Source organism: Mytilus californianus, unplaced genomic scaffold, assembly GCF_021869535.1.
Source record: "Mytilus californianus isolate M0D057914Y unplaced genomic scaffold, xbMytCali1.0.p SCAF_6, whole genome shotgun sequence".
In the NCBI taxonomy this organism is placed as follows: domain Eukaryota; kingdom Metazoa; phylum Mollusca; class Bivalvia; order Mytilida; family Mytilidae; genus Mytilus; species Mytilus californianus.
The window spans coordinates 89,642,674-89,703,621 of NW_026262712.1; the positions used below are offsets into that span (position 1 = coordinate 89,642,674).

At 32.2% G+C, this 60,948-nt stretch overlaps 2 protein-coding genes across 5 annotated transcripts; one reads left to right on the top strand and one right to left on the bottom strand.

Annotated features, from left to right (window-relative positions):
- Positions 1–28,007: 28,007 nt before the first annotated feature.
- On the bottom strand, positions 28,008–47,308 carry LOC127704762 (uncharacterized). Of its 2 annotated transcripts, XM_052208960.1 has the most exons (5): positions 46,997–47,308; positions 37,346–37,414; positions 33,124–33,778; positions 32,528–32,698; positions 28,008–29,065 (listed from the first exon to the last, which is right to left on the bottom strand). In XM_052208960.1, exons 3-5 carry the CDS (start codon positions 33,761–33,763, stop codon positions 28,242–28,244), a joined length of 1,635 nt encoding a protein of 544 aa, XP_052064920.1. In that variant the 5' UTR covers positions 33,764–33,778; positions 37,346–37,414; positions 46,997–47,308; the 3' UTR covers positions 28,008–28,241. The 2 variants fall into 2 exon arrangements, with proteins under 2 accessions (XP_052064920.1, XP_052064919.1); XM_052208959.1 differs by lacking the exon at positions 37,346–37,414.
- A 9,457-nt stretch (positions 47,309–56,765) lies between these two features.
- On the top strand, positions 56,766–59,933 carry LOC127704767 (uncharacterized). Of its 3 annotated transcripts, none has more exons than XM_052208970.1 (2): positions 56,766–59,117; positions 59,186–59,933. In XM_052208970.1, the coding sequence occupies exon 1, from the start codon at positions 57,441–57,443 to the stop codon at positions 58,392–58,394; it is 954 nt and encodes a 317-aa protein (XP_052064930.1). In that variant the 5' UTR covers positions 56,766–57,440; the 3' UTR covers positions 58,395–59,117; positions 59,186–59,933. The 3 variants fall into 3 exon arrangements, with proteins under 3 accessions (XP_052064930.1, XP_052064931.1, XP_052064929.1); XM_052208971.1 differs by having other exon boundaries at positions 59,253–59,933; XM_052208969.1 differs by having other exon boundaries at positions 56,766–58,916; positions 58,985–59,933.
- Positions 59,934–60,948: the final 1,015 nt, after the last annotated feature.

A 60,948-nucleotide genomic window follows, 5' to 3' on the forward strand; every position in this document is an offset into this window, starting at 1 on the left:
CCCGAAGGCGTTTGGTGAGCATTTAAATGTTTTTGTTGTCAAGTTGGAACAAGGCGGCCATTTTGGTTTTTCTGTATTTATTTGGTTTTTTACTATTAATTGTTGTTTGGTTGGTTTGCAGTCTACTTCCTTCACAACGGCTGCTTTCAGGGCCAGGTTGGTCAGCTGTGCAGCCCGCTTACCACGATGATGAAGTACTGGTCGATGAGTCTCGGACATAGTTATGACGACGACAGGAAGCTTTATCAGGACCAAAGTCGTAAGACAGTGAAATGGCGGTTCATTATCCAACACCTACGATACAGACCCTCGGACGTCAGTCGGCATAATATGTCCCCCATAATGGGTGTTACGGACCATATGCTTACGCGGGTATTTACGCGAAACTTCAAGTTTATACAACGTACTGTACAGCGTTGGATTGGTTTCTGTCATCGAGAGTAGTGTGTCGTTGATCCATTATACTTAATATAATGTATACAAGCTAAAGCTCCGCCTACCTATTGATTGCAGATGTCAATCTTAATTACTAGTACAATGCTTGAGCAAACATTTATACAAACAAAGCAAGTAAGCCAACCAAACCTTTAAAATACAAGCATTAGGAAAACAGCTCTAATTAATACCGCTGTTAACATAAATCTTATCGCAATATTTTACAACGGGTCCCTTAATAGTTGCCCAAATAAATTAATGAATAAGTAAATCTATTCGTGTTAATCGATTCTTTTTTTTTTAAATTAAAATGATTCATTCGTATATATACCGTGTGAAAAAGCATCGAAAAAGGCAAAATTACGTGTTACCTTTTGAGGACGTTTGTTTCAACAAACAATCGGCATTCCCACAGGCAATAACTCCTCTCATTGATGACTTGTTCCTTTATTCATATGAGGCATACTTCATACAGGAGCTTCTTAGAAAGAATGACGAGAAGATATAGCATTCTCCTTTAACTTGACGTTCCGCTTTATAGATGATGTTCTTTCACTAAATAATTCAAATTTTAGCGACTATGATGAACGCATCTACCCCATTGAACTTGCAATAACGGATACAACAGATGCAGTTAAGTCTGCCCATATCTTGACTTACATCTAGAAATTGGCAATAAGGATCGGTTGAGAAAAAAAATGCAACAAAAGAGAAAATATTGTATTCTCAATTGGGAACTTTCCAGCAGTACCTGCATATGGAGTATATATCTCCCAGTTGATACGATATTTCAGCATTTGTATTGCCTATTATGATTTCTTTGATAGAGGGTTGCTGTTTACAATGAAGCTATTAAACCATGAGTTCCATGTGGTGAAGTTAAAATCATCCCTTCGAAAATTTTACGGACGCCATTACGAGTTGGTTGACGGAATATATATTTCACAGATGACAACTGATATGGTCCAATTGTAACCACAATCCCGTCCGGTATTAATTAGAGCTGTTTTCCTAATGCTTGTATTTTAAAGGTTTGGTTGGCTTGCTATTTTTGTTTGTATAAATGTTTGCTCAAGCATTGTAATAGTAATTAAGATTGACATCTGCAATCAATAGGTAGGCGGGCTTTACATATAATAACATAGCTGTGTGTTCGGCGAGGAGATTAAACCTAAACAATTTTGTCTTTGGTCACCGCACTATTATGATGAAAATCGGATAGCAAAAAGGTAGTTCCTGACTGGAATTTCTTAACAGCTTACGTATACTAATACTTACACATAACTCTTTTCTTTATGTTCTTACTGATAGGAAACAGTGTCCGTCCTATCCAGCAGAAGTTCAGCGTTTCAAATATTTAAAATTCGAAACAAAATGTGTGATAATAATTTGAACTATAATTGCATGTATGAAACTATTAATATATATTGTGCGAGGAAATTATAATCTTTTGTTATATTATATAGAGAATAATATGTGTCAACATTTTTATTGTAAATATATTATTACAAAAAGTAAAGACTTTCTAATTTGAAACATTTAAAAAATCGTCCATATTGGTCAAATTTATCTATCATCGGTAACTTTCTTATTTATAGACATAATTCTTTCACATTTGTTTCGATTACATTAAAAAGAGTTCTATTCCTAGATGTTTCTCAAGTTGTTTCCAGAGGCGGGTGGGGGGAGGGGTCCCGGGTCCTCCTTATGGAGCTACATATAGAATTAATGCATATACTTTTTAAATGTCACACTCCAAGTTTGCCCCCCCCCCCCCCCCCCCCCCCCTTTTCCCTCACCTTTCAAAATCCTCAATCCGCATCTGGGTTCGTACTTATGTATCCTATTTTATTTATTTTTACATTATATTTTTCTGTCACTGTTTCCGTAGAATTCGATTTACTTATTTTGATATTTAACATATCTCATACTTAGTATTTTTTTATGATATATAATTGACATTTAAAACATTACTCGTAAACAGTATATTGTGAAAGAGAATTTGTTATGGTCTGTCTGCATAAGACTGCATTAAAATAACTCGTGTTGATCAAATCGCGACATCTTTATCAATACAATTATGAAGCGTTCAGTAAGTCAAGGTCTAAAAAGGGAAAAAAACAAATGTTTAAATATTTCCCTTAAGGTGGTACCCAACACCTTGACTAACATTAATTTGGCTCGTTTAATTTTCATAAAATTTTGACAAAATGTTTACTTTGACCCTTTGACAAAAATATAAAAATTTCAAAAAATTTGAACCAGCCACTTTATCAGAAAATTTTCTTTGGTTATATAGCAGTTTGACAAACACTAATTTTGATCATTGAGAAGCTTAATATTTCCTTAACAATACAACGTAATTAAAACGTTTAGCTGATTTTTACAGAGTTATCTCCCTGTAGTGTTAGGTACGTGAATATTTAGTGATTTCTGATTTAATCATCTTTTAATCTGACATTCAATTATTGTTTAGACAAATATATTATTCGATATCAATAATATTAACTGTTTTAATTTAGTAACATGTATTATGCGCAGACATGTATTTTTGAAACGCATTTCTTAGGTATGTTAATGTTAGGAATATGGTATTATACCAGCAGTTTATTCGGAACTAAATATACTTGGCTTTATCATTATCCATTTACACTCGGAGGACTACGACGTCTTACAAAGGAATTCCGGGATTCCCCATGGATTATTGGGCAGTCATAGTTTAGTTGTTATCCTGATCGGACGTCCCCTTTTGATGAGCGGCCTATAAGATAACCAGTGACTCAAGCCTAGGATTGTGATATTTTAGGTAATATACTGCATACACATATCCCTATAAAATCATTACAGTGGTGTCAGAAGTCGGCACGATTCCACTGATTTACACTGCGGTTTATCGGTGACATTTATTCCCGCCGAATTTCATATTTTTTCTTTGTTTTCGCGAGAGGAAAATTTTTGTTTCTTCTCTCCCGCGATTGTATTATTTCATGGCGCGCTGATTTATCAGTACTTTTGATATTGGCGCAAGTGATATATTCGTTTCATATCCATATTGTGATTATCAGACTTTCCGTGTGATAAAATTCCCATCCCCCTTTTTGTAACACATTTACAAAATACACAGATTTGCATACACCTTGAGAATAAGACAAAATAACCTTAAACAAACTACTAGTGGATAGTTTTTGATTATCTATTTGGTTTATTGCAGGTTTTGTTTATTTATATTAATACAAATCAACACATTTTTTTCCCTCATTCATTGATATTCCGTTGTGCGTCAGATCTTCTGATGTCAAATATCATTTGTATGTTTTTCTTTTGTTTTTCATAAATTATTGATACAACTGTGTGCGTCAGATCTTCTAATGTCATAGTTGTTATCAAATTATTATTTTTTTTTTCATTTTGTTTAATTGCTTTTTCGGTGTTACCGTCTGAAAAGTGTTCACTCATTTACGATAAAGAATGTGTTGATAATAAACTTGTACTACTATTTGTTGTGAATTGTGTATACATACGTCATTGTTTACAATTTCATACCTGTGTTTAAATAGTAATTTTTTTTTTCTGAGTTTATGAATTTGTATATTTGATATTAAAAAGAAAGACAAATATAAATATTTGATTGTGTCACTTATATGTTTATTTACATTTATTCATATGTGGAAGTTTTAAATATTTATGTCCCTTAACTTATATAATACTATAAACAGGGTTATTAAAATTAGTTAATTTCTGAAACAGCTTTGCGCGTCAGATCCTCTGATGTCATAGGTGTTTTCAGATTGTTTTTGTTTTTTTGCTATACTTGTGTTTTCCTTGGCAAATCAGAATAAAATCAATATACCAAATTTTCTAAAATAGTGATTGTATGTAAAAGTGTTTGTGATTTAAAAAAAAAAAAACATTCTGTTTGTGGTTGTAGTGTTTTTGAGCTTGTGTTTTAAAGAAAAAGCTTATTGTTTTGTGATATTGCTTGTGTCTGTATTGTAATAGCCTATGCGTACATATTACTTTTGTTATTCATCTTAACATTAGTCAATTCTTATACTTTGATAGTAACATACATAGATTTTTTTTTTTTTTTTTGTATAAAAGTATATTAGATATTGGCCATTATGTCGCAACCTATCACAGCTTCGTTGGAACAACTAAAACAGATATCAGGAATAAGCGACAGAAGAGCACAAAAGATTATAAATAAAAGAGAAGAGAAAGGCTCCCCTCTTATTTTGGAAGACCTAAAACTTATGACGGACATTCCTAATACCATGTGGGATCCACTGATGAAGACTGGAGTTATAATATTGGAATCATCGGAAGAAATCCAAGAAGAGATCCAAGAAGATGTTACGGGGAAAGCAGAAGAAAATGCCAAAGAAATAAAGAAGATGGCAGCAATGATTGAAAAATTAAAAACAAGTTTTTCAAATGCAGAGAAAGAAAAAGCACTAATGAAAACAGATTATGAACACAGGATTGCAGCTGTAAACCAGGACTTCACAGTTAAGATGAAAAACAGAGAACACGATTACGAACAACAGTATGTAAACCTTGCCACGAGACATAAGGAAGAAATGGAAGAATTGATTAACAAATTTAACGAAAGAGAGCTGAAATTAAATCATTTTATAGAAGAACGAGACGAACAGATGAAAAAATTACAGATAACTATGAAGACGGAGACAGATGATAAAACGAAGTTACAGGAGATGATTGGAAAATGGTCATTACCAAAAGAGAAGCCTAGTATGAAAATAGCTGAAACTAAAGATGAACCTAGTTGGCAAACCAAAACCAATACACACACAGGACAGGGCAATAAACGACAAGATGGTCCATTGCCACCTAAGATGAGCACATATGATGGTAGGAGTGACTGGCGACCGTACCTTGTCCAATTCAATCATATTGCCAATAGATATAACTGGACGAATCAAGACAGACTTGACAAGCTTATTGAATGTTTGAGAGACAGAGCACTAAAGTTTTTTATCACAATGCCAAAGTCAGTCCAGGAAGGATATCTAGCTGTTTGTAAGAAGATGGAAGACAGATTTGGAAGAAAGGATTTACCTCATGTTATAAGGAGACAACTGCAAGACCTTCGTCAATTGCCAGAGGAACCTCTTGATGAGTATGCAGAGAGAACACAGGATCTTGCAACTGATGGGTTTCCAGGAACACCTGATGATTTTATTCAGATAGTTGCCACTGATGCTTTTTTGAAAGGCTGTATGGACAAAAAGGCAGCTCTAACAGCAATGGATAAGGATCCTGATAGTTTGGACAAAGCGCTTAAGTATGTAAAGAGTGCTGTTACCAATCAGAAAGTTATTTTAGGAAATAAAAAGCCTGAGGTTAAAAGGGTGACATTCCATGAAACAGAAACAGACATGTATAACTCACATGGGGATCATGAATCCACCACAAGTGTAAGAGCTTTGTACAGAAAAGGAACAGGTGATACTGATGTAATTAGTAAACTTGAGTCAAGACTTAAAAAGACAGAAGAAGATGTTCAAGAAACAAAGTCGAGCATCAAACAGATACTGGACATCCTGAAAAGAGATAATTCAACCAATAGATTCGGACAATCACAAAGATTATCAAGTCCAGGAAGAAGTCCTATTAGAGATAATAAATGCTTTAACTGTGGTGAAGAAGGACATTTTATTGCACAATGTGAAAAACCTAAAAGTAGATCGCCACAAAGATATGGAAACAGGTCAAGGTCACCCTCACCAAATGTAAACAGGGAATCTTTAAACTCCAACGGGTTGAAGCAGTAGGCCGACCTTCAGCCCATCCAGGTGATACTGGAAGGCCACCAACTCTCTCTTTGGACAAACAAACTGAGGTCAATTTATATAAGACAAATATCTCAGACTCAGACGCCAAGACATTATATATTCCTGTAGTGGTGAACAGCAAGAAAACTTTCGGAGTAATAGACACGGCAGCACAGGTGTCGGTTATAAGTAAGACATTCTTTAACCAGTTAACTTACAAACCCAAAGTCAAAGGTAACATCATACTAAAAGGTGCTGGAGCTTGTTCAGAAATAAAAGCAGGAATAGCAGAAAATGTAAACTTGGACATAGGCAGTTCCACAGTAAAATGGGATATGGTTGTAGCTAAAATAACAGATAATCTCATTCTAGGTATAGATTTTCTTGAGAGCCAAAAAGCAGTTATTGATTTGACAGACTATTCTATCAAACTTAAAGGTGAAAAAATTCCATCCTTCATGACTTCAAATAGACAGGACCAACAAATGAAAATATACAGAATAAAGATAAAAAAAGAAGACAATCATACCACCTTGCTCTAGTAAAGTTGCCATTGTTGAGTTAGATGAGAAACCGATGAATGATATTGTAATTCAACCAACCAATTTCATGAAGTGCCTGTTGGTGCCAAATATGCTCTGTATGGGTAAAAAACAAATTCCTGTAATGCTAAGAAATCCAACAGAGCAATATAAAACACTGAAAAAGGATTTTCAGATGGGTATAGGATTAGAGATTAATGCTGTAATGGAGGAAATGGACAAAAATAGCTTAAAGTTGAATAAAATTGATTTTGATCAAAAACAGTCCTTTGACCTGGACCAGCTAAGAGAGAAGTTACCAACACTTTTAAAAGAACTATTCAACCGATCACTAGCAAATTTGAACAACCAACAGTCATTGCAGCTAGTCACATTATTACTGAAGTTCCAAGATATTTTCGCTAAGGATGACCTGGATATTGGAATTTTCAACGGAGATATCCAACATACGATTGATACTGGAAGTTCTCATCCTATTAAACAGAAAATGCGCAGAACACCCTTGGGATTTGAAAAAGAAGAAGAAGAACATTTACAGCAATTGTTAGATAAAGGGATTATAGAACCATCTACTTCAGAATGGGCATCACCACCAGTCTTAGTAAGGAAGAAAGACGGAAAGCTCAGATACTGCATAGACTTCCGGAAGTTAAATGACGTCACTGTAAAAGACGCGTTCCCGATTTCGAACATAGACACCTGTTTAGACACATTGAAAGGAACCGTTTTCATGTCAACGCTTGATATGGCCTCAGGGTATTATCAGGTGAAGTTAGACGAAAAAGACAGACACAAGACAGCGTTTGTTACTAAATACGGTCTATTTCAGTATACAAAACTTCCATTTGGTCTATGTAATAGTCCTGCAACATTCAGCAGAATAATTCAGCTTGTTCTTCAAGGCCTTACCTGGAAAGAATGTTTAGCATATCTTGACGATGTCATTGTTTTAGGCAAAGATTTTGATGACCATGTCTGTAGCTTTAGTGAAGTGTTTTCGAGGTTCCAGAAGTACAACTTAAAATTAAAACCAAGCAAATGTCAACTGCTACAAACACAAGTGAAGTTCTTGGTGAAAATAGTCAGCGCCGACGGAGTTGCGGTGAATCCCGACAGTATAGGATCTGTAAAGAAATGGCCAACACCAAGGAACAGAAAAGAAGTGGAATCCTTTATTGGGTTCGTTAACTACCATCGTGATCACATAGAACAATTTGCTGAAATTGCGGAACCTTTACATGGACTTACTGGTCCAAAGGCAGAATTTGCATGGAATGAAGAACAAACACAGTCTTTTCAAAACCTTAAAGAAGCTTTGATAAATTCAGCGATATTAAGTTATCCAACACCTGATGACCTCTTTATTTTAGATACAGATGCTTCACAAAAATCTATCGGGGCAGAATTAAGCCAGATACAAGATGGAGTGGAAAGAACAGTAAGCTTCGCAAGTAAAGTCTTAACACCGGCTCAGCGGAATTATTGTACAACTAGAAAGGAATTATTGGCCATTATATGTTTTACTAGGCAATTTCGTCACTATCTATTAGGTCGGACTTTTGTGATAAGAACGGACCACAACAGTCTAACCTGGTTACTAAACTTTAAAAATATCGAAGGACAACTGGCAAGATGGATAGAAGAACTGTCTCAGTATAACATGATTATACAACACAGAGCTGGAAAGAAACATATTAACGCAGATGGATTGTCAAGAATACCTGATGACATTGAAGCATGCCGTAACTACAGACCAGATGTCAATTTAGAAGAGTTACCTTGTGGAGGTTGCAAGTTTTGCACAAGGGCACGACAACAGTGGCAAACATTTGAGGAAGAAGTGGATTTTGTCGTCCCCTTAACCATTAGAAGACTTGTTGACGACGATTCATATAATACAAATTGGACTCCGTCATACTCTCCAGTAGAACTTCATGAAGAACAAATGAAAGATTCTCATTTAAAAACTTTAAAGAGATGGATCGAGGATAAATATGAGCCAACTAAAGCAGAACTCAAACTGTGTAGTGAAGTAGTCCGACATTTTTGGTCATTACGACAGCAAATACAGATAAAAGACAATATTTTGCTTTACAAGTGGGAAGATCCTATTTCGCCAAGACTCCTCTTCATGACACCAAAAACAGACGCAAAATGAACTTCTACATGGATGTCATGATGTTGCCTCGTCTGGTCACTTGGGACAGTACAAAACATTAGAAAAACTGAAAGAAATAGCTGTTTGGTTCAATATGACGCAATCCTGCAAACTTTATGTGAAATCATGCACTACATGTAATCTTAACAAGAAAACAACACGAACCGCCAGATCGAAGCTAGGGCAATACCATGCTGGTTTCCCAATGGAACGAGTACACATGGACATCTTGGGGCCTCTTCCAGTTACGAAAACAGAAAGTAAATATTTGCTTATGGTAATTGATCAGTATACAAAGTGGTTAGAATGCTTCCCAATTGCAACACAGACAGCTGAAGTTGTGGCAAGAACCCTGGTGGATCATTTCTTTTTTAGTTTTGGCTGTCCAATTGAGCTCCACACAGACCAAGGAAAAAACATGGATGGAAATTTAGTAAGACAGCTCTGTGAACTACTACAAATTGCTAAGACTAGAACCACACCATATCATCCGTCATCTAATGGGCAAGTGGAACGGTATAACAGAACAATACTACAGACAATAAGATGTTATATCAAAAGTAAACAACACAACTGGGATTTATTTTTACAACAACTAGTTGGAGCTGTCCGAGCAACACGCAACTCGCAAACAGGATTCTCTGCTAACATGATGATGCTGGGAAGAGAGGTTTTCCAACCACTTGATGTAATTTTAGGCACGTCAAACTGGAATGCTGACAGAAAAGAAGTTCCACAATATATAAAAGATCTAGTGGAGAATTTAAAAAAGGTGCATGACATTGCCAGAGATAATCTGAAGGCTTCCCAGGAACGACAAAAGGGCATATATGACTTGAAATATAACCAGAATATTTATAATGTCGGAGATGTCGTTTATAAACTCAATCAAGCTACAAAGGTGGGACAATCTGGAAAATTGAAATCTCCGTGGAAAGGACCATATTTGATAACAGCTTGGCGATCACCTGTATTATACAAGATTAAGGATAGGAAAACAGAATCTTGGATTCATCATGACAGAATTAAACTTTGCGAAGACAGAGAACTTCCAATCTGGATTAAAAGGATGAGGAATCAATTAATGGATCAAACTATGGATGAAGAAATCAACGAGATGGACGAATGCACACTTGGATTGCCAGATATATTTAAAGAAAACACTAATGTCATGAGTTCGTCAGATCCTCTGATGTCTCATTTCATTAGTGATGCTGCTATTGTGAGTGCGCCAGATCCTCTGGTGTCTCACACAGTCAGTAATTCGAATTATTTTGATCCTGCGTCGTCTTTAGAGAATAAAGGTCTGACCGACATGTGTGAGAAGAATATCAATGGGGATCTTCATGTTCATGAAATGGACGCATCTGGTGTTGAATCCGATATGTTAAGTAGGAGGAGGCAAAGGAAAAAACCTGCTTACTTATCAGACTATGTCGAAGATTAATGATTTTGTTACAGATAATCATTATTTATGTATAATATTGTAATATAGTTTTTTGTCCATTATTGTTACATAGGAAAGACATTTTTAGCCAAAATGTAACATATTTTTTAGCTTTACTACATGTATTAATGTGTGCGCGATTTTTGCTTATAATTTTTGCTTATAAAGAAACTTAATATATTTTGATATTTATCTATATTTATCGTGTATGTCTCATCTCAATGTTTTTACTTATTCCTGCAGTATGCATGAAGATGATGAATTTGAGCCAGACTATGGACCTTTCGAGGATGAACTGCCAAAAAATGATGCAATGTATATTCGTGCGAGTACAAAGAGATACAATAAGGGAAGAAAGTGTCCGACGTGTGCTGGAATTTTCACTAATGTCAGCAGACATGTGTTGAGAACGCACCTACCTTGGTATGTTGCCGCGCAAACTGCTTGCTGGCAGTGCAAAATACAATTTGCCCAGAATAGTGTTTTAGAAGCTCATATTGCAGAATGCCATCAATCTGACATTGGAAATACAAATATAAAATTTTCGGAAGACAAATATGAACGTTGGGTTAACCTTATGAATGGTTTGTTGGATGTTGTTTCTAAAGAACTCGGATGTGATACGTTACAAGATCTCTGTAATTTAGCTGACAAAAACTGTGTTTATCCCAAGCATTCGGAGCCCATTTTTCAGGAAAAAGATTTAAAACTGTTATCCATATTTAATGCCACGAATGAATATGTATTTGAATTTGGAAGTAAAAATATTATAGTTCAATCTCCATACAGTATACCGTTCTTGTTACATTGGAGAATATTAGCTTCGTTGATCCAGCAAACAGAAATGGGCGAGAACATCATCTCCGTAGAAACAATGAAATCTTTAAGACCAGTTTTTGAGGTAAACGAGACATTACATCTTACGGACTCTCATTTTCATTTAGATATGCTATCAAAAAAAATAGGCGCCATTTCATTACCTTCCTATTTTTGGACATGGAGCAGCAAAGATTATAAAATATCCCATCTTATTAGCAATTACTGTTATCCCAGAAACTGGCCATCTAGTGATTTAAGATCCAAAATTAGGAAGGATAACAGGATTAGACTAACTTTCGGCATTCACCCACGAATTGTGGAACTGGAAAATTCTTCTAAATTGAATGAATGGATTTCTGATTTAGAATGGATGTTAAAAGCGAATAGAGTGGTTGCTGTCGGTGAGTGTGGTTTAGATAATAGTGGGAGGAAATGGGATGTAGAAAAACAGATCAAGTTTTTTGAAAAACAGATTGTAATTGCAGTTAAAAGAGACTTACCGTTGGTTATTCATTGCAGAGGAGATGAACGTACTGATGAGATGTGTTTGAATACACTTGTTCGGTTGCTGCCAAATCATTTTAAATTACACAGGCACTGTTTTAATGGAGATGAAGTGATGTATCGGAAATGGAAAACGTCATTTCCAAACTGCAAATTCGGCATTTCACCTTTCATCCTAAATGACCAAAAATATCCAAAATTTAGGTCTCTGGTGTGTAATATGAAACTGAGGGATATTGTATTGGAGACAGATGCCCCGTATCTACATTCTGAGTTGGAGGAATTTGGCTCGCCGTTGATGATAAAGGATATCTGTGAAAAGTTGGCAAACATTTTCTTGTGTAGTGCGGAGGAAGTAGCCAATATTACGACCAAGAACGCTACAGATGTCTACAACATCATTTAAGTCATGGCGGATATTTTGTATATAGTAATCATTTTGTACATAGTTATTGTACACAGTTTATTGTGACCATTTTGTGACATTCCAACATTATGTCTACATGTATATCTACTTCAATTTACGGACAACTGTATTTCAAATTAAGGATTCGTTTTCGCATTTAAACTTCAAACCGTTTGTACCTTTTAGTGTGAAGATGTAAAAGGAATACCCATAACTTTATTCTACAGAACGGGTTTACTTCTATGAAAGAGGGAGGAATGTTAGGAATATGGTATTATAACAGCAGTTTATTCGGAACTAAATATACTTGGCTTTATCATTATCCATTTACACTCGGAGGACTACTACGTCATACAAAGGAATTCCGGGATTCCCCATGGATTATTGGGCAGTCATAGTTTAGTTGTTATCCTGATCGGACGTCCCCTTTTGATGAGCGGCCTATAAGATAACCAGTGACTCAAGCCTAGGATTGTGATATTTTAGGTAATATACTGCATACACATATCCCTATAAAATCATTACATTTTTCTGGCTAATTATTTTTATTTAAAAAATTCACTGGAGTGAATTTGAATTTTTCATGCTTTTCTGATATAAATGAATCAAACTGTGAAGAATTATTTGATATCTACGCATTAATTTATATGTTGTCATGCATTACGTAAGTACTATCAGAACTGAAATACTCATAGCTGAGATCACGAATACGGTTAAAAAGTCACACTTACAACTTCTTCTAAAGATAAGATAGTACACGAACCTGCTTTCTCTTTTTTATTGGTCTTTTCGTTTCTTTTTAACACACGAAATGTGTCATTGAGATAGATCTATGATATTTACAGAATTCTGTATGATATTGTGAAAAGTGGAGCTGTGTATGAACTGCTGATTTGTATTTAAACATTAAAAGAGAGGCAAAAGATATCACTGGGTCATTCAAACTCATACGTTGAAGACGAATTTACAACGCCATGTCATTCAAAAAGCGAAAAACGACCAAAATAAAAACAACAGTAAACTAAACACAACATAGAAAACTAAAGACTGAGCAACACGAACCCAACCATAAAACCAGGGGTGATCTCAGGTGCTCTGGAAGGGTAAACAGATCCTGCTACACATGTGGCCACCGTCCTGTTGCTCATTTCAGCACGAATGTGACCTACCGAATTATACTTATCACCGGTTTCGTACTGAAATGAGCAACAGGACGCTGGCCACATGTGTAGCAGGATCTGTTTACCCTTCCAGAGCACCTGAGATCACCCCTGGTTTTTTGGTTGGGTTCGTGTTGCTTAGTCTTTAGTTTTCTATGTTGTGTTGAGTTTACTGTTGTTTTTATTTTGGTTGTTTTTCGCTTTTGGAATGACATGGCGTTGTCAATTCGTCTTCGACGTATAAGTTTGAATGACCCAATGATATCTTTTGCCTCTCTTTTAATGTTTAAATACAAATCAGCAGTTCATACACATGTCCACTTTTCACAATATTATACAGAATTCTGTAAATATCATAGATCTATCTCAATGACACACTTCATGTGTTAAAAAGAAACGAAAAAACCAACAAAAAAGAGAAAGAAGGTTCGTGTACCATCTTATCTTCAGAAGAAGTTGTAAGGGTGACTTTAACCGTATTCGTGATCTCAGCTATGAGTATTTCAGTTCTGATAGTACTTACGTAATGCATTACAACATATAAAGTAATGCGTAAATATCAAATAATTCTTCACAGTTTGTTTCATTTATATCAGAAAAGCATGAAAATTTCATATTCACTCCAGTGGATTCTCTAAATAAAAATAATTGGCCGGAAAAACATGCCGCGCATAATTATACATGTTACTAATTTAAAACAGTCACGTTTAATGTTGTTTTTTTTTTATATCAAACACATGTTTGTCTAAAAAATAAATGAATGTCAGATTGAAAGATGATTAAATCAGAAATCACTAGATATTCACGTGTATTTAAGGGAAATATTTTAAACATTTCTGTTTTTCCCTTTTTGCCCTTGACTTACTGAACGCTTCTAAGTTGAAAAATTACATAATCATAATTGTATTGATAAAGATGTCGCGATTTGATCAACAAGAGTTATTTTAATGCAGTCTTACGCAGACAGACCATAAAATAATTCTCTTTCACAAAATTTCTTTTATGAATAATGTTTTAAATGTCAATTATATATCATAAAAAACACTAAGTATGAAACATGTTAAATATCAAAATAAGTAAATCGAATTGCACGGAAACAATGACAGAAAAATATAACATAAACTTGGAGTGTGACATTTAAAAAGTATATGCATTAATTCTATATGTAGCTCCATAAGGAGGACCTGGGTCCCCTGTTCCACCCCCCCCCCCCCCCCTTAAGCCCCAATCCGCCTCTAGAAACAACTTGAGTAACATCTAGGAATAGAATTCTTTTTAATTTAATCGAAACATATGTGAAAGAATTATTTCTATAAAAATGAAAGATACTGATGATAGGTAATATGGATACCAATATGGACGATTTTTTAAATTTTTCAACGTCAGAGGTGTTTTTGTAATAATATATTTATAATGAAAATGTTGACACATATTATTCTCTATATAATATAACAAAAGATGATAATTTCATCGCACAATATATATTTATAGTTTCATTCATGTAATTATAGTTCAAATTATTATGATAATCACACATTTTGTTTCGAATTATAAATATTTGAAAAAGCTCAACTTCTGCTGGATAGGACGGATACTGTTTCCTATCAGTGAGAACATAAAGAAAAGAATGATGTGTTAGTATTAGTATACGTAAGCTGTTAAGAAATTCCAGTCAGGAACTACCTTTTTGCTGTCCGATTTTCATCATAATAGTGCGGTAACCAAAGACAATTTTTTTGGGTTTAATCTCCTCGCCGAATACACAGCTATGTTATTATATATATATATCATAATTTAGCTTCATTAATAATAGATTTTCGTATAACAACTAAATATTAGATATTTGTTCATTTTCTGAAAACGATGTTTTAAATTACATAACTCAAAATATGAAGTTTTCAACCATAGAAATTCAAAAGAACTTTGATCTTACAAATAAAGTAAATGTCACAAAAAACATTTGTCATGAAAGACAATACTACAAAATTATTTTTACAACATTAAACAGGAGTACATTATATATCATAGCAAGAAAGTAGTAAATTGAAATATTACATGTGTGCTTATTGAAAATTAATGACCATGAATGTTAAGCTTGAAGTTTTGTCATTTTATTTTTTATCATCAATAACTATATAACATTTTCTATATCTCCTCGAAGAATTTTTTATCAGGAATAACTTTAAGATTGCTTAAATGCTTAAGAAGATAAGTACACAAATTTTATGTTTATATTTTGGCAAAACCTTTTTGGGTCCTCAATGCTCTTCAACTTCTTACATTATTTTGCCCTTTTATCTCTTCTGATTTGAGCGTCCCCTATGAGTCTTTTGTAGACAAAACGCGCGTCTGGCGTACGAAATTGTTTACTTATATATATGATGTGTTTATTGACGAAATAAATGCGATATTTTTAAGCAACTTGAAATTGTAAAATTTTATAGATTCAGATTCAATATTTTATTAAAGTCTCACCACTTGTATAACATTATACATTCCAATATACATATAAAACATTGCGTATAACATAAAATATTGAAAAACATATATAAAACAAACATATAGTATATTAAAACTAACAGTAACATATCATTAGCTTAAATACTAAAACATATACAAGCGCCATTCTATTAAGAATTATGAGAGACTATTAAATGATTAATTATATACAATATTTAACATAATTTTAAAACTATATATATCTAAGATTTAAAATACATCATCAGCTATATACAAATAAGAAATTTGTTCTTTTACATAAAATATTAAAGCAGGTTTTAGCAACTACCTGACATAGTTCTTCATTTCTGAATAAAAATATAAACTTTTCGTCATTAGACAAGTTATAAAATTGATCATTATGTTTTAGTGCTTCACTATACAATATATTTCGAAGGTCTGCATATAAAGGACATAAAGTAAATACATGTTTTTCGTCTTCAATTTCATTTTTACACATAAAACAAGATCTTTCATTTATTGGTTTATTCTCATATCGTCCTGTTTCTATTTTAAGTGGAGCAACACCACACCTAAATTTTGCATAAGCACTTTTAAATTTAATAGACATATTTTGTTTTAAATATAACTCTGTACAATATTGTGATTTATATAGCTTATAAGTACGAAGCTTGTTACCATTACCCTGTGACAAAATTCTCGTTTGCCATTCTGCAATATATTTATTAAATAAAACGTTTTCAAGTTGTAGAACAATATTTTTATGCAGCACACTATCAATACTAGTATACAAATCAAAATTACAATCTTTAAGTTTTTTCATGACTCTATTACACCAGTTTTTCTTATTATTCACAGCATTTTTATGTGACCATTTGAAAACTTTATAATTTATTCTGTCATTGGTCATGACACTACATCTTGCCCAGTGCATAAAGATACATGTCCATTGTTTTACACTAGGTGGTCTCCAGCCCATGTCCCCGTTAATAGCATCATTTGGCGTATACTTGCCAACACCCATAAAGAACCTGATAGCTCTGTTCTGGACAGCGTTTATACAAGAAAATGAACGAGTGCCCCAGATGGATGCACCGTAGCTTATGACTGACCAGACCAGAGTATCAAATAATGTTGTAAAGGTACTGTGCTGGAAACCACCATGTGCTTTACTTTTAACAATCAATAAACTTAGAGCTCGACTTGCCGACCTTGCTACAGCTTTAGCCATCTCATTATAATCTAGATATTCTGTCGACAGTAGACCCAGATATTGGTAACAAGATACTATTTGTACTGTATTATTATTTAACAAAAAAGATTTAGATGTTTGTTGAACCGAAGGGTTCCTAAATGGATAACTTTAGTTTTATCTAAGTTCACATTTATACAATTGGTAACACACCAACTACTTTTAATACATCTAATAGAGTCTGTAAATTATTTTCATTTTCAGCAATGAATACAATGTCATCAGCATATAAAAGTATACCAACTTTTTCACCATCAATGTCTACACCAATGCCTAGTGCTTTTATTACATCAATTAAACTATTAATAAAAATATTGAACATAACAGGCGATAATACACATCCTTGTTTTAAACCTGAATTAACGCTAAACCAGTCTGTCCTTTACCATTAAGTTTAATACAACATTCTACATGTGAATATATAGCTTTCAATGTACATAAAAAATGTGTACTAATTCCTAAATCATCCAATTTAGTAAACAGTAATTTTCTACTAACAGTATCATACGCTTTTTAAAAATCTATGAAAGCTGTGAATGTTGATAACTTTTTCAGTTTTCTAGTTTCAATAATTGAAGTTAATGTACTTAGATGGTCAATGGTACTTCTACCTTTACGGAAGCCATTTTGCTCATCATGAATAATATCTCTTTGTTCTAACCAATACACTAATCTATCATTAAGTACACTGCAATATAATGTATATGCACAGGGAGCTAAAGTTATGCCCCTGTATGATAAAGGATCTCGTGGATCTGAAGTTGAAGACTTAGGAATTGGGGTTATAATACTTTTACCCCATACAGAAGGAATTTTTCAATACTTGAAACATATAAATAACTTATGCAAAGTAAACATCAATGCATTATTTCTAAATAATTCTACTGACAACTGATCAATACCAGGTGACTTGCCATTTTTACTTTTAGCAACAGCATTTACTACTTCTTCAAACAATATTTCCCTATCTAAAAAATCATCTGGAATATTAATAATAACATTAGTGTCAATGGTCTGATTATTACAATTTAATAACTTATCAAAACAGTTTTTCCATTTATTTAACACAGTGTTTGTATCTGTACTAGTTGTCCCATCGTCTATAGATTAGATGCCAATGACAATCTAAACTGACAATTATGAAATTATCTTAAAGAAAATGTAAGCAAAGAAGTTCAAATAAACATTTTGAAATAGGTGGATTACAAAGTTACAAAAACAGTCTATTCGGAAAAACGATTTTTTGGGAAAATTTGACCATACGAATTTCTTACCACAGTGTGGAAAATAAAGAAGACATATATATGTTTCATTTAAAACCAGTTCTAGCCGTGTGCTATATGGGGTACTCTCGATTGGTAGCCGAGAGGTCATGAACATTGACACATAATATATTCCAAGAAAGCAGTCCGAACCCCAGTCACGGCAAATAACAATATGCAAAAGTCAAAGGTAAGTTTTAAAACTAATTCAAGTTGTGAACAAAAATTAATAAATAAGCCAATTCAAAATTGATTAAATTAACTACACAAAGGTAACAATTGAATTGAACATAAATTCGTTGACGGATTAAAGAAGTGTGAAAATGAATAGGCTGACGTCACAAAAGTGGTTTAAGAAAAGTTAATGAACAGTACTTTATTGACTGCAAGCGAACTTTTTGAACAGTACTTGAATAGCAATAAGAAAGTATCCGAAAAAAACAACTTAAACACGTTTTTAGGTTCAGACTTTTTAGATGATGTTAAGATCAAAATGACCGCATACATTAGTCTCCGCATCATCATCGAGATTGTCAATAGTCGCTTTCGGCTGTTTACTTTAAGTGTTAATTTATCTGTAACTGCTATCAAAGAATATCATCTTTATAAATACTGTTCCTTTGATGTATATTGGTTAGTTTCGAGAGTGTGAAGTGTGAAGCTGTGTTAAATGTCTCATAAATCTGATATGAATTGTGCATACAGTTTAAATAATTTTATTGGGAATGTTTTATGTAGGTTTTTTTCTGATTCTAATCATAATGTCTGCATATTTTCTATCTTGAATTGAATTTGTTGACGTCCATGTTGAATTTATTTAACGTTAGGGTTTGACTCTGTTGGGTTTATAGCTTGTGGTGTGCATGAAGCTTGTACATAATTGAATAATCTTATTTTGACTGTAATCTTAATAAAATACAGATCCTGTGTAACCAAGCAGTTTGCTTACAAGTATCTGAAAACGCTCCGTTCTATACTTTCTGTTTTATAGATCTTTCGGAATCCTCTGGTTTTGTCGGATTGTTACACACCTTTTGGATACTGAAATTCCATTGGCTGATGTAATAATTACAGAACAGAAAGTAACACGGAGTGTTGTCAGATCATTGTAAGCAAAGCTTAGACACATGATCTGTATTTTAATTACATAAATTTTGAATGTTACAAAAAATTGTTGTTGGATTGTTGTGTCATTTATATATTGTCCCCCATATACTCATTTTTCATGCACAGTGCTGTAATTTGAGGTTTTTGTTTTTATCTTAAACAGTCATAAGACTTGTATAGAACAACGAGTAAGATATATTGTAAGGCAATACATAGTGATGTTGGTGCCTGCCATGAACAACTACAAATAATATTTGCTCATGCAAATTCAACGGATGAATGATACAGCTTACACGAATGAAATTATATTTTCAAAAGGGACTAAAGTTGTTCCGCCTTTTAGCGCATTTCAAATAAACATAAATTCTATTTAACTTCTTAAGTATCTTCATTCAGAGACCTTGGCTTTTAAGTCCTGCATACACGAGTAAGGAATATTTTCCGAGATGTAGCTGTTATTTCCCATAAAAAATGTGATTAAAAGACTTACAGTTTAATAATTACGTGGGAAAACTGGCGAAGCGAGAACAACAGAAAAGGAACTCTCAAAGCGAAAAAAGAAATTTACAAAATCAATAGTTTATTCACGTCATAACTATACAGCGTAAAACTTTAAAATTATTTCGAAACCATGACCATACAATTTTCAAAAACTATCTGTTAAACGTTGTTACTTGAAACACGCATGCAAAAGAATAATGTCTGAATGTCATTGTTGCCATGATGTCTCAGATGTCTTCATCAAATATAAATGGTTGCTTTTCGAACGCGTCTCTCTGGTACGCTACGATGTACAAAAGTTAAAATTTTTATATTAGAATCGAAATGATTTTATCATGCTTACGATTACGCTCGTTATAAAGATATTAACCAATGCAATGCCTATCCATATTAAAATGAGAATAGAGCATGACTTGAAAGATTTTTTTTAAATAATGTAGTTACGTTTAAGAAACTGCAATCGTTAATGGCGGCATTTTGATGAATATTCAATTAACATCTTGAAAGTCAACACGTGTTCAAAGCCAAAACTTGGATTTATTTTTCTGCTCACTGTTAATAATTTTGATTTTTCTTTAGTGGATGAATTCAAAAGTTGTATGTAGAATAAATTCTGCTGTGTCTGTTGTCATTTATAAAGAAGAAATTATGTCATGTATTGTTAAGACTAAATAAGTACCCTCAGGTGGTCTTCAAAGTACAGTAAATGGGCTGTAACATATTTTGATTACATTTGCTTACATCTTTGGCTCGAAGAACTTTAACTGAAAATCGAACACAAATATGCATTTATGCCTTTTAGTTTCTGAATAAACACTAAATGAATTCTTTCAAAACAGGTGAACATTTGTATAGAAAGCACATAAATTCGGAGAAAAACGTTCCTATGTATGTGTAAAATTCATAAAATTTCCAATAACAAAATTAATGCATAGATTATTTAAAAAAAAATTATATTTTGTTGATACATGTATTTCTGTTTGATTGATATAAGATAATCAATTAAATCTTGGGAACAAGACAGTAATTAAAAAAAAAACATTAACTAAACAAACTAGTACTCCCAAATAAGATGAGTTAATCAAACACAAAATTAAAAACGAAATAAATAAAATATAAAATAGGAGACATTGATAATATATTTACCATTCCATCAGCACCTGCCTGTGGAGTATATGTCTTCCAAGTTGATGCAACATACCAGGGCTTGGGTTTCATATAATGATATTTCTTTGATAAGATGTTCCTGCTCACAAGGAACCTATATTGAACCAATGGTACAAAGTATTAAAGTTGAGGTATTCCCTTCGAATATTTTAAATACGCCATCATGATTTTTCATCGTTAAGGAATATCTATTTACTTGCAATGGGTAACACGTCAAGTGTAACAAGTGGAGCAGGAACTGCTTACTCTTCCGGTGGACATAAGTTCACTTCCGGTTTTGTGGCTGTGTTCGTGTTGCTCAATCTTTAGTTTTCTGTGTAGTGTTTTGTTGACTGTTGTTTGTGTTTTCGTCGTTTTTCTTTTTGTCCTGGGTGTTATCTGCTTTTATTCGACTAATGGGTTCTGTTTGCCCCTTAGTATCTTGTCCCTCTGTTAAAATTTGAATAAAAGAGATATAAGATCAATGTGACAGTCATTCCCAATTGTATTTCCTGTCATCAGTTGTGGCCAAGAGGTAATGTTCATAGACCTTAGAATACGATAGTTATAAAGTTCGACAACCTGAAATGATCAGGGTTTTTGCGAGGTAAGTGGTTAGTGAGTTTTAAGTTAAAAATTTATTTCCTGTTGAAGCAGTTTTGTGTTTGTTTTTTCTTTGGGCAAATTTTTACTGTTGTAACTTATTTGGTCTTCTCGACAGCGAGTCGCCTCTTCCGTTCTTTTCACTTTTTGGGTTTAGTTCATACCAGTTGGACAGGTTTACAATCTATAATCAGCAAACTAATTTATTATCATGATACGTAATCTCTGCCACTGTATTGTCGTTTTTGCAGATTTACGTCATTGTTTACGGAGGAAGACGGTCGTTTTTGTAGATTTATGCCATTGTTTACTGAGGAAACCGCTCGTTTTTGTAGATTTATGTCATTGTTTACTGAGGAAGCCGGTCTTTTTTGTAGACTTAGGCCATTGTTTACGGAGGAAGCCGGTCGTTTTGAAATATTTATGAACGTTTGATTCCTAATAATTTAAAAGAAAATGGGTGGTGTGACATCTGAAACCTTTTTTATTGGTTTTTGTTTGCTAGAAAGTTAGCCATGTACACGGACATAATGTTGTGTACTTACATACTCTATATTGTATGTTCTGTGATATTGTAGGTCATTTTGGTTTAATCCACCATTTTCTACATAAGAAAATGCCTGTACCAAGTCAGGAATATGACAGTTGTTATCCATTCGTTTGATGTGTTTGAGCTTTTGATTTTGCCATTTGCTTAGGGACTTTCCGTTTAGATTTTTCCTCGGAGTTCGGTATTTTTGTTATTTTACTTTTTTTTTATACCAGTAGTAACTGTTGTTAGATTTTAAGTATATGGTGTTTTGAATAGTCAATGATACTATAAGACGGAAGATAAGTCATACTCTATATGGAGGCAGAGATGATCTTACCTAGTATGAATATTTTTGTCCTAAAGCATTTCTAGAAAATTCTTCTATTTGCAGAATCTAGCATAACACATTTGTAAATTAACGCGAAGGAAGGAAGTTAGAGGAAACAGTAAAATAACAAAAATACCGAACTCCAAGGAAAATTCAAATCGGAAAGTCCCTTATCAAATTGCAAAATTTAAAGTTCAAACACATCAAACGAATGGAAAACAACTGTCATATAGGAAACTAGTATACAAGTATTCGTTATTCTAAACGTCAAGACAGAATGAAAAAATTAATCCAATTTTGTTTCATAAAAAAAACTGCCAACACAGATACATATATCTTGATTTAAGAAGGGAAAGTCATCTTTTGTAAAAAAAATATTTAATAAAAAAAAACCCACTCTGATTCAAACAAAATTTCCTCTGAAACTTACACCATCAAGATGCTTGATTTTTTTTTTATCGAAAGCATATTTGTTACGTTTGGAGGACATATTTTCCAACAGATAATCATCATTCCTATGGGAGCAAACTATGTTCATCTTTTTGTCGACTTGTTTCTTTATTCGTATGAGACAGATTTCATACTGGAGCTTTTCAGGAAAAATGAATAGAAGCTCGCATTATCCTGTAACTTCACGTTCCGCTTTATAGATGATATTCTCTCACTAAATAATTATTTGGTGTCTATGTTGAACTGACCAATCCTTCGAACTTTAAGTATAGGATACCGCAGATACAAATTAATCTGCCTGATATTTTGACTTACATCTAGAAATTGATATTGAGAGTCGGTTGGGAACATCACTTTACGACAAGAAAGATAATTTCAGCTTTCTTATTGTAACTTCAATTTCTATGTATCAACATTCCATCAGCGCCTGCATGTGGAGTATATATCTCCTAGTTGATACGAGCTTGTATGTCCTATCATGATTTCCTTGACAGTATGTTGCTGCTTATAAGGAAGCTATTTAACCAAATATTGCAAATCGAAAATTTAAAGTCATTGAAGTTTTATGGGCACCATCATGATTTGACCGTTACGGTATATCTGTATAACAGATAACAACGGATATGTACCATTTCTCTTGTCCTCTTTTCCTCGATTGTGACATCCCCGAATGAGACTTTAACACCGAATTTGTATTTACCATTAGCAACACGACGCGTACCACGTGTGTATCAGGATATGCTTACCCTTTAGGAGCACATGATATCACACCCGGTCTTATTTGAGGTTCGTGTTGCTCAGTTGTTTTTGGTTTATATGTAATGCTCAATAGACTGTGTTTTTTTTGTCGTTTTTCGTTGTTTTTTTTATACTATATTTTTTTTTTTGGTCTCTCAACGACTTATGATGTTTGATTCTCTTTTTGGTTTATTCCGCCTCTTTTTCGAAACGAATTTATTGCTAATTCATTTTCGTCAATATAAATTCATTCGCACATGAAATATCTTTTATTGGCATTTAAGCACACAACTCTAAAAACAACAATCAACCAAATGCAAGAACACTCTTTGCAATCTGAGGTGTATATTCTTTAGTTTAAGCCACATGTTTTCCTAAAAACAATCGGCTGATTCGTTCCTATATACATGCATGACATTACTGAATGTGAAGTAAGATATAATCTCATATATAGTGGGGACATATTCCTCATGTAACGATTTTCCATAACAAATCCATCATCAAATAACTACACACTGCAAAGTGGGTCAACCACAGAGATGGGGGTCAGGAAATTCGGACAGCTTATTAGGAAGCGAATGATTTTTGGATTAGGTCAGGCCTTGTAACACCTATAAAGGGCCCCCAAAAAAAGAGTGTTAATGCGAGAATGATTCAACGTGCAGAGAGTACGGTAAACGATGAAATTGCATTTCACGACTCCATTCCAACAATATATGTCCCGCACAGCCAAACAGACGACTCATCACCATGAGAAGTTGAGAAAACCATCTGTCTTTACACAAATCACACTTGCGGATTTTAATGGTAATTCTGTCTACATAAGATATCGTTTTTTGTATGAACATGGAAGTATTATATTGACATAATACTTCCATGGTATGAACGACAAACGTTTCAGGGTAAACAATAGATCAAAGGTAAGGGGAGCCCACTACATAAATTTAGTTGAAAACGTATTGTGCATACCCTATCACCGAATATCGGCACTGCAGGTGCATATATAACGATTGCAAAACTCATTGTATTGCAATAACGATCGGAAGCGCCGATAAAAATCTGCTGTAAGCGATAGCAAAAACAATTGTTTTAAATGGCAATCAGGATATGGCAAGCCGTTTTTATATTTATTCAATTTCAAGATATCTAGATATCTTATAAAGTATATAAGATATCTTCTAATGTTTATAAGATATCTTATTTAATTTGAATCTAATAAGATATCTTATTTATTTTATAAGATATCTTATTAACTTTTAAAGATATCTTGTATAGTTTATAAGATATCTTATATCTTTTTAAAGATATCTTTTAAACAAATACTTTATGAGATATCTTGTATAGTTTATAAGATATCTTTAAAAGTATATAAGATATCTTATTTACTTTATAAGATATCTTATTAACTATATAAGATATCTTATTAGTTATACAAGATATCTTATATGATTGATTTATCAGATATCTTATATAGTTAATAAGATATCTTATTTAGTTTATCAGATATCTTATTAACTATATAAGATATTTTATTTAAAATAGCATTAGTAAATAAATTCAACAATGAACGCTCCCTCTTGAACTACGAGGCAGTAAATAGATCATGTGATCGCACTTTCAAAATGGCAGTTGAGAAGAGTCGGTTATTAATAAATATTCGAGATGTTAATATCCAGAAAGCATATGGGGGGGGGGGGTAGGACCTTTATCGGGACTCCGGGATCGGGTGTTTTAAGCTCGGGATTTCGGGATTGATCCTTTCGGGATCCGGGAATTCTTTTTTCCATATTCGGGATGTCGGGATTTAAATTTTTTTAAATTCGGGACCTCGGGATTCCATGTTTTTAAGCCCGGGATTTCGGGATCAGGACCCTTCCTACCCCCCCCCCCCCCCTTTTTCCCCATATGGGTGTATTAGAAATGACGAACTGCGACCTGAATTAATTCTTGGCATTGAGATTAATCGCGCTACAGACACGTTAGCTGTTTCAAAAAGTGTATATTAACTTTTGCAATCAGAATAAAAGGCGTCCTAAAGTATGGTTCTTGAGCTCTCTTGTATAGTTTATGTTTGATGTGTTTGAGCTTTTGATTTTGCCATTTGATTAGGGACTTTCCGTTTTGAATTTTCCTCGGAGTTCGGTATTTTTGTGATTTGGCTTTTTTTCAAGCTATTTGAAATATGACATATAATCTAAAAAAAACAGTTACTGTATATAAAATCTGTTGAATTTGATGCAAGTGATAATTAAGGAAAGATCATGATGAAAAACACCATTAAAATATAATAACCGTAAGCTTACAAAACGTTTTTGTCATATTTGGATAGAATAAAAGAGAGGTATGGCTAAATGTATATAAAGTATGTTTATAAAAAATGTAGATCAAATATGACCATGCCAGCACAAGTGACTGCTTTAAAGAATTTGAAACATCCCCTAGTTTTTTTATCAAGGCAGTTTGTGGACTAAGTCTCATTCCTGTTACTATTTCTGGCTGCCGAATTCTGAAAGGAAGAACATTTTGAATTTATCAAAGAAATCCCCCCCCCAAAAAAAACCCAAAAAAAACAACTGGAATTTCATCAAATATTTTAATTCTTGATAATAATTTCGTAAATTCTTATTTCTAGATAAACAGAAAACAGATTGAAATGAGATTGGAAATACATTTTAAGTGAGACTTATATAGATATATTTCATTTCAAATAAAATATCTTTTACAGTAATTAAGATATCTTATATATTAAATAAGATATCTCATTTATTAAATAAGATATCTTAATTATTAAATAAGATATCTTAATTATTAAATAAGATATCTTAAGATATCTTAATTTTTAAATAAGATATCTTATATATTAAATAAGATATCTTATATATTAAATAAGATATCTTATATATTAAATAAGATATCTTATATATTAAATAAGATATCTCATTTATTAAATAAGATATCTTAATTATTAAACAAGATATCTTAATTACTAAATAAGATATCTTATATATTAAATAAGATATCTTGTTTAACAAATAAGATATCTAATATATCAAATAAGATATCTTATATATTAAATAAGATATCTGATAAACTAAATAAGATATCTTATATATATTTCATATATTAAATAAGAATCTACAAAACAATAAACAATTGTAATTAACTCTTTTTGATATTAAAAGCAGGATTACCTAGAAAAAAGGACAAAAGAAATGTCCCTGTTTTTTTATTGGGATTTTCTTTGCTGGTAGTAATCTTTTATTTTCATATCATTGCAATTTTTCCTGCTTGAAGCACATTAAACACATTTCATTCATATTGACAGGGAGCAAGGAATTGTATGTCAACAACAAGCACTTCCATTTAATACAGCCGTAAATAAATGTTTGCCAATAAAATTTAAGGCTTAATTGATAACAAAAATGGAGAAAACAAGTATTGAAATAAAGCTTAAGTGCACAGTAATTATTTTGACATAATGCGGATGATCAGGGTAGGAATATCCACAGGTATCATCAGTTGTAATCAAATCAAATAGACCGTTGTTAACCAATTAGAAATTTTGGTTATTATATGGGTGCATGCGAATTAAAATGAAAGATAATTTTCTCTTTTTATTGTGAAATTAAATATTAGTTTTACATAACGGTGGGGAAACAGAAGTCATTTTTATTGATATATTATTGTCTAGTGAGTGGTGAAGGACACTTAATTTTTTATTCTACTCCATTGCAGGTGTGCCTACACTGGCAGAACCTATAATACAGATACAGATACAAATTAGCAATCTCGATCTGAATTGCTATTGATTTTATGATTGGTCAATCATTTTTCCAACATAAAGGGATACTTTATTTCAATTCTTAAAAAGAAAGGAAGATATCTTATTTAGTTAATAAGATATCTTATTTAGTTTAAAAGATATCTTATTAAGTTTATAAGATATCTTTATGAGAAACTATATAAAAGATATCTTATATAGTTTATAAGATATCTTATAAACTTAATAAGATATCTTTTAAACTAAATAAGATATCTTATTAACTAAATAAGATATCTTATATGTTAAATAAGATATCTTTATAACCAATTTAATAAGATATCTTTATAACCAATTTAATAAGATATCTTATTTAATTATCAAGATATCTCAATTCATTTATAAGATATCTTATTTAATTATAAAGATATCTGATTTAACTTAATAAGATATCTTGAAAGTGAATAAATATAAAAACGGCTTGCCATATCAGGAACATGAATCGGATTATCATATTGTACCGGCTGTATCGATAGCCGATAATAGGGTTTGTTGTAAGTGTAATGACCAAATGATTTATAAAAGACAACTTTGTACTCACATTAATGTATTATTTAATCAAGCTGGTACAGAGACCTAAACAAATTACCAAGTGTTATTAACATTCAAATTTAAACTAGTTTAAACAAAACGTATATGCTATCTTCATGATAATTCACGAATGTTTAATATAGTAACTACAAAAGTAGAATTATTACTAAGATGTTATAAGACATCTCTCATAACATGTAGTAAAAATAACACGATTATTAAACTTGTTTGTAAATGAGGTATGTTTACATTTCATACTTGTCTTTGTTTGATTTACAACGTAGACACCAATGCCAAATGCTTTCGCCAGATATTTGTATGAAAAATGTCAAAATACTACCACATAAAACGATGATACCTAAGAGCCAAAACCATCCACTTGGATCGGTTTCAACATATTGCCGCCATATTGTATTCCAAATCAGGGCGCCAGCATTTCCACCCGCACCGACTAATCCAGCCACTATACCGATTCGCTTTGTGGAAACATACGGAACAATAGCATATGTAGTCCCCTCTGTCATCTGTACGCAGGTACTGAACAGAACCATTACACCAATGGCAGAGGAAATACTGTTTATCTGGCTAAATATAACCAGCATGATGCCCTCAGCAACTAAGCATGTAAAATGAGCAATAAGACGACCTGATAGACTCAAATATTTTCTCAAAACGTCTGAATACATTCCACCAAGAGCTCTTGCAAAAAGATTCATAAGCCCGAACAAGGATGCAATTAAACTTGCTGTGTCTTGGTTCAAAATACTACATTCGTTTTCGTTTTCCTCTTGCACCATTGCAGTCGTCATGTTTGAAGAGTTAAAAAAGGGAACGTTACCCTCCACACAATCGGCTTTTTTGAATCGGTATAGTAGATATAGATTCATGACTGTATTTACGGCAATCTCCACTCCAAAGCACATCCCATACTGCAGCATAAGAATAACCACCGTTACAACTTTACAGCATCCATCGAATGTACATTTCCCGCCCTTCTCTTCCGAGTCTTCTGCTTTCTTTTCCGAAAGGTCTTTTGTTTTTGTAATTTCAACTTTTGTTTCTTTTGTAGCTGAAAACGATAAAATATTAGAAATCATCTATTGTAACATAGTTCCTTAAGTGTATAAATGTGTTTTGCATACAGTTTTGATGTAATACACATTAGTAAACTTTGAAAAGGAGAATCAAAAGTAACTTACAGTCCTGCACTAATATTACTTCAATCGCAGTGACTTATTTGTAAATAAAGATTGTTACATGTAATCAATTTATTATTTAAATGAACAACAGGTGTAAATGATATTTACTGTGTAAATGATATTTACTATGTAAAACTGTTTTTTTTTTCTATTATCATTTAGTTGTATGATATACAAATACACGATACTGAATTAAGTTGGATGCACGATATACGGCTTTTTCATTCGGGGTTTTCGAAACCAAAAATAAAGGAAATCCAAAATTGTTTTAGGGTAAAGAGCAAAAAAAAAACTGATATCAAACACAAGTTAAGGAATACAATCCTTTGCTTTATGAAACGCATATAACGACGTATTTTATGTTACACTTGTCGTTGTCGCAATCCCGTCATCTTTTTTTCTTCGATTGTGACATCACCGAATTTTTAATTGCAATGCGTAACACGACGGGTGGCACTATTGGAACAGAAACTGCTTTCAATTCCAGAGCACCCCGCGTTTTGGTTAGTTTCCTGTTACTCCATCTATAGTTTTCTGTTAAATTTTTGTGGACTGTTGTTTGTCTTTTCGTCGTTTTTTTCCTTGTTCATTGTGTTGTCTGTTTTTATTCGATTTTTGGATTTTGATTACCCCGTAAATATTTTCTCCCTCTTTTTAACAGTTGCAGTGTATATAAAGTGCGGATCCTGAAATACCATTTTCACTGTATATGCCATAGATTTCTAATGTAGAATGATAAATAAACAGACGAAAAAATTATAATTTTGAAATAAAATAATAAATAATATATCAAATGGATTGTTTTAATAAACTTGTAATATATGTTAGATATGCAGACGGGTTTATATCGCTCATACAGCGATCAAGGTGTGAAAACGTTACACAAATAAGTAAATATTAAGAATATTTCACGAAAGAGCGTGTATGAGATTTAAAAGCAGCAGTAAAGTTTTATTGTCAGAAAAATATACATTTTAACATAATCATTAATGTTGTATAACTTTAAACAGGTTTTGTTATTCAGTTTGTTGATATTGAGTAAAATTCCACTATGCTGCTTTTGTTATGCGATTCATGTTTACTATCGAATAATGATACAATACTTTCATTTTCACTGTAGGGGCGATTTATTTCTATTGTATATGCGGTGCATTTTCACTGTAGGTTTCTTTATCATTTTCATCAAATACAGTGTTAGGTCAGCCGACTCACTGACAAACTAGACAAAGTCAGAACGATTTGATAATGCTTACTTTGTGAGTGAAAGCCTAACGAATTACAATTCCGTGAAAATAAGACCATTTATTGCTAAAAATATTCAATTCAATTTTTTTTATAACTCATAAGGATATACATTAAGGGTTAAACTTATCCATTCCATTGACATTTCATTATTGAATACATATACTTTGCACAGTTAAGTACATTATCGGCCACCGAAAACTATGCTAAAGTTTTGGTTTTCGGTCTATATCTAGTGTACTATACATTACATACTAATGAAACGTCATTAATGAATCATTATGCACCTTGGATAATGAAGAGCGTTCACATGTAACGACCTACATTTTACACTTGAGTGACTGGTTACGTTTTCACTTCACTTTCTGTTTTAATCCAAGGAGCTATACATCACGTATCGATGCAACTTCATCAGTGCGTATATCTTGGACATACATTTGTACAAAGAATACGCAATTTTTAAATTACAATGACCTATTGAGAACAGTTTATTTATTACAAGTTTTAATGGTTCTATATCACTGGTATCTCCACCGTACAATTGATTTCGGACGTTGCTGTGGGGCGAAGCGAGGTTGGTAGATAGACCGTTCAAATATTTTTTCTTCAAAGACTTATGGCCGTAACAGTAGTTATAACATGTATGTTTAGGAAAACAAAGTTTATTGCTTCCTGACAGCATTGATTATTTTCTTATAAATTATGAACACCCATTTATTAATCTAAACAACAACAAAAATCATTCAACACACGGTCACATTTAGTTTTTGAGTCAACATACCATGCTTTTATTTATAGTTAATTCAAGTTTGTGTTACACAGAATCTTTGCTTCGCGATATTTACAAGCGATTTATACACACGTCTTTTTAAAATAGTCACAACGAATAAGAAAACCGTTGTTATATTTTGCATATCATCATGATCTTCTTGTGACCTTTACCTCAGGATCGAAATACTATATTTGTAGAGTTTTGTTTGGCAAAATCTCTCAGAAACTGGATTGTAATCGGGTGCTCCCGAGGTGTTGGTTCCATTTGGTCTCACATTAAACATACATAAAATTTAGGTGCTTTAATCATGTTAATTTTCAATATGAAATGTTAGAAATGTCAAATAGTTAAGTCGTTACAAAAAATTTCATAAACTGATAACTTTTTTCAGAAAATCATAATAATTACAATGAATTAGGTATGTGTGGTATATGCAGGTGGAAGATACGCTCACTCACCTGCACATAAATCAGTTGTTATTTAAAGTTATTTAATGTTTGCATTTTTGAAGCATTTTTAAGCGAGTTGTAAACATACCTGCGTTTATCATTCAGTAAGTAAAGTTCAAGTTAAAATTCGAATTCTCTAATTGATATTAATGACTTTACATGCATACAACGTGTATAATATAGTTTTGTATACACATTTGTACATAACTCAGAATATTTTTGATATGTAATATCGGCTTCTCTCAGCTTGTTCTTTATCGCTTAAAAACGCGCAACGTCCGCAATCAACTGTATGGTGGTTAAACATGTACGAGAAGTTTGGATTCTTAAATTGTAAATATCATCAATATTTAAATCAAATGAATATTGTCAGTTTTTAAATGTCTTATTATCACATAATACCACAATGAAAATCCATCGCACCTAGATAAATTCCACATCAGAAATGATCGCACTAACAGTGATAATGCATCGCACCAAATGCCAAAATGAATCGCTTTCTATAACTTTATCCTAGATTATTATGTTGCTTTAATAGCATATTTTTGGACTTTAATCATATCATTGTACATTGTAAAGTCATATTCTAATGAAATTGTGTTAAAAAATACATTTAAATCAATTATTTTGTATGTTCAAAACGTAAACAAACACAGTTTTCCCATCATCCTTTATTCTACAATAGTATAATACTCGCATATGACAGTGAAAATGAACTATCTGCATTCGCACTTTATATACACTGAGTTGTTTCTGTTATAATTCTTGTGGTGCTTTACGAAAATTGATTTAGAATGCAGTTAACCGTGAAGATAGTCGTTAATCTATTGACATTATAACATATTTCATAATGAACAACTATAATGTACCTTCGTTCTGTTTTTCGTTAAATGGTAAGTCGGGTTGGAATCCTAAATTTGGGACACCCTTTTCGTTTTGATCATTTTTATCTTTGCTAATTTTTATGGTAGTTTCTGGTAGTTTTCTGTTCGACCAGTGACCTTGTGGACAATCGTCTGTTGTGAATAAAATTGAGATACCTGTAAGAAATGTAGAAAGTAAAGTCAAATATACACACACACATGTACATGTTTAAACCTAAGATTTCTATAGGTGTTTTTTTTTACGATGCATAATACTCATTTTGGTAATTCAAATATCCAATATATTTGCGGTATAAATACATGGATACAGTAGTATATGGTATTTTCATACCTTCAATTTTTGCATTTCAATAAGAATTTCAAACTGTTCTTCAAACATATTTTTAAATAAATGATTACAGAATGAGTTTTATCTTTGCATTCCTGACATTTTTACTTTGCATGTTATTTTGCACTTTCTTTTTATTTTCTGAAGTAAAATAAATGAAAGGATGCATGGGGTATGAGTTAATGTAATAGCAGCCCAACGACGACCCCTCTTCTCCTCCAAAACACAGTCATCTATATAAGTGTATATCTACCTAAAATTACACAGATAACAGCAGGAACCACAACTGCAAGTTTCCATGCGAGAAATGCATCTGTTCCTAAGGCTTTCATTAACTGGAACAATCCGGGCATTAGTAAGAATGTGAAACCACCACCAAGGTTGCCCCATCCACCAACCATCGCGTTTGCCGTACCAACAATCTTAGGACTGAACATAGCGCTTGTCCAAAACTGACAAGGTACAAATGTCCCTCCAAGAACGCCGATAAAAAGTCGCAGAACGATAAGACCAGTTCCATCTTTGATTAAACCAGATAGTGCCATAGGAACAGCTCCAGCCATAAGTAAACCCGCCATGGTTCTTCTTGGTCCAAATCTGTCACAAAGAGGTCCGATTATGACACGAACAGCTATAGTGGCGGCTACGCTTGCTATACCAGAGTTAGCCAAGTCCAATTTCGATAAACCAAGCTCTTTCCTGATTGTAGGTAGCAAAGGTTGGATACCAAACCATGAAGTGAAAGCCATGAAGAAACAAAACCATGATGAATGGAAACTCCTCATGTGTGGACGAGCAATGCTGAATAATGCAAACTGCTTCGCTTTTCCAAGTGCATCTACATGTATCTCTTTGGAGTGGATCTTTTGCAGGATTTTGATACATTGCGACATTTTTAACTTGACAACCTGAAAAAAATGTACACTTTTTGGAATGTAAATAAATAAATAAATAAAATAAATAATCTCTATTTCGAGAGGATAATCCCATTATATATATAGTTAAAACTAATCTTCCTGAGAGTCCTCAAAATAATAATAACATATTCATAAAGTACATACAATATTATAATGATATATACACAATATACAATTTTATATAGATATTAAAGAAAAAGCATATTAATCTGCCTTCTTCATGAAAAAATTGAACCATTTTGTTTTAAAAGATACAAGTGTATTACTCATCTTTATTTTATTTGGTAAACTATATAAAAAGTTTTTTTTTGTTTTTAGCTTCGGAAGTTTTGATAGTTTTTCATCAGCTGAACGTAAATTATAATTTTGATTATCAGTAAAATGAAAGTTTTCTCGTAAATAGTTAGGAACCATATCATTTAATGATTTAAATACAAGTATTGCCTTTTGATATTGAATTGTTTTTCCACATTCAACCAATTTAAACTATTAAACAATAAAGTAGAGGATGTCATTATGTCAGCTTCTATTATAATCCTAGCAGATTTAAGTTTATTTATTCCACTTTCATTGCAACTACCCCATATATTGCAACAATAATCAAACAATGGCAGAATATAAGCATTAAAACAAATAATAAGTTTATGCGTATATAAAAGTCATGTATAGTTGGGTAAGCATTTAAGGATTTTACTTTCTTACATTCATAGATTCATCAACATATTACATACATATAATTTCACATTTGACGTCTGATATTTCATTTTGTCAAATTAAAGGCAAACTAAATAAATTTTGCAATATAGTGTTTTGTGTTATTGTTAGTTAAAGGCATACAATACAGTTTCGATTTTAACGAAAATTTGCATACAAGCTATTTTTCACTTAGTTTATTCAAATATGTAATAAAACATATACCTGCATGTGCTAAATTTAGAGATAAATGGGGTCGAAATTTTAGACATTTACTAAAAATTTCAGTTTCTTGTACATTTCTATCCTTTGGATAGACATACTTTTTTGTTTCAAAAGATAAACACCTGCGGATTTTTGTAAACCGATTTGGAATATCTTCAGATTATAAGAAATTTTGTTTCAGAAATAATAATTTTTAAGCACTTAGAAAACAGGTCCATTCCAAAAACGCCTGTGGTTTCACTTGCAGACGAAAAAGTCGACAAGATAAATGATGAAATACCTATATGGTCTCTATATTCATATGGGCCGGCCCGTTAATAACCAAACTAGTACAATACTCATATGGTCCGACCATATGGGTATACGCATATGGCCATGACTATACGCGTATGGTCCAAATACTCATATGGTCCGGAACATTAACATAATATGGTATGTTCTATTTTCTATAAAGGTCCCACTTCAAATGTTTTAACCATAAATAACCGCGCATTTCATCATTTCCAGTTTTCAGCGTTTTTCTCTCTAAAACATATATTTCAACTAAAATTACACAAATATTAATATCAATAACTACAGGACTTCACATTATAAACATAAAATAGTATGTTCTATTTTCTATAAAGATCACATTTAAAAACTTGTCAACATTAACAACTGAGATTTTCTTCATTTCCAGTTTTCAGCGTTTTTTCTCTAAAAATCAAACATTTCACCTCAAAATTACTTTAAAATGAATACTAAATAACAAGAGGACTACATAAAACACTAATAAGATCAAGTGTCCTGTCTTCACCAAGCTATATTAAGTCTAAAAATGTAACCATAAATAGAACATACTATTTTATGTTTATAATGTGAAGTCCTATAGTTATTGATATTAATATTTGTGTAATTTTAGTTGAAATATATGTTTTAGAGAAATTTTTTATGACATACAAAATCCTCTCCAAAGTGAATATGGTTGATAGGCACTTTTCTTCAATGTTATATAGAAAATAAAACCAAATACAAAAGCGATGGTTAGATGCGTTTTCAGTTCATTTTCTACATGTGAGTTTGAATGTCCCTTTGGTATCTTTTGCCTCTCTTTCAGACCTAACATTGAATGTACTTTGATTAAATTCTTTCCTGTCAATTGATAAATGTGACACGTTTTGTAGCCCACTGTTCAAAATATCTTATCTTCAACCGTAATTTAACATAATCACAAGTATTACAAATGCAAAAAAAAAAAAGTATTTAACACGAAAATATATAGGACTTCTTAAGTTTTTGCAATTTTTACGTAATTTACACGACTATATGCAGTTCAATACTTAATCTTGCATAAGTAAACATAGTGGAATTAAGTCCTCCCCTATTTATTTTGAATATACGCTACATCAAATGTCAGATGGTAATATTTGACAAATCAGTTGATTTACTTTTTACGTCATCCTTAATATAAGTTTTTAATAAAACTCTAAAAATAATGGAATTTACATAACCGTCTTTTTCATTTGAATTGATAACATGATGATATAAGTCCGCGCATCTGAATTGTATTATGAAATTAACATGGGTGCACCTAATTTACACGATAAGGGATGTGGTAAATTAAACGAAATTCAATAATGTATTGTGCAATTTTGTATGCAGAACATCCATACTTTAATATTTACATATAAAACTAGTAACCTGAAAGAATGGGTTAATTTATACCCTAAAGCTATTAACTTAATGACTTGCTTCACATGCATTTTCTTTTATTTGAGTGCATTAATATAACGCTTGACTGATTTATTAATCTATTTTATTGATCACTGTGTGGGATAACTTACTTAACGAATTCGAATTTCCAAATACCAATGCTAAAGGGCATACTTCTAAAAGCAATGTGAAAAAAACTGCTTTTCCCTTTATTTCATATGACGCTAGAACTATTTTCAAAGGTCTTTTTATATATTTCTAGTCTGAGGCCAAAGTTGAAAATAACATCGTTTTTGACTTGTGTATTTTTACGTTGAGTCTTTCAATGGAACAAACAAAATATCAGTTAGGTTTTTGCTGATCAACTGTGTTTGCCTTGATCTTATCATCGGTTACGATTCATAATCAGATTTCTATTCACCGTAAGTTGAAGAATGTTACATTATATGAACAGCACAACAGATGCTACTAAGGAAGCAGGACTGCTTATTATTCTTATACAAATAATACATGCACTGTGTTAATGGGATTCTTGGTTCCTATCGAAATTTTTCTGTCAACTATTGGGGGGGGGGGGGGGCAAGCGCTAGCGGGGTACTGACACCTGCGTCATCAAAAAAGACATCGTAGTATTTACAAACAACATTATATGATTGTAATAAAAATGGTACAAGATGCTTGCAAATATTTAAAAGTCTAATAAATACATTAACGCTAAAATATCATAATACATTGGTTATTTCGTAAAAGTACATTACAGTAACAATTTCATATGCATATATAATTGGGAATCTTTCGTCCATAAAAGATTAAAAATTTCAATCTTGAAACTAAAAACGTTCGCACAAAGTTCAAGGTATTATACATTGGAAATTTTATCAAGTAAAAAAGAACGTTCACTCATAACGTCTACAAGGTATGTTTTCACGATCTTATCTAAACTATTACCTAAGTCTGGAGAATACAAGTAACCCAGATCACCTATCATGAACTGTATTTGTGTTAAGGGCGGCAACTCTGAAAAACAGATACGATCCGGTACTTATTAAATATATATATTTCTTATTTATCTTTATTTTAATTTTGGTTCTTAGAGGTTTTGATCCCACCTCAAAATCTTTTATTGTAAATGTAATATGCATCCGACAATAAGTACATACAGAATTCGAATATGAAAATAATTGGCTGACCAATTTTTTGTTCTCGAGCACTAGACGAAGGTGAGTACTGTATCATTCATTTGTATTTAAAAAAACGCATCATTTAAACTATTGGCGTAGCGCATCGGTGAATTTGATTGATTTTTCAATCACATGTTATATATTTTACATTCCTAAATCATAAATGTGTGTATAAATGACAAATAAGAATGAATTGGAATATTTTGACTACACAAACATTTACCAATAAAGGGACGATTTTTCTTTCACTATTGGTAATTTTCCTTTTTTGGACGGTGATGTTTTTTTGCCATCGTCTTATGGTGTTTATATATCCCAACTCATTCGCTATGCCCGTGTCTGTAGTGAAGTTTTGGATTTCTATAAGCGTATTCTATGTATTACTGGTAAATTATTAAGTCAGGGATTTCGTTACTACACATTACTAAAAACCTTTCCTAATTTCTTCAATCGAAAAGATTTGGTTTGGAAGTTTGGCTGTACCCGTATAAAATTTAATATTTCAAATGGAATAGCACATCTTAATTTTTACGGTGATGTTGTTTACCTAGCCCGAAAATTTAGATACTATCCGGGTAAATTTATCAACCCTTTGAATAAACTTATTTTATTTTAAAAGGTTACCAATTCAACACTGTAATTATATCTTTGAATATTATTTTATTGGTATAAATATTGATTTTGATATCAGTAAATTAAAACCATACTTAATATTATTGGTATGCACATATGTACCTATATTTTGGCATTGCACAAGGTCATGTTTTTTATCTGACTGTTAATGAAGTCTTTGTACTAAATTCAATGGATGTTGGATGTGTACTGATTGATATTTCAGTCTTAGATGCGTTGTGTCCTTTTTGTTGTGAGGGATGTATAAATTCCTTTCCACGTCCGATCTGTGTTTTTGTTAGATGTTTTTCTGCTTTGTATCGATCTGATACGGTTGCCTATAATTGCTTACATCCACTTCATTTGAACTTTGGTGGATAGTTGTCTCATTGGCAATCATACCACATATCCTTATTTTTATATTCTCCTTAGATGATTCCATTTTCTTAAAGTACACACTACTTTGTTTTTCTCTGAATGGATTTATTAAGAGAATAGTCTCCAATTTGGAAGAGGTAAAATATCAATCTACAGTTTGGGAACATTATCCTACAGGTAAACATGTTTCAGAAAATTATAAAATTCATACTTTCATTTTTTTGTGCAAATGAATAATAAATATTTAGTGAGGCGAAAATAAAATATGTGTCATTTTTCACATTTGAATGCCTAAGCGACAAACAAGGACGTTCACTCATTTAAAAGATGCATTTTGTTTTACCGTGAACAGTAGACTAAAACAGAAACACTACATCTGATCGCCTTGTACATTAATTATATATTGCAAACATGCAAGTGATAAAAACATCAGATAAGATAGAACATAACGGCAGTGGGATCGATATTTGTAATATGAAGTGTTTATAATATCTTTTATTGATATTTCATTAAAGAAATAATTCATTCAAGCCATATTTTGTTATAAATTTTCCCATGGCTTGGACCGTAATATTCGAATTTTATGCGAGCGTTGTATCAAATTAACGAATATAACGGCCATGTTTGCAAGCAATGAAAAAGTGTCCTAGTTTTTAAAACTTTTTTCTCCCAAACAAGACGATGCCAAATAAATTGTTTATTGTAAAATTGATATTTAAAACCTGATCATCCCTTAAATATTTTGTCAAACAATACTATCTTAAACATGCTACTAGATACGAGATAGTAAGGTAAAGTCATCATACAATATCGGGTTGTAAATGTATCATATGTCTAACCTTACGAGTTTGGCAATGTGCAAAGATTCCTGTAGCCACACATGCAGAGTTTGAATCTCGTGAAATCTCCTTCAAGCAAAGTTTACCTTAGATAGATTTGGCTATTATTTAGGGCATTTCTTGGTCATACAGCTCTTTAACTGTTTCGGTTCCTATATATCCTTGTCATTCAAATATTCGGTTTTGAGCGTTCCTGATGATGGTAAATCTAGAAAAGCTCCTTAGGACGCATGAAATTAATAAAGTGTTGTTTTTATTTTTTTTTTGTGATGTTAAGAATGTTGCGTCATGTTCATCTACATGTATCACCAATTTATCAATACAGGTAGTAAGAATGGAAGTATTTGAATGTTTAATTTCAGTTTTGAGAATCTGAAGTACTTAAGACATAACAAAAAACAGCTTCCCGCGAGCATTTAATTTGTTCAATATGTCGTTTAAGTAAAAACGGTTTTCTATAAAATACTATCGTAGCTTTCAATAATAAGCAAGATTCTTATATTTAAAAAACGATTAAAAAAATATGCAACAATCTTTCATCAACTTCCTGATGGCTTTTCGGCATTTTTTACATTAAACTGTAGAAGAGGACGTTAGTTTGGCCCCTTTTGAATGACAATCTATGAAATATGGTAACTGGCAAAGGAAAGGTTTGCAGTGAAAAAATAGTGACAAGCATGGATCACATCATAACCTGATTTGGATATAAACAGTTTATTCATAATAACAGCTTAAATTGCGCTACCAGAATAGGAAGAAATTTGAGTATTATAGTTCAAGCTTACATTTGAACTAGGTGTGTGTGATTATAGGACACTGTCAGACCATATTTCTCAGTATTATCATTGTATGGGCAAACGCGTTTTTGAAGACACAGTCGATAATATTTTCGAATTTGACCTTTATGAATTGATAACGATGCTAAACTATGGTAACAGCGAGAGCGTTGTCGCTGATTTGTTCTCTGATTGGAAGAAAATGTCATTGTTGATGTTCGAACATACGTTTGTTTAATATTTCGTGATGTACAGCAGGTGATAGTTTTAAATGCAGATATCTGAGATAAAACTATCTTATAAATATGGTTCAATTAATATATTATTGATAAATAGCTTTTTACTACCATAAGAAATATTCACAAGTGGACAATTTCAATTTTTAATACAAACCACACTAGAACGCATCCACCCATGATGCATTTTTCGATGGGTTTTGAAGAACGTAAATATTCAGATCACCCAGAAAGAGATGCGCATGCAACATAAAAATAGACTAATATATGGACGGAAAATATTAACGTCACAGTACCCAAATTGCACCGAGTACCCAAATTGCACCTATTTAGCAAAAATAGCAGAGAAAATCTTACAAGTTTACTTAGGGACTAAACAATTTGTACTTTTTATTATTATTTGACGTTATGCACGTCTTTCAAATAGGTAAATATATTTAAATATTCACAAATCGTCTACAGTATATATCAACAGATGAAGTATTCACTAGAAAAAATAAATTCTACGGAAAAGGCATCTTTTAAAAATGAGCAAATAAAATATGTTACGACTATCCATTTTTTTAAAAATTAATAGTAAGCATGGACTAATGTCAAATTGTTCTAAATATTTGAAGAAATAAAACAAAACATCTGTTATTCGATTTTTAAGGATGTGAATTAAAGCATGGATGCAATTTGGGTACTCCTCATTACAGAATCATGGATCGTTTGGAGGTCGGTTCAAACCCATTTTTCTATGATCCAATATGGATTCAAAATTAAATTGGTGGAACTATATAGTAAATAAGGATACATCTACAAAATAAACACAGAATGGAAACTTTTGTCTGGATCATAAATAAACGTAGGTGAAAAAACTGTCAAAATAGGTGCAATTTGGGTACCCTCACGTTACATTTATATGGTGAAAACATTCAGATGAACGTAATGAAGGAATTGAAAAGGTCATTATTACCCATGCGAAAATTATTTCAAAACTTGCAGGTTTTCAGTTCACTACCATCGCGCGCTCTAAATAATTTATGCCTATTAAATAATTTATTAAACTCTAATAACGTTGAACAATTTACAACTGAAATAACAAAAACTATCATAGAAGCCGCTGAAAATGACATTGTTGATGTTCGAACATACGTTTGTATAATATTAGATAATAACTGTTCGAAAAAAATGAACCTTCATGGCTAACAAATGATATTAAAAAAAAGATAAGGAAAACAAATAGAATCCACAGAAAGGCTAAAAAATATAATAAGCAATCGGATTGGACAAAATTTAAGAAAATACGAAATGAAGCTATTTCTTATGGTAGTTTAATAAGAAAATCAAAGGATGATTTTAATAACAATTTAATTTAAAAAAATCATGAACAGTAACCCGTCCACTACTAACTGGTGGAAAATGGTCAAACAAATATCCGGATTAAAAACAAACGACGCAAGTGTACCTCCATTAATGGTTAATAACAACTTAATATTTGATGAAATCGAAAAGGCAAATGAATTTAATCGATTTTTACATCGCGATGACCGTTTACATATAAACAACTGGCGTTGAACAAACTAATGCTAATAAATTTTGAATTTCTTCTTTCAACTCTGTTCCTTTTTTAATTTCTGGTAATTGTGCCCCAAATACTTCTAGATTTATGTCTTTTGAATGCTGCTTTTATCTTATTTAGAATCCAACCAAAACCCGACTTCTTCAATTGTGTCTGCCGTAAATGTTATTGACGTCACTGAGAACATAATAGCGCTTAAAGTTTTGAGACGTTCAGTCGTTTTAAAGTGGACACGTGTTGGCGAATAACAATTATCGAACACGTTTGGGGGTTATGAAATCGGGCACGTTTGGGCGATGTCAACTTTTAAGGAGACGTTTGGGGGAAATAGACACGTTTGGGGGGATGGACACGTTTGGGAGTGTTACAGATATATATACATATAAGTAAAAAATCATTGATAATATCTATGCACACGTACCGAAAAATTGTGTTAAAGCATGCGGAAGAATATATCAAGAACGTTTTGCGACAATCCCGGCAAGGACCGGTAACTCTGTAATTGTTTTTGCGGGAAAATATGAATGCCTTCTCATATCCAATCTTTTAGAAAAATCGAATTTTTACAGAAGAGGTGTCCACCATGCACTTGCACTGCACATTATTAGAATAGTATAATAGAATGATATACAAATGGATGAAAATTATATATATATGTAACTGTTATATTAATATAATATATAACAACAAACCAGTGTGTACTGATTTGTATCACAACAATATAATAGTTATTACGGTGAGGTTGAATTTCCTGTCATTTATTCATCATCCACGCACGAACTTGTTTCAGAAAAAAATATATCTCTGTACATTAACCTCAGTTTCAGGTATAGAGATGTGATTTTTTTCTGTGACAAGTGCTTTTGACCATCCACAAGAACTTGCGGTCATCCGATGTTCAGTACTTCAGTACTTTGATTTTCTTCCAGTCAAATATTGATAATGCAAGTGCTATGTTACCTGAAGAACTTCATGGTATTAGTGATGACATTAGTCATATGGAATTTACTGTTACTGAAGTTGAAGATATATTGAAAATTGTTAATCCCACAAAAGCTTCTGCTGGTCCAGACCTCATAAATCCCAAATTATTAAAAGAATCATCTTCTGTATTGAAGTATCCTTTATGTAAGCTATTAATCTTATCGTTAAGTACGTCTACTTTTCCAGATCAATGGAAAATAGCAAATGTTACCCCAGTTTATAAAAATAGTAAACCGAATGAATTGAAAAACTATTTCTTTGTTGAGTGTAATTTCAAAGTGTATGGAACGCTGTGTATATAAACATGTTTACAATCACTTAAAGAGTAATAACATTTTAACAAAAAATCAGTCAGTCTTTACACGGAGGGGATTCAGCGATTAATCAATTAATTAATATATCAAATGATTTTGGGAAGGCTTTAGATAGCGGTTAAGAAATTAGGGTAGTATTCTGTGACATAAGACAAAGTATAGCTTTTGATCGAGTCTGGCATAAGGGACTGCTATTCAAACTTCAACAAATGGGCATATCGGGTTCTTTATTAAAGTGGTTTGAAAATTATCTAACAAATAGAGTCATGCGGGTGGTTATTAACGGTTCAAGTTCTGAATGGTTACCGGTAAATGCAGACGTCCCACAAGGGTCCATTCTGGGATCTCTCCTTTTTTTATATTTATTAACGATATGGTTGAAGATATTCAAGCTCAAATTAAACTACTCGCAGATGACACTTCATTATATATTATGGTTGACAATCCAACAGAAACAGCTACAATTTTAAATAACGATCTAGATAAGATTTATAATTGGTCAAAGAAATGGCTTGTGAATTTTAATGCCCAAAAGACTGAAAGTATGATAATTTCAAAAAAATAAATAAATCCGTTCATCCTCCATTAAATATGAATACCCTAGAGCTACAAACAGTAAGTAAACATAAACATCTAGGTGTCTTTTTTTTCTAACAACGGATCCTGGAACGACCATATTGAATATATAATTTCTAAATCTTACAAAAGAATAAATATAATCAGAAAAATGAAAAATGTTCTTGATAGGTTTACACTTGAAAAAAAAATTTACATATCATTTGTTCGCCCAATTCTTGAATATCCCGAAGTCGTTTGGCACTCTCAAAATCGGAATTTGATTGCTAAACTTGAAAATATCCACGTATCGTCACGGGGTTACTAAACTTACCAGTATTAATAAATTATATGTTGAAACTCGATGGGAAAAATTATCTGAAAGACGACGCAATCATAGACTAATTCTTTATCACAAAATTTTGAATAATAAAACTCCAGATTATTTAAGAGACTTAATGCCCGATTCAGTAGGAAGTAGACATGATCATAATACAAGACAAAGAAATAATACTACACAAGTCTACACACGGACCTGTTTATATTCTGAATAGTTTATCCCAGCAACAACAAAACATGGAACACTCTTAACTTAAACATAAGAAAATGTGAATCTCTACCATTATTCAAAAAACAAATTCGTACACAAAATAGTAAGGTCCCAACGTATTTTTACGTGGGATATCGTCTTGGTCAAATTCTTCATGCTCGCTTAAGAATGAATTCAAGTTCATCGAATTCTCACCTATTCCTTCGCAATTTAGTAGACTCTCCAAATTGTCGTTGTGGTGGTGTAGAAACAAAAAAAAACACTTCCTGTTATCTTGTCCAATATACACTGATTTAAGACATGAACTATTAGCTTCTGTTTCAGTTCTTCCTGTCCATGTTGACACAAAAAATTTGCTTTTTGGATCAACGGTATACTCTCAGATGAGCAAAATAGTCATTTATTTAGTTTGGTGCAGAAATTCATTTTCAAAAGCAAACGTTTTAACCCTTGATTTTACTGCTTCACCATTCAATAGGAAACCAAGCATTTCACACTGTATACATTACAAAAATTCATGTTTATTTTTGTATTTTTTTTTCCTTCTTCTTCTCTAATGTATTTTCTACTTTTTCATATTCATATATTTATTACAGAGCATGCCAGTATTTATATTTATGTATTGTTCAATAAGTGTATTATTTGTGTAAAAGGAGACAGATTTGTAAAAGCAAATTTGCTTGTTTCTGAATCCTTCATATTTATTTCATTGTATCATATCGTTTAATGTTGATTTATCTGAATAAATATTGTTTAAACTAAATAATTTATGCCTATTAATACCGTGTGTACAGATAAATCTTGGTTTTAAAACCTGGGACAAATAGATAAATTTACTGTACTAGTCTCGAATGCTATAAAAATATCTTCCATTGACACTTTTCAGGGAAATTCCATTGTCCACATTAATACAATTTTGTGTACATGCAAGAGCAGTCAAAATTTGATACACTTAAGTAAGAATCGATATATGAGTATTTTTGGGTACAAAATATAATACTTTGAAATAAAGAAAGTAAAAATATATACAGCAAATTTGATTACCTGTCAAAAGATGTGTTATATATCATCTCCCTTCGGCGCCCGTCCGTTTTACGCACCGAAAGGGTTTGCGTCTCTAACTGGTAAATTGATGCTTGGCATTTCTTCTGTTCAAAATCCGGTGTTATGTGTTGCATTGTATATTGTTTATTTTAATCTTAATTTCACAGGCACTTGTCTTTTAGAAAATACTGTACATACCTTTACTAGTAAAGGTATATATGTATATATTTGTTAGAAACAAGTGCGTGCGCTCAATTTCAGAATTGTCAGAATTTTGACGTCTTTAGGGCATTTAGATATAATAAAAAAGACATTTAAACAGTTGGTGTTTGAAAATTATGCTCCAATCGGAAGGCGTCGGATATTTTTTTTGAAGATAGAACTTGTTTTTTATTACAATCATTTATAATATCTTGAAGAAACGTTTAATCTGTTTAAGTTTTTAAAATTATTTTCTTTTATCTGCCTTTATAGGTGAACAAACAGCTTTGATCATTTGAATAACTTCGTGAAGGGGAGAAAATGCAATTTGATATGATAGAACAAGTCGTGTACGGTGAATGGAGCTGAGTTTACAAAGTAAATTATACTTTTCATTGTTTTCAGAAAATTAAAGGATAATTTATAGCCCCTCAAGTGTTAAAGTAATGGCTTACATTTTTTGCAGTTTGAGCGTTCCCGATGAAGGTTAATTCAGAAAATCACTTCGGACGCACATGATAGTCTGACTTTGGTTCTGAAATATGTCGCTTTTACCTCTTCGTCTGCATTTGTTGCAAATATCTTAGGGAAAAAAAACGTATTTGCCTGTAACTATTTATTTTCATATATACTAAACGAAAATGTTGAATTGAGAAACAAGGCGCAGTTTTGATGACTGCTTGTTGTGTCTCACCTGGATGATTTAATCTCCATACAAAGTATTAAATGAGCTGCGTCGGATAGAAATCGACCTTATGCAAGTGCACGTATATATATACATGTATAGACTTTGATTGATTTTGGAATAATCAAATACGAAATAAAAGATGAATTTTGGTCTGTTTTGTAGGGTTCTTATATCAAATCAATTTTCAAACAGTTAAAGATTTTGCATAGAGATGTTTTCAACCAAAATTAGCTCCAATAGATGTATTAATATTCATTTGCATAAGGTCGATTTCTATCCGACACAGCTCATTAATTATATTTAGTGGTTCTACGATCGACAAAACGATAATTTGAAATAAAACAAAATTAAAATTAAACATTTGAGGATAGGATAAACATTTTTTTTTAAATTCAAGAAAACAAGTATAACAAATTAAAGCAAAAAAAAAAAAACAAAAAACAAAAAACAAATGCAAAAAAAAAAACCCAGAAAAATAAACTGAAATAGAATATAAAAAACAAAAATGCAAAAGCAAAACTTAAATAAAACGCATCTACCATAAATCAAATCATTCTCAACTGTAATAATTCTTGAGAAAAAATGAATCCCACATATTAATAATTTAAAGATTTCACCAGAGCTCTCTGGATTTCATAATTTATAATTGCTATAAGCCAATAATAATAATAACTTACTTTATCTAATTAATTCTCGTTGAAATTTAACTTTCGAAATAAAGAAACGGAAATGATTTCTTATTTTATATTAAGTCTTTTTCAAAGTATTTATGTCATAGGAACTGTAAACCAATCCTGATGATCTTCACTCGTTACACATCTTATATTATTAAGTAATAATTTAATTGACGACGTCCCATATGTCGATCAATGAATCATGATAGTTACCTTACATAGGTAGAAACCATAATTTGAATATGAAGTGTAACTTTAATTAAGGGAGTTAGATTTATCCCGAAGTCAACGACATAGCCTTGCTTCATGTTTGCACACATTTTACCGATACACTGATTTTTATGTGTTTCAACTTTAAAAGATTGAACATTAAGAGAAAAAAAACTTGTTTTGATATTGTAACACAGTGATGACTGCTGTACCCATATTTTGACTATTTTATTTATAATGTCTGTTTTGTTCACGCATCGTTGTAAATATAACGGAATTTGATAAGACTGTCGTACAAGTGAGAGGTTTAGCGCTATAAAACCAGGTTCAATCCACCATTTTCTACATTTGGAAATGCCTGTACCAAGTCAGGAATATGACAGTTGTTGTCCATTCGTTTGATGTGTTTTGTCTTTTGATTTTGCCATGTGATTAGGGACTTTCCGATTGAATTTTCCTCGGAGTTCAGTATTTTTGTGATTTTACTTTTTTTTTTATATATACAAGTTATAAAATGTAGGAGTCAGTATTGTTTACAATGATAATGATGGTGCTGCTGATGATGATTTATATATACAAGTTATACAATAGAGACAGCACTGACATAACGACAACAATTAAGAAGAAAACATTTGGAGGTCAACAAATGGTATTTAACAATGGACAAGTGTCTAAATAATATATCAAGCATTTAAATGCTTAGAGTCTAGAAAAGTTTGAGGTTACTAGGGATTTAAAAAAGATCCTTTAATTGGAGCATGCTGGTATTCAGTATTTTTAACACATAAAAAAACCCACCAATTACGTACTAATACCCTGGGAATCAATTCAATTTTGCATTATTAAATTAACTATAACCAAATAAATTAAAGATATTTGACTCTGGAAGGAAACGCTTTTAAAGAAAATACTAATTATTAATGCTTATGATTTTGTTCTGAAATCGAATTGTAACACTTTTTGTGTAACCTTTGGTTACAGAGTATATGTACAATTTAAGAATGATTTGCTTGGTTTGTGAATTTCATAAACAAAGTGAACTAATGTTGAAAAGGAGTATTGCCTACTTTTATAATCGACGTTTTGTATAAAAAAAAACAACCATGATACATTTAAGTTTAAAATGTGTTTTGCGTATGTCAGTCCTTTTCCAACTCGGTTTCACAGCACTCAACATCTATAGACAAATACTTAATAATACACATAACAACATATACAGCACAAAAAGGACCTGAACATGGACGATATTGTTAAAAATCGCCGAAAATGTACTTTTTTCGAGTAAAGAATCAAAACATTTTGTTTTTAAGTAAAGCTGAAAAAATTGCATTGAACTGTACGTAGTATAAATGTTTATATACAAGTTCATTTAACACTCCATGAACATTAATTTTGCACTCTTGAAATTTGTTTTTTTATGTCGCATGTGGTGAATGAAGGTAGCAAAAGGTATACATAGCATTCCTACATTCCATCGATAAAAGTTATCCATAGCATTCCTACATTCCATCGACAAAAATTATACATATCATTCCTACATTCCATCGACAAAAGTTATACATAGCATTCCTACATTCCATCGACAAAAGTTATACATAGCATTCCTACATTCCATTGACAAAAGTTATACATAGCATTCCTACATTCCTTCGACAAAAATTATACATACCATTCCTACATTCCATCGACAAAAGTTATACATAGCATTCCTACATTCCATCGACAAAAGTTATACATAGCATTCCTACATTCCATCGACAAAAGTTATACATAGCATTCCTACATTCCATCGACAAAAGTTATACATAGCATTCCTACATTCCATCGACAAAAGTTATACATAGCATTCCTACATTCCATCGACAAAAGTTATACATAGCATTCCTACATTCCATCGACATCTTCGGCGTCGTCAACATTTTGGTCCAGATTCAGTCTGTGGTTAAGTTTCTTTAGAAATCATTAACTTTGACAAACCTTCGTGGAATTTCATAAAACCTGACAGAAGATTCTTCATTATCAATAGAAAGTATACAACTGGATCCCCATTACCTATCATGGGTATAATTTATTTCACATTTTGTTTAAAAACTGCTGTATCCGCTCTTCTCGAATAAAATAATACATCAACTAAATGTATACAACATGTTCAACAAAATTTTATATCAAATATTGTACTTATACATGCCAACTTTAAAGTACATACAATTACATTTGCAAATTATTGTATAACTTATATAATATATGTTGATTATATAACATAAATATTACTCTCATCGCACACGTAGCATGCATAATGTGCATGTCTCAAGTCAGTAGCCTTTATTTCAATGGTTGCTGATGTCTTGCTGTTATTCGAAAATTCGATGTTAATACCTTTATGAATAGTAGGATTAAACTTCGAGATTTATTTAAATGTTAGATACGCTCAGAAATCACCTACTCACCCTAAAAAAATAAAACACAAGTTAATATCTGGCACTGTCAACTGGTGGTCTCCGAACTGCACATTCATTAAGAGAAAATATTTTTGTTTTCAGGATTCAATGTCTAGTATGCTTGGAGGGAGCATTGTACTATTATATTGTATTTTTCATCTGTATAAATGTGTTGCATTCTGACGAACGAGCGAAAGGGGATCCCAAATTTTTTTATTTTGGGAGGAGCTTAAAAACAAAATGCAGGAAAAAAATGGTTTTCCTCAGGTATGTAAAAATAGAACTTTGCAATACTATATGATTTTATAGAATTGTAAACGACAGTATGTATTATCAAAGCTGTCCTTATGAGCACTGTCTTTCTGTGTTATAGAAGTAAATATGTTATATAGATACAATGGATACGCGTGGATTCTTGAAAAAGAAACCATGAGCCCGGAGGGCGAATGGTTTGTTTTTCATGAATCTACGCTTATCCATTGTATCTATAACTTAAACTATTGTGTTAATTTCTTTTCAAAATTAAAGTCTTTTCTTAATTAGAAGGTATTGTAAATGAGTTTAAATAACCATGTTATCGTGTCCAACGATGCATTGATAAATCTCAGATCACAATTAATTAGTTAACAAAACACAAATATAACACTTCTACCATTAAAGATCTTTATATTACCAGACATATGAATATTATCTGTTTATACAAAATAAGACATATTCGAAATTATTTCTAATAAAATTAAAAATGGAAATGGGGAACGTGTCAAAGAGACAACAACCCGACCAAAAAGCATATATAAAGTATATATAATAAGTATGTTATCGAAATTTTTCTAGCACTCTAGGCACATCACGATTTACTCGCATAGGAATTTGCGAACAAACCTTTGTAAAATTATGTAGTAAAACAGATGAAATCATACTATATTTATAAAACAAAAATTGACAAATAGAATGTAATCATTTTTGTTTCAAACATGTGAAATATCCAATAATAATAAAAAAAAACCGGTAAAAACTCGCTATTATTACAAAAATATCCACTATAACATGCAAAATTAGAAAAAAAACAGGATAACTTAAGAATTGGAACAACAGAGAGAATACAGGGATTCAAACCTAAACCGACAAATTCCTATCTTTGACTCATTGATTTTAACCATGCTAACCTCGCGGCTACCAACTCATACTATACGACTGCCTATTGTGTATATATAAAGGTACAAGCCCTGTGTGTCCGATGAACCGATGTATATCAGATGTTCATTTAAATATATAAAATAGACATCTACAGTGTAACCCATTGGTGGCCGAGAGGTTTCGTCGATGTCTTGATGTCAGTCACACATAACAGATTTCAAGGAAGGGTTCGATTCCCAGTGAAGGCATATAAAAATTACAAAAATTAAAGGTAAGTTTTTAAATTAATTCCATTAGTGAACAGAAATCAGTAAATTAGCCAATTCAAACTTAATGAAATTAGGCACACAAAGGAAACAATTGAATATAATTTGGCGAGTCAATTTCAGCGGCAGATTTAGGAAGCGTTGATTCTAGAAAAAGAATCCACGGTAAATGAATAGGCTGACGTCACCACAATGGTTTAATTTGTGATAAAATATGTGAAAGTTATTTCATTTCATTATATACTAATCTATCCTTTTCTCGTATAATTCCCTTTTCACATAACACACATTTGCATACGTATGCTTATATACATATGAATGCATAAATACATATGTAGGTGTAATACATGCATATTAACGCAAATACACACTTATGCTTTTCAATGAGTATACATTTTCATGACCGAATCCCTTGATGCAAAAGTAAAATTGCCCGTATGAAAATATGAGTATTTTGTGCATATCAACGCAAAATTTAAAATATTGGGTTTTTTTTATACTCAAAGATACGAAGCAGCGAGGGTAATAGTTAATTACCCGTCTGTCTGGCAGTCCATACGATTTGTGCCCGTCCGTATTTAAGTTATTTTGGTTACTGCACCATTAATCAAATGGTGCAGTATCGAAAACCTTACAAGGGGTTGAAACCAAGCTTTATATGAAGAGAGGATGATTCTTATCCATTTTGAGATTGAATTATTGATTTTGCTTTCTTAAAGTGCAGTGGCAATTGTTTCATGTATATTCAGGACGAGAAACCATTAACAACCAATACTAATTGGTATGTTATGCAAGCCACGCCGATCTGAATGAAGAGCGGGAAATTTGAACTACCACTGGAAATAAGAGTATGTTGATTAGGAGACAGAAATTTTGCTTTGCAACATCCACCTACGGACCCCTCAAAGTTTTTACAATGGTTCTAAAACGTGCAATGAGTTTAACACATCCATTACGCAAGGCATCGGATGTAATGTCCCATTCCGACCGTACGTGACGCCCTATGTATACATGTACATCCCACTTGGCTAAACGGATGCCCCACTTAAGCAAGGGTTTTACTGCCCATGTGTATGTTTACATGCACATGTAAAGTTTCACTATATGAACGGGGCATTAGAATAGTAGGCCTAGGACTGTAAATTCAGAAATTATTGCGTGCATTTATTATTGAGATTATTTAAAGAATGGCAAAAACTGCAAAAAGGTGGAAAAACAAATTAAGTATTGTGACTTCAAAGAATGCTGCATAAAAATAGTACTATCAAAAGTTTAATTTTTTATTTTTGCGACACCTATTCCGTCGCAATTTTCACAATAATAAAAACATCGCAAATATTTCTGATTTTACAGTACAGTTTGTCCTTGTGTCATGATGTTATCTGACTGATTATACCTGTTTCCTGTAAATATAAAACGAGTTTGTATTTGATATAACATATTTTCACAAAACAAAAATTTTATAAGAAAGCTTTCAATATGCATAAACCTATGATATGATTTCAAATTATTTTAAACTATTTGCTGAGACCTTTAAATGAAAATGCTAAATTTAGAAACTAAGCACAGTTTGCTGACCTGGATGATCAAATATCCATACGTAGTAATATATTTAAATCCGATTCATTGGTGAACGTAATAAAACTTTCTGTTACAAAAAATGCTGTATCACCACAACATGAATACAATAATACATCATTCTTATGTAATATGTGTCACAGGGATAGGGTTGCGTTTATTTCAATAGCTGTAGATGTCTGGGCTTTATGTTTGTATGGTGGCTTATTTCTGACATCGACGTAATTTTGGTCGACATAGATTTATCTCGATAAGACATGATATTATCTTGACAAGCCATGATATTATCTCGTTATGTTGACTTTCATGTCATTTTTATCGTGTCATGTCATGATAAATTATCGCGACATTCCGTGATACATGCTGCAGAATGTCGACATATTTTTCTCGTTACCGTGACTTTTTCTTCGATGTCAGAAATAAGCTACCATAGATTACTGTTTGTCTTTCTTCTCTAATATTGACCAGAATGTTGTTTGACTTATTATAAAGTGAGTGTATCGATGTCAGTTGATATACAATAACAAAGTCAGGTATTAATATAGAAACATGGAGCAAAAGGGTTAAAATATGATAAATACACTTATGTGCAGCATAAGTGACTTTATGGTACAATGAAAGATTGTAACTTTTAATTGTATTAAGTCTTTTGATATCATGTTTTGTAAATGTTAGAAATATTAGAAATATGTAGAAAATAGTTTTGTACAGTACATAGGTGCTTATCTGACTTGAAACTCTTAGGAATTTTGTAATTGATATGGGGGCGCTACTTCAAGCACATGTTTTAATATGCAGCCTCTTTTTCAAATAGCTGCCGAAGGAAGAACACGTACAGAAATTTGGTGACACTCAATTTCATAAAATATTTTAACTCAATTTCATAAAATAATTTTTCTAGGCATGCCTTTAAACACACTTATACTAGGTCATTCCATTTGCCATCGGCTTCACAACTACCTGAAATCAGGAAACGATCATAGACACCAATTAGACTTCAATTTGGCAAAAACCTCAACCGTCGAGTGGCATGGCGTAGGAGGTAGAACTATTCATAAAATGATAAAGTTCGACATGGGCATAGTTAAAATTAAAAAACCCGAATGTGTTATTCTCCTAGCTGGTGGTAACGATGTTGTAGAAGACACGTCTGTTGAGGAAGTGGCATATAAACTGATAAGTTTCTGTTCGATACTGACAAATACGTATGGAGTTCGACGAGTAGTAATATGTGCCATCATGCCACGCTTCCCTCGGGATAATTTAAGACTTAAGAAAGATGGATACACTCGGGACAATACAAGTGTCCGAGATAGGGCATACAAGAATATGTATTTTGAAAAAGCACAAGAAATAAATAAAATGATAAAAAACGAGGTTGAAAAATCATCGAAATTTATCTTTTGGGATCATAACAAAAGATTTTCTTTTGACACCACAAACAAAAATTCATGCAAAGATAAATTTATTTCCGATGGAGTACATCTAAATACGAAAGGTCAATACCATTTATACAAGTCAATACGAGGAGCAGTTATCAATGCCTGCAAAGAGATTAAATTAGAAAACGGAAATTAACACGTATCTAAACCGTACTCGTAAATTTTGGAATCTTTAGAAAACTTCCGGTGGATAATCGCAACAGAATGACAATCAAACTTATTAAGATTATGATGCATAATCATGGTTCAAGTAGTAGTTACCATAAATAAATACAAGTTAACAACACAAATTTACATATCAATCCGCTATGTTACTGTTTGTCGATCGATATCATAGTACATATCACATTATCGTACTTGACTTTTATATAATGAATTATGTAGGTCATGTATACAGTAACGATACATGTCGTATGTTTGAACTTAATGTTGTTGCTAAAACTAAATATTTAGTTACCAAAAGGAAAAATTTTACGGCAGAAACTGGTAATATTTCAGATAATAATGAACACAAACAAAACAATTTTAACATGTTTAATGGTTGAGGACCGTCCAGATTAAATTATTCAATCAAGGTTAACATGAATAATCAAGGTTAAATACAAAGAAAAACAAATTCAATAAAACAAAATAGTCCTAAAAAGAAAAATTATTATAATTGAAAGTATTGTATTAAGTTTGCATTAGTATATTTCAGACAATGCCTCCAAAAAGACAATCCTCGTACGGTGAGGCAGGTGCCATAAAGAAAATGAAAACGGCCGCCCAGAGGAAGAAAACATCACCCCGCTATACCAAGTAGGCCTTCCATCTCCCCAAATAATGCAACAGTTATATCACCAGATGTCATGGAGGAGTTGACCAATAGGGTAACGGAAAGGGTAGCTAGCCGAATGGAAAGGAGGATGGAGGAAATTTTTGACAAGATAACTTCAAAAGGAAATAATGGCAATTCAGATATTCAGGAGGCTGAGGTCCAACATCACGTGGACACTCTGAACAGAAACATCCAAGGTACATGTAATGGAGAGCAAAACCATGACAATAAAAATGTGGTTGTCAGCCCAGAGGTTCTGGCTGTACAACCAACTGTTGATAAACAAATTATTGGGGGGCAATCAGCCTTTGTCAGTTGCTCCCTCAAAACAGGGGGAAATATACCGGATAAAATAAAACAACAAATATGGGCGGGAAAGTACATCGACTTCCATTCCCTCTTTGAAAATGACGAGACCAAATACAGATTACAACTTGTTCAAGGGGCCGACAACCCTGAACTGTCCATTACAGAAGAGCGTAACAAGAAAACATTAACCCTAAACCAATGGCCATCAGCCTGGAATAAATTTACAGCAATAATTTGTACTAAAAACCCTGAATTAGGGCCTGTAATCCCCCACCATATGGAAATAATCCTGGAAATGTCAAGAGAAGGGGGGAACTGGCAATTTTACGATATCGAATTTAGGAAATTATTAGAAAGAGGAGAAGCACACTGGGGGAGTACACACCTAGAACTATATCTCAGAGCAAAATTACAAGCTAACGTTAAATCTGGGAATGACAACAACAAAGGTGGCAGTACTCGCTGGCCAGTTGGAGTATGTTTTTCATTTCATAAGGGTTTAGGTTGTAAGTTTGGTGATAAATGTAAGTTTCAACACAGATGTTTCAATTGCGGTTTCAACCACTCATTCTCAACATGCAAAAAACCAGTTCGGCTCCCTTATAAGTTCACACAAACCAGTAATTACTCAATAAAGATACAAGGAGGGAATAACCAGCCCTTTCGGGGACCCTCCCTATCTAGTAACAGAGACGACACCTCTTCCCCAAGGACAGAAATAACTGTCCCCACCAGAAAATGATGTTAACTATAATTCTAATAGCAATACACCAGTTAAGGTTGATAGGCTTGGATATTGGTTAAAAGGATATAATATTGAAATGTACAATTACTTAGTTAACGGGTTTAAATATGGGTTCAGAGGTTCTGTTCATCATAATACAGTTGATAATTTATTATCAGCAAAGACTAAACCTGATATTGTTAGACAAAAAATTCAAAATGAAATTAATGCAAATAGATTTGTTGGCCCTTTTGATTCAAAACCTTTTACAGAAATGCAATTATCCCCTTTGGGACTAGCAGAAAAGAAAATGCCTGGGACATATAGAATGATCCACCACTTATCTTTCCCTGAAGGATCATCAATCAATGACAATATACCACAAGACAAATGCAGTGTACAGTATGCTTCCATTCAAGATGCAATAGAACTGATTAAGTCTGTAGGAAGAAAAAGTTTTTGTGCAAAAACCGACATATCCAGTGCATTTCGAATTATAAACATAACAGAATCACAATACAAACTATTTGGCTTCATGTGGGAGGGGAAATACTATTACGATAAAAATCTGCAAATGGGTTGTAGTTCTATTTGTCAAATTTTTGAAAATTTTAGCACAGCCATTGAATGGATCGCAAAAAATAAAGTACTTATTCCAAACATAGTGCATATTTTAGATGATTTTATGATAGTAGACAAAACCGAAGATGGGTGTAAGAAAAAATTAGAACGTTTTCTTGCAATTTGTTAAGATATGGGTATACCAATTTCTAAGGAAAAAACATTCCAGCCATCCCAGGTTATGAGTTTTGTTGGTTACGAAATAGACACTAGGTTGATGGAAGTTGATAAGCTTGATAAATGTCACAATCTTTTAACCGTAGTGTTACAAAAAGAAAAAATTACATTGAGGGAACTTCAATCTATCATTGGTACACTCAACTTTGCTTGTGCAGTTGTCATCCCAAGAAGGGCATTTCTGAGAAGACTAATAGACTTAACAATTGGGGTCAAAAAATCCTTTCATAGAATACGAATGACAAAATCAGTTAAGCAAGATCTAAATACATGGCAAAATTTTTTAAAGAATTTTAATGGGAAGTCATTGATTTTATCAGACCGTTGGTTAACATCTGATCAGCTACATTTGTTTACAGATGCCTCTGGTACATACGGTTTGGTGCTTTGTTTGGTTCACAGTGGTTCTTAGGCAAATGGGACACAAAATGGCAAAAACAAAATATTGCCTTTTTAGAGCTATATCCCATAGTCTTGGCAGTTGAAATATGGGGCCACCGATTTGAAAACCAGTGCATATATTTTCATACAGACAATATAGCTTTAGTGTCTGTAATTAATAAACAAACATCTAAAGATGCGTTAATTATGTTCCTAATAAGGAGACTAGTTCTACACTGCTTGAGAAACAATGTGAACTTTAAGGCAAAACACATATATGGTTCAAAAAATGTTTTGGCAGATGCACTTTCTCGTCAACAGGTACAGAAATTTCATCGGTTAGCACCATGGGCAGACACTGTTCCCAAACCAGTTCCCAATCTACCAGATTTGCCAAGCTACAGAAACCCTTAAATAAAAGTTTTAACAACATCTTATCTGAATCCTCACAAAAAACTTATAGAAGAGCAATTATCCACTATAAGAGTTTTGCTGAAGAATATGGCATTAGATTTCAGTTACCACTTACTAGTTCAGATCTCATACTACTTATAGCACATTTGAAAAACAAAGATCTTGCATCAAGTTCTATGTCAACATACATATCAGCAATTGGTTTTACACACAAAATTAATAATTGGCCTGATCCAACTGATTCATTCATTATTGATAAGGTACTGAAATCAGTGCATAAGGGAAGAAATCAAGATATGAGACTTCCAATTACTAGTACAATTTTGAATCAATTAATAGATGCATTAAAACAGACAATATCTAATAGATATGATCAAATTCTATTCAAAGCAATGTTCACCCTAGCATACCATGCTCTTTTAAGAATTGGTGAGATGACAGTCAACAACAAAAATTACAATCATGTTATTAGTTTAAGTCAAACTGTTGTGTTACACGAAAAATTAAGTATCAGTTTCATGGACTTCAAACATTCAAATGGAAAACAATTCCATTTAGAAATAGCTAAGAATAAAAATAACAATATTTGTGCAGTAACAGCACTTACTAGTTACTTAACTTTGAGAACAAACACAACGGGTCCACTATTCCTCAACTCCAGTGGAGAAGCTGTTTCTAGACAATTATTCCAACATGCTCTGAATGGTGCTTTGAACTTTTGTGGGCTCAGCAGAGCATATTACAAACCTCATAGTTTCAGGATAGGCTTTGCTACCGACGCAAGTGCAAAAGGATTGTCCACAGAAACCATAAGAAATTTAGGTAGATGGAAATCTGATGCATTCAAATTATATATTAGACAATCAGGTCAAATTTCTAACCTTTAGTCATGTTTATCTGTCTCACAACTGATCATGTAATGACGTAATTTGTGAATGAATTACTGCCGTTTATTATTTTATATTTTGTACAGGGCTTGTGGGTCACAGCTCATTACATATCGCAAACAGAATAACAGTTCATATTATATGGAAACGGTGGACAATTGGGAAAGGTGAATTATGACGCTTATTTAAGCTGATACAAGGACAACCTAAAACCAGGAATTCATCCGTTTACCATTGAAATGACCAAATTTTACTGAGAAGTAATTGACAGAAAACAGCTTGCCAGGACTGGAATCTTAAAATCTCCCATCAACATGTAGTAATATTTATCAGTAAACTTATAACAATATATAAGGAAATACAGTTATCTGAAAGGGAAAAGAGGTATTAATACAATTATTGAATGCATGTTTTTGCTGTAAGAATTTAGTCAATAGTTAACAAACTTGGTCTGTTATTGCATCAAGTAAAAATATTTGTTTGACACGATGTCTGTAAATTGTGTCTTTTTAGTATATTTTGGTTTGTATCAAGTAGATACATTGATAGGACACAATGTCTGTAAATTGTGTCCTTTTAGTATATTTTAGTTTGTATCAAGTAGATACATTGATAGGACACAATGTCTGTAAATTGTGTCTTCTTAGTATATTTTGGTTTGTATCAAGTAGATACATTGATAGGACACAATGTCTGTAAATTGTGTCTTTTTAGTATATTTTGGTTTGTATCAAGTAGATACATTGATAGGACACAATGTCTGTAAATTGTGTCTTTTTAGTATATTTTAGTTTGTATCAAGTAGATACATTGATAGGACACAATGTCTGTAAATTGTGTCTTTTTAGTATATTTTAGTTTGTATCAAGTAGATACATTGATAGGACACAATGTCTGTAAATTGTGTCTTTTTAGTATATTTGGTTTGTATCAAGTAGATACATTGATAAGACACAATGTCTGTAAATTGTGTCTCTTTAGTTTATGATTGGTGGTATAAAGTAGATACGTAGGTAGGACACAATGTCTGTAAATTGTGTCTTTTAGGATAAAGGACATTCGTGGGACTCAATGTCTGTATATTGTGTATTTTTAGTATATACATTTGTTGCATAATTTTTTACTTGTTAATAAACAGTACATAGAATCGTAAGTTTTATCATTTGCATAAGAAGGATGATGGGTGATGCGGGTTTACTTTAGGGCAGCGTATTCAGCTCCATAAGAGCTGCATACGTCAAGGCGGTATCTGCTCCCAAAAGTTGAGATGTTACACTATTATTAACAAATTTATAGTCAAGGGGAGATAACTCTAAATTGATTGACTTTTCAAAAATTTAAATTTTAATAGTTGATGACATTTGTCTTTTCACTTATTACATAATATGCTCATTGGTTCAGATTGTAATGAAAGTATTGTATATTTAAATTCACAATTGGTACTTATAATTGTAGTGTATGCAAATTTTATACATGTATCTTTTGATATGATTGATTTTGAAACATAAACTGTCACATCTGTGGCCTGCATCATCATAACATGTGTTAGTCTTTATTTTGACTTTAGCGGACCATAAATACACTTATGTGCAGCATAAGTGACTTTATGGTACAATGAAAGATTGTAACTTTTAATTGTATTAAGTCTTTTGATATCATGTTTTGTAAATGTTAGAAATATTAGACATATGTAGAAAATAGTTTTGTACAGTACATAGGTGCTTATCTGACTTGAAACTCTTAGGACTTTTGTAATTGATATGGGGGCGCTACTTCAAGCACATGTTTTAATATGCAGCCTCTTTTTCAAATAGCTGCCGAAGGAAGAACACGTACAGAAATTTGGTGACACTCAATTTCATAAAATATTTTAATCCCCTCCTCCTTCCCCTAGTTCCACCTTGAAAAGAGTTTCTTTCATTGTTTGAAGGTGACGAAAAGAGGCGGTATCTGCTCCCAAAAGTTGAGATGTTACACTATTATTAACAAATTTATAGTCAAGGGGAGATAACTCTAAATTGATTGACTTTTCAAAAATTTAAATTTTAATAGTTGATGACATTTGTCTTTTCACTTATTACATAATATGCTCATTGGTTCAGATTGTAATGAAAGTATTGTATATTTAAATTCACAATTGGTACTTATAATTGTAGTGTATGCAAATTTTATACATGTATCTTTTGATATGATTGATTTTGAAACATAAACTGTCACATCTGTGGCCTGCATCATCATAACATGTGTTAGTCTTTATTTTGACTTTAGCGGACCATAAATACACTTATGTGCAGCATAAGTGACTTTATGGTACAATGAAAGATTGTAACTTTTAATTGTATTAAGTCTTTTGATATCATGTTTTGTAAATGTTAGAAATATTAGAAATATGTAGAAAATAGTTTTGTACAGTACATAGGTGCTTATCTGACTTGAAACTCTTAGGAATTTTGTAATTGATATGGGGGCGCTACTTCAAGCACATGTTTTAATATGCAGCCTCTTTTTCAAATAGCTGCCGAAGGAAGAACACGTACAGAAATTTGGTGACACT

Coding starts and splice junctions, on each gene's coding strand:
- LOC127704762 (XM_052208959.1), bottom strand. CDS start 33,763: ATGTCGCAATGTATCAAAATCCTGCAAAAGATCCACTCCAAAGAGATA. Junction 32,699..33,123: donor TGTTATCTGTGTAATTTTAG/GTAGATATACAC, acceptor CATTTCTTACAG/GTATCTCAATTTTATTCACA. Junction 29,066..32,527: donor TAACGAAAAACAGAACGAAG/GTACATTATAGT, acceptor TATCGTTTTCAG/CTACAAAAGAAACAAAAGTT.
- LOC127704767 (XM_052208970.1), top strand. CDS start 57,441: ATGGGCAGACACTGTTCCCAAACCAGTTCCCAATCTACCAGATTTGCC.